Raw genomic sequence first — 60,948 nt, 5'->3', positions numbered from 1 at the left:
GTTGCCGTGCAGGTAGATGTGTGAAGCGTGTGAAGTCCAAGCAGCAAGATGGACGCGAGGATGTAACTAATTCCACCATTCATTCCTCGCCGGACAACCGACGCTTTGAACTCAGCGCTCACGAGCGGCCACAACGCCGGGAGCTTTTGAAGATCTCGACAAAGACTACAAAGAGTTCAGCTAAGTCAAATGATTCAGCAAAGCTGAAATTTGGTCTGTTAAATATTAGATCGCTTGCTCCAAAAGCTTTACTTGTTGATAACATTATTCGTGATTATAAACTTAACTGTATGGGTCTTTGTGAAACGTGGTTACGCCCGGATGAGCACTTAGCGCTAAATTATGCCTCTCCCCCAGACTACGAGAGTAGTCATATAGCACGCACACTGAAAAGGGGTGGTGGTGTTGCGCTAATCTCTGAAAAATCGCTCAAATTTAATACACGTACCTCTAATAATTACAAAACGTTTGAGGCTCTTGTGATGCGGTCCCCTCAATTGTCAATTGATGTAATAACTATCTATCGTGCACCTGGGCCATACACAACTTTCTTAGACGAATTTGCTGAACTTTTGTCTGAACTAGTAACCTATGCAGACAAAATTATAATTATGGGAGACTTTAACATTCATATGAACTCCCCACACAGTTCACTTACTATTGCGTTTAGTTCTCTAATCGATGCATTTGGTTTTACTCAACTGGTTGACTTGCCAACCCATAAAAATGGGAACACGCTAGACTTGATTCTGACTCGAGGAGTTTTAACCTCAAACATTATGGTGCTACCGTGTACTACTGTTATCTCTGATCATTATTTAGTGACATTTGAGGTGCTAACTAAATGTAGAGTTAATAAAGCTGAGGGATCTAGCGGACGCAATATAAGCACTGGCACAGTTTCTGAGCTCTTTGAACTCCTTCCTGGAGCAGTTGCGTCCTTTCCTAAATACAATGGCTCGATTGACTCACTCATGAATGAGTTCAATACCACCCTGACTAGTGTGCTGGATTCAATAGCGCCCATAAAACTAAAATCACGTCCTAAAAGACGCACACCTTGGTTTACTGATGAAACTAGAACCCTTAAAAAAGAATGCAGGAAATGGGAGAGAAAATGGCGCGCTACCAAGCTTGAGGTTTTCCATCAAACCTGGTGTGACAGCTTGTTAAAGTATAAAGCGGCCCTTGCCTCTGCAAAATCGGCCTACCTTTCGAAGGTGATTGCGTCTCAAAAGAACAACCCCAAAGCCCTTTTTGACACTGTAGCATCGCTTACAAGGCAACAGCCTATCGCAGACAGTTCGACACACTCTGCTCAGGACTTAATGGTCTTCTTCACTAAGAAGATTCAATGCATACAGGAAGAAATTGCAAAAGATATTGTTAGTACCACACGTATTAAAGGACTGAAATTTACAGATGCACGACAGGGTGGCTGCCCTGGGAAAATGGCCGGTTTTAGTGAACTGTCACTTGATGATCTCAAACAAGTGGTGAATGCGGCCAAACCGACAACTTGCCAGTTCGACCCGCTCCCAGGTTCACTTATTAAAAGTCTTTTTAGCGTCCTTGGGCCTTCAGTTCTAAATATTATAAATACATCACTCTCCTCAGGTGTAGTTCCAGCAGCTTTTAAGTCCGCCGTCATTAAACCCACACTGAAACGACCCAACCTTGATCCAGAAATATTAAGTAATTACAGACCTGTGTCAAACATACCTTTCCTCTCTAAAGTACTCGAAAGAGTAGTGGCACAGCAGCTGAATGCTTTCATATCGGAGAATAACCTTTTTGAATCCATGCAATCAGGATTCAGGGCTAACCACTCTACTGAGACAGCTCTGATCAAGGTAACAAATGATCTCCTAATGTCAATGGATTCTGGCGCTTCATCACTTTTGCTGCTGCTGGATCTTAGTGCTGCTTTTGACACAGTGCGCCACAATATCCTACTAGAACGGTTGGAAAAATGGATTGGTCTCTCAGGAGCTGTCCTCTCGTGGTTCAAATCCTACCTCTCAGATAGGACACACTGTGTTAAATATGGTGAAACGACATCTGAGCCCTTTAATGTTACCTGCGGTGTTCCGCAGGGTTCAGTGCTCGGCCCCCTACTTTTCAACATTTACATGCTTCCGTTAGGTGATATTATTCGCAAGTACAATATCAGCTTCCATTGCTATGCAGACGACACTCAACTATATCTTCCGTTGGAGGAATCTTCCACACTAAACTGTGGAAATTTGGAGGCCTGTCTCACTGAGATAAAAGAGTGGATGTCACTCAACTTCTTTCGTCTTAACTCTGAAAAGACTGAAATGTTAGTCATTGGTCCTTCTAAATGCCGGGACTTATTCTCAAAAACTGCTGTGAACATTGACAAATGTCACATCACACAGAGTGACTCAGTTAAAAATTTAGGTGTCATATTTGACCCTGATCTATCCTTTGAGATGCATGTAAAGCAAATTACTAGAACTGCCTTCTTCCATCTTCGCAACATTGCTAAAATCCGTTCAATACTGTCTCAGTCTGATGCGGAAACAATAATTCATGCATTTGTTACCTCCCGTCTCGATTACTGCAATGCACTACTCTCCGGTCTCCCGAAGTCCAGAATCAAGTCTCTTCAGCTAGTACAAAATGCCGCAGCGAGGCTCTTAACCAGGACAAAAAAGTACGATCACATAACACCGATTTTGGCTAACCTGCATTGGCTCCCAGTTAGCCAAAGATGTGACTTCAAAGTTCTCTTAGTATTGTACAAAATCATACATGGACTTGCTCCCTCTTATCTTTCAGATCTGATCTGCCACTATGTCCCGGGCCGAAGCCTACGATCTGAGAGTGCTGGTCTTCTGATGATCCCGAGAGCAAAGAAGTCTTCTGCTGGTTCGAGAGCGTTCTCCATCCGGGCACCGGTGCTGTGGAATGCTCTTCCCCCTGAGATTCGATCTGCAACCTCAGTGGAAATGTTTAAATCTAAACTTAAAACTCACTTCTACTCCATTGCATACGAATAACCTACTCCTCTTGTCGGTTGAAAATAGTTTGTGTAATATAGTGTAACAATCTGTGAAGCCCTTTGAGACTCTTCGTGATTTAGGGCTATACAAATAAAAATGACTTGACTTGACTTGACTTGACTTGTTTAGTCCGTATATTTAAGACGGCTTTATCCTGAAATTTAAGCTATCTTTGTTGGAAATTTAAGTTTTATCCCTAAAGTCAAACTAGCCTTGGCTTGAAAGTTAAACTAGTTTGTGCTGAATTTTAAGATAGTTTTGTCTCGAAAGTTTGCCTGTAACCTTAAAGTTAAACTATTTTAGTCCTGAAATTTGAGCTACTTTAGTCCTGAAATTTTAACTACAAGTAGTTTAAGTCCTGAAATTTGAGCTACTTTAGTCCTGAAATTTTAACTAGTTTTAGTCCTGAAATCTGAGCTACTTTAGTCCTGACATTCCAACTAGTTTTGTTCAAAAGTTAAACTACCTTAATCCTGAGATTTAAGATAACTTTTCCCTAAAAGTCAAGCTAGATTTGTTCTTAAACTTGAGACTATTTCGTTTAGCGATTTTGGTCTCAAAAGTTAAGCGAGCTTTGACAGGTACGACAGCTTTTTCCCTGTATTTGTGCTAGCTTCGTCCCAAAAGTTAAGCTTGCCTTTACCTGAAAGTAAAGTGAATTTTGTTTTGGGAAAATTAAGCCAGCCTGAAGTTAAGGTAGCCTTGTTTCAAAAGTTAAGCACAATTTGTTCCAAGGGTTAAGCTAGTTTTGCCCCAAAGTTAAGCTAAAATTGTTTTCATCTTGCAAAATGTGAATATTTTATTTTCTAAGGTATTATATCACTATTTTGAATTATTTTTCCAAGTCTGGAGAATTTTTTTGGACTGATGCAACTGCAAACTTTTTTCATCCCACTCGTCTTTTTCTCCATATCGCCGGGAGACATTTTGGCTGCTGCCAAAAATCTTTTCAGCCTTTCACTTTTGTTGTTTATCAAAGTTTGGAGTATTCTATGTCACAACTTTCTGGCTGTGTTGCGTTTGAGGTGGCTTAGAAACGTATTACTAGGGAATTTTATCTCACAAATAATAATTTCATTCAATTCCAAATGACTGTGGTATTTTTATTGTAATTTGTGTTGCTTCATAAAACGACTCGGAATGAAATTAATTTTCTGAACTGTATTTTATTTTCTGCAGCTGATTTGCATAATTGCAAGCATCGTTCCTTATAATTCAATTAATTGCAAAGATGATTTTATAATGCGCTCCGAATATGAGGCTGAATCTCGGCAATAAGCTTATTTCCAACACTCCGCTAAAATAAAGGGCAGACATGACCAATCGATCCTAAGGACGGAGCATTAAAAGGATGTTCCTTAAAACGACATTCTATTAAGATTTCTTTTTTTTTTTTTAACTATGAAAGGTGTGGTCTTATACTAAATTTAAAGGTAATAAAGAACTAAATTGAGCTCAGGAGGCAGGGCTAAAGGACAGACATGATCAATCGATCCAAAGGATGTTCCTCAAAATAACATTCTATAAAGATTTTATTGTCTTATTTAATATGAAAAGTGCGATTTTACACATTCAATTTAAAAATAATTAAATAACAGTGATTATAGCTATTGTCTGGGTTGAGCAAAGGAGGCGGGGCAAAGAATAGGCATGACCAATCGATCCTAAGGATAGAGTAATCAAATAGAGTTGCTTAAAACAACATTACATAAAGATTATTTCACTATGAAAAGTGTGTTCTTGTATTAAAAGTAATAATGAAAAGCATGTACTGTGAAATACTGGGGAAGAGAATGATACCTTTCCTCCCAAGGCAATGTTCCAGCCTGACAATAACCCCAAATACATCTCTAAGATAACCGAGGGTTTCCTAAGGGAAAAGAGAATGGACTGGCCAAGCATGTCTCCAGTTCTAAATCCAATAGAACATCTTTGGGCATCCTCAAAAGGAAGGTGGAGAAGCACAAGATCTCGATTATCATGGAGGAGTGGAAAAGCATTCCAGTGGCAATTTGTGAGGCTCTGGTGAAATCCACGGCTAGGAGAATTAAAGTGGTTCTTCAAAATAATGGTGGCCAAATAAAATATTGAACTTCAGGAACTTTTACTTAAGGGTGTACTCACTCTTGTTACCGGGGTTTTAGCTACTAATAGCTCTATTTTGAGTTTGTTTGAGGGGGAAAAATGTACCCGTATATAAACTTTACACAGACTACATTTTAAAACAAAAACAAAACAACAACTGTCAAGGTTGACCAACGGAGGCGGGTCTAAAAGACAGACATGACTTATCAATCTTAAAAATTGGGCACTAAAAATAGTTTCTTGTTATTTTATTTTCGAAAGTATGATGTTTTTGAATCAAAAAAAGGCATTAATATTTTTATATATGTGCAAACATAAAAGTGTTTTTTTTTAATGTTTTTCTATTTATGTATTCATTTTTATTCAAGCTTGGCAATAAAGACGCCACCAGCGCATCAAGCAGCTGTGGCCCCTCATGGAAGGAAGTGTTTCTTTTCCGCAAATTTGTTTCCTCCACGCCCCCCCTCCCCCCTCCATGAATGGCGCCTTTCACGAAAGTAGCCCCCAGTCAGCGGGCGCTGCCACGCCATTTTGCCACACTGCTTGGCATACAGAAAAAAAAGCCACCTGCACACACTTGCCGCAAAACAGACGGGCATCTTCTGGTCCGCCTCATGCCCGCTGGGGGGCCTTTGCTAATAGGAGATGCTTTTAGTCGTCTTGTGCCTGGTGGAAATGGAGGGCCCAAAAAAATGACTTCACTTCCATTGAAAACAAGAGAAAAAAACTATAAAATATTATTCTAAATTTAAATGTTAATACATTTATATTGAAACAGCAATATCTCTAAATATATGTGAATACATTGAAAAAAGAATAAATTCGAATGAAAAACAGCAGTATGTTAATAAATCTAAATGTAAAAACTTGTAATATAAAAAGCAATAAATAAATGAATGCAAAGGAAATTAGACTTGAATGGAAATAAAAATAGAAAAAGATATATTGACACATGAATAAATAAGAATAAAAGCCGAAGTACATACATTTATCTGAAATAAATATGAATAAATTGGAATAGAAACAGAAATATGTGTAAATGAAATAATTAGGAATCAATGGAAATAAAAACAGCAGTATACAAATATATAGCAATACATTTACTTCAAATGAATTAGAAAAAAGAGAAATACATAAATATATCTAAATACATTGGAGTAAAAACATTTTATATATATATATATATATATATATATATATATATATATATAGTTAAATGTGAATACTTTGGAAAAACAGCAATATCTACTAATATTTTAAAAATAGTCAATTAAAATAAAAAACAGTAAAAAAATACATCTAAATGAAATTAAATTTATAATAATCTGAATACATTAAAATAAAAGCGGCAACATTTAAATATATATAAAATAAATTAAATATGAATAGATTCAAATAAAAACTAATATACACCTATGTAAAATAAACTAAATATGAATACAGATGAAATTAGGAACACATATATTTAAATGAAATTAAACATGAATAAATTAAAGAAACAATATATAAATATATGAATATGATCTAAAATATGAATAAGCTGGAAAAAACAGCGACGTATACATATACTGTTATTAAATTAAATATAGAAAAATGGAATAAAAAAACAACCATGAATAAAGATATTTTAAAAGATGCATACAATACAAATATTTATTCAATAAAAGAAATACAAAATAAAATAAAATTAATTCATACATATATATGAAACAATTTAAAAAATAGATTTTTTTTTATTTTAAAAACCACATCAAATTATTCATTTTTCTTTTGTATTCTTTGTTTCCTGTTAAGTAATTGCTCGTTTTCCTTTTAAACCAATACAAAGCTCACCAAAAAATTGACAGACGCCATTTTTTCCCCATTTAAAACAGTTTAATATAGTATTTTCTTTTGTTTTACTTATCCCCATTCCAAATGATAATCGTTGACATCCTCTGTAACAGGGGTGCTCACACTTTTTCAGCATGCGAGCTACTTACAAATTGAGCAAGTCGAAATGATGTACCCACCACAAAACCTTGATGAACTCGATTAATTAAACTTAATAAATTTAAACAAACACTATGAGTTTAACTATCTAATGCAGGGGTGCTCAGACTTTTTCAGCATGCGAGCTACTTTCACAGTTTTGAAACGATCTAGCCATCACGAAAAATCCAAATAAATTAACAACAATATGTAGTATATTTACCAAATTTGAAGATCTCCAATTTGTCACTGCGCTGCATCAGGAACGTCAATGCCGATGCGTTCGATTGCTAGATGGCAGTGTGTCACACATAAAAAAATCGGTAGATGGCGCTAATGAGCACCCCTGCTCTAGAATTTAGTTTCATGACAATGTAACGAAGCAAAAAACGGAAAACACATTCCTCTCATCTGGCGGTGATTAGCTAAATGCTACGCTACTTAGCTTCATGTAGCTTGATGTATTTTTAGTCATACATGCAGTGTTAACAGATAATAAGTTCACCACGGTGTGTCTGTGATCACTCTTTAGGCTTGTTTCTCAGGAGCCATATGGTGGCTAATTAGTAGGAGATGCACGATAGTTATAGAATACATAATGGACAAATATGGTGTCACAGATAAAGAATAACACCCGATAATTACTCACTTTATGGCACGCCATTATATTCAATCCGCCGACACAATTTGATGGAATAATTTAAAGCATTTATGTTCCTCATGAGAATATATTTTGATTTTATTATACAAGCATTAGCAGAACTTGGTCGTGTCTCCTCTGGACTTCTCTGTAATGTTAGCGAGGCACGGAATAGCTTGGCCCTGTTAGAATGTATCTCAGAATTGATGTTCCTTTTTAGAACATATTTTGATTTTATGTAGATGTCGTAGCACAACTTGGTCGTGTCTCCTCCCTACCTCTTGGTAATGTGAGCAAGGCACCAGAAAGCTTCGCTCGTTAGAAAGATTCAAAGCATTTATGTTCCTCATTAGAATATAGATGGATTTTCTATACAACTAGTAGCAGAACTTAGCCGTGTCTCCTCTATACCTCGCTGTAATGTGAGCAAGGCACCAGAGAGCTTGGATTGTCAGAGAGTATCCAGTCAATTATGTTCCTCTTCAAAGCATTTCTTTACATGTAGTGGCACAACTTGGTCGTGTCTCCTCTATCTATTCGTAATGTGAGCGGGGCACTGGAGAGCTTCCCTTTTTGTAAAGATTCTAAGCATTTGTATTCCTCATTAAAAAATATATATATATATAATTTTCTACTTAGGTCGTGGCTTCTCTCTACCTGTTCCTAATGTTCATGAGGCACCAGAGAGGGTAACTTATTGCAGCACAACCAGAATTTACCTCAACAGCTCTGGAAGCCACGTCACATTTCATAGTATTCGCTAGCATATTATGATCATGTCAATCCTGAGTGAGAGAGTCAATTTGGTCTTGTCTCCTCTCTACCTCTTCCTAATGTGCACAAGGCACCTGAGAGTTCAGCCAAGATCAATCGCATGGCTCACGCTGTATACACAAACTGTATTGTACATATTTTCACGTTTTGTAAACCTTTAGCAAAGCATCGCTGCTTGTATAATGTTTAGAAGCGGCACATTCGTTTATCTCTACTTTTGATTTATCAAAGAGATTATTATAAATGTATTTGCACTTCACTGGCTAGCTAGCTAGCAAAATATGCCCAAGCAATATGTTGGAATCGCTTGTTGCAACATACTATCAAGACATGATGTGATATTATAAACATTTTCGGGATAATCTGGTGCTAATGATATTTTTGTTCGATCTGGTACCTTTCCCCAGAGGGCGCCAACTGGGTTTGAAACTGGGCACAAGTGGTTCCAATCACCACACACATTTCCCTAATTATCCTTACCCTTTATAATGACTGTTTGGACAGCACACGGGGTCTGGTCATTGTATTTGCACTGTCAGGCTTTCTTTTGTTTTTGTTTTGTTAGTCGTTTAGTGCCCATTTGTTTGTTTGTTACTTTGTTCCATGTATTTCGAATTCGGGTTTGGTCTTTGTTTCCGGTTCGTGTATTGACAGGTTTGATTTTGGTCTGGCCATGTTATTAGTTTTGTCACACCTTGTTTTTTTGTTACTTTGTTCCTGGTTTTGTTATTAGATACCATCCTTATTTTGAGCACCCCTTTCTCAGTTCCTGGTCTACCTTCACTTGTGTCCAACCACAAAAGAGTAACACTTTTTCGTAGTATTAATGTATCGATTGATTAAGTAAAGCTGTAGTCTCTCCATTACTTCCTTTTGGAGACTAGTTTACTCAAGATGTGTAAGTGATGAGTTTGTTTCTATTGGATGAGTGCAAAGGAAATTTCATGGGATTCTAGTTTCTTATTTGAATTCACTGTTGTTCGTTGTTATGACTATTGCATCATTGTCGCTATCGGTCAATCATGTTTCTGTTCTTTGATTCCCACACCCTTTAGGGATCATCTGTTTTTTGTTACCTTAAAGATAAAATAAAACGAGGGGGCTTAGAGGGAGGGCTTTGGAAAGGGATGGAATTTTATTTTCTGAGGACCCTTTTCCCTGTCCTCCCTGCAAGTTCAAAAAGCATGGATGTCCTCGCTCCTTATTTCGAGTGTCTACTCAAGTTTAAACTTAATATTAAGGTTATTGTAATTGTAAATGAAAATTAAGAAATCTAAACAGTCGTATTAATCTTAATCTGACATTCAATTGGCGGCATCGGTCTCCATAAACGGGATTTTATCGGCAAAACAGTTATCGTGCATCCCCTACTAATTACCATGGAAGCGTGGGAGTTTTGTGCTATGTCGCTAACATCAATCCAGCTTCCAGGTGAAGACGATGCATGCTCGAGAGAAACAAAGATGCATGCGTGCACAAAATAGGCAGAGGCGGTTCCGTAGAATAGTCCAAGCGCTAAAAACACAAAAAAAGCATGCTTTTGCGTTCACCTGGTCATCTCCATGGTGTCCTTTGTCAGGTACACAATCCAGTAGACCAGGTTAAAAGCGCCAAAAGAAAGCGGGAAAAGAATGCGAGAGTATTTGTCGATGATGCTGGTGCCGGTCAGGACGTTATTGGCCGGCATGGCCGACCCCTGCTGCAGAAAAGCCTGAGCGCTAACGGGCGGGTTGGGGAAGGTCTTGGCCGGACGCTCGAAAATCGGCGCCGAGTTGATCCGCTTCTTCAGCACGTTGCTTGCGTCGGCCTAGGAGAGAAAATTGAGACCATTAGAACTTTATTCAGGGCTCGTACGGGTGCTTGAAATCCTTGAAAAGGCTTCAATCCAGTCAGAATTGGTTTATTAATCATACTCTATATTCTTTACTGCTGATTGTTATTTTATTATAGTGTTTCTTTTTGTTGCACTTCAAGTGTAGAATAAATCTGTTGCTGGTGAGGTACAATTACTACTAAAAGGTTCTACGACACAGTTTAAGTGAAAGGGTCTTCTGTTAGACCATGACCGAGCTCTGTTTGGACCAATTATATCAGTTGGACAACTCAAATAAACAGGATGCCAAAACATTCCCATGATTGCCTGGCTAGTTCACAAACAAATTCGCTGTTTACAATTTGCAAATCACTTAAGTCAGGGGTCTCAAAGTCAAATGGACAGAGGGCCAAATGAAAATGGAATGCTCTTCTTTCTAAAATTCGATCTGCAACCTTAGTGGAAGAGTTTAAATCTAGGCTTAAACACACTTAGATTCAATAGCTTATGACTGATGTTGACCTCAGGAATTTGTAAACCAGACATTCTTTTACTACCTACCTGTTCTGTGTATTGTCTGTAAACCCTGTCTGTTGATTAAGGGCTACACAAAAAAACATGACTTGACTTGAATTTTAATGTTGTTCTTAAAGTTTAAAAAGTGCTTGAATTTTGGGTGAAGTGCTTGTAAATGCTTGATATCGTTACAAAATTCATATTGCCAAAATGATGCAGACACTCCTCCCTGATGGCTTTCTTCGTCATTTAATTTCTTCTTCCCTCGTTTTAACGGCACAAGGCATTAGTTAGTATGGCATTGTCCTATGAGGCATCATCTCCTTATATGGGTTACACCCAAGAAAACAGGTGCGCACTACATCTCGACAGAGCACTATGGAAAGCGTATTAGTGTGAGGATTATGTATCCATTAATGACATTATTATGGGCCATGCATAAAAATTAACGTGGCGTTGCCCAGTGGTACATTGTTATGGGAATAATGTCCTGCAACTGAAAATGAGAGGGTCAGTTTTACCCAACACCTTATGGGGAGACATTTATTTTAAAAATACATTTGCGATTCACTCAAGATTTAAAAATCATAAGTCATGATTAATGAACAGGCAAAATAGAAAATCGCTTATGGAAATCACATCTCTGCAAAATACACAATTAACACCAGATGTTTATTTTTATTCCTACTGGAGAAACTGCAAAATTGACTTCAAAAGCCCTTAAAAGTTCTTGAATTTGTCCATTAAAAAAGTGAACGGAACCTAGTTACTGACTGTCCCCTAAGGCAGTAGTTCTCAACTGGTCTGACTTGAGGACCCACAATGCCACCCTAACTACAAACTGCGACGCAAATCAAGAAAAATAAATCCACTTCTCCAATGGATTGATTGAAAGACAGTCTAAACATAGAGAGCATGGCATATGTTCATATTTTATTAAAAACAACAACCCAAAATGACCAGCAAAACCAAAACGACTTCAAGTAATAATACTCCCTCAATGCTCAATTACCTGCATTTATAATGACATCAAAAATACTTGAAATGGAATAAAAAAAAACTAATTTTGTCGGGCCTCATGGCTTTTTTTCTGTCCACTAAAAGTGATCTGCACTTGATCGGCCACAATCCATTATCTGCGATTGCATATTGCTGAGAGCCGAGTAAGAGAAAGCAAATTTATGTCAGGCGTTGGGAGTTTTTTTTTCCCGTTCTTTACGACTTAAATGAAAAGCGTCCATGTGGCCGCGATCCATTATCCCTGTTCGAATATTTCTCCACAAGGAGAGTGCTTGTTAAAATGGGGACGACAGAAGGGGGAGCTACTTGGTGGATTTTCAGATATTGCGGGGGTCTATCTGTCTCTTTGCTGTGTGAAATGACTTCTGTCAACTCCAATTTTCAGGGAACTATCGCCATCTAGTATCAATAAATTTGACCAACCCTCAGTTTTGTTTTATTTTCTTAGGCTTATTATAAATATGTAGGAGTATTTATCATAAATATATCTGTTTATAATTATAAACAGGTCCGCGACCCAATTTTGTGTCCCGACCCACCAGTTGAGAAACACTCCCCAGGTGGTAGTCTTTTACGTAGGGAATATTCCTAAAATGATTATTTCAACAAGCGAAGCCCTGAAATTATGGTGTGAACAAATGAGAATGCCATATATTGCTTTCTTTATGAGTATATATGGCTCAAAGACTAAATTGATAACTCAGTGATTATCCATAAATTGTTTCAAGCTCGGCCGTTTGTCATAAATGCATCAAAACATAACTGACAGTCCAATGTATATATAGGACACAATTTTAACTACAGTTTACAGTCAAGGTGTCACACCAACAGACCCCGTTTTGCCTGTAAATCGCTGTATAAGTCTTTAGATGGAAGCTCATTAAAAATCTATGTTCTTGAAACGCTTTATGATAAAAAGCCACACAACAAATCCTAATTACCCAGAAGCTCTAGAAAAGCCCTTAGAGCAATTTGATTGGGGGAGCTATAAGAATGCAATGAAGGTAAATATGTTGGTATCGCAGTTTTCTGTATTTTGTGACATTTTTACAAAAGAACTTTGCTCGCAGCTTGTTTTGAAACCATTATTTAGGAGAATAATGGCAGTCAAAATGACCCACAACACTCTTAAGTAACTGAAGGAGGGAGAAACATTTTAAGTGGTATATTTATATTGATATGAGACACAGGCTCTGGCATTGTTATCATTTCATAGATGTTATCGAATCATCGAACATCACACAGTCTAATAAAATGTGTTGTTATATTAGCTTTTGTCTGAAGAGCGGGTTTGGCTGTTTTGCTATGTTTTGTCTTAAAAAAATATAGTGTGGCTCTTTCAAAAAAAATCTAAATATTTTTGCTCTGGGTCAGAAAGGTTCCAAACTCTTGCTCTATGGCATTTCCCTTTTGGCAGGGTCATTGGCACACGAGAATAGAAAACACAAAGAGTAACACTGAGTTCAGATGGAGGCTAAGATCCTGAAATCTGGGTATAAACAGCCCAATTATTTAACTGTCTACATATGTGTTAACCGGAAAAGATTAACCTCAACATGCAAAGAATCCAAGGAGAAAACCAATGAAAGTGAGCAAAACCACAAGTGCTGAGTCAGATTGTTTTTTCACATCTGGGGTAACTTGCCCAACTGCCTTTGAATAATGATGGTCATTTCCAAACCCATTCATCCTTTTCTTGGATGGACAGACGCACAAACAGACAAACAAACAAACAAACAAACATACTGTATAAATATACAGTATACATCCATATCTAGATTTTTAACGGAAAAAAAATGCCACCCTTACTTTGCTCACAGGTTATGAATGCATTTTGTGAAGTTTCAGATGGATCGAACATGTTTAAGAGGTGCCCCAAGGCCTATTTGGCCCTATTAAATAAGCTATCTGATCTGTGCTTTTAAAAGAAGTTTAAAAAGACTCAGTTGGGTGTAAAACATCAGAAAAAAACCTATGTGTCACATTTGTGTGGTAAACTGTATTTTAGTATCAAATTGTATTAATCTCTAACTTTGTTCCAACTCAGTTTCAGATGTTATCTAGGCAAAGCTAAGATTTCAAGTGAAAAGTACGGCAAATGTGAAAACAACAGGGAACACGACAGAAGTCACGCTCATTGACTGACCAAACCCACAGCCAATGATGGGAAAGCAGCTGCCCTCTTTCAGGGAAGTGCTGAGTCGGTTCTTTCCCTTCAACAAGAAACAAAGAAAATAAGACATTAAAGTGATGAGCAGTGAGCTTAGGTGTTTTTGTTTTTGGAGAGAGCCAAGATCTCCACCGAAGCTTTTAAGCAATACCATGATTACTTCTGAAACTCTACAGTAGGTGTTTTATTAAGGTTTCACACCATATTCAGTCAAAATATTCATTTTTGATTTTTTTTTTCTATGTGAAAGAACCACCCTATCAAATGTCCTTGGAGCACCTTTTCACAGGAAGCGTTTTCTCATGGTTGCACACCATATTCAGGCATTCGCTGATGAAAAATAAACTTTAAAATAAGCACCGCCTGACTGTCCCCGATCGATACAATATTTATCGTTCCATCATTAGTGACATAGTGAATAAAATATTGGCAAAAGCAAAATTTAAAGTCAAAGACACCCTTAATGACGTTTTTTTCCCCCAGCAGATTTCAACTTGGCTTCAAATATTCATCAGCGGCGCAAAGAATTGCAACAAAGAGAATGAAAGATGTTTGTTTCTTTGGAAAGGACATTTTTTGGGGTGGGCTGAGGATAAAAATCCAAATGTACTTTTGGGGAATTGGGTCAGAAAACTCCGTGTCGGCAGCAGTTTGAGGCAGTGCGAGAGTTGGCACAAAAACTGCGCTGGTATCGTTAACTACGCTTGGTCGGAAAGAGAACGGATTTACTGATGCTGCAGTAGCCCCGTTGATTTGACACAGAATTACATTGGGAAACGAAAAATAAATCGTGATTTATTTTTTAAGTCTCAATCACACAAGGAGACAAAGACTGTCCCGTTTCTCCTCAGAATGTAGGGGAAGATAAATAAGACAAAGGTGAATGGAGAAGTGAAGGGATAGCTTTACCTGTGCTTGGTTGATAAGAGGACAAACATCCAGATGCACGATTATCCCAAAATAACATCAAAGAAAGGAAAAAAAACACGACTATTTTATGCCCACAACAAAACAAAGACTGTCCTGTTTCCCTGCAGAGTGTAGAGGAAGGGGAAAGAGTAAGAGACACAGGCTTCCTTTAGTGAAAATAGCTCATGAGTGTCCTCGTTTCTCCCTAAAATTGTGCATTGCAAGTGTGTCTAGAATTTGTATTTCTTGCACCCTACTGAAGAACTGGAAGAGGAAAGAGGAAGTTAAACAAGGGAAGGTTAGTAAGTGAAAGGGGAGGTAAAAGGATATCAACCTACATTTAGTCAAAAAGACAGCAAACATTCAGATACCAGATTATCCCCATCAACTTGACACAGGATAAGATTGAATAAGGAAAAAAAAGAATATATTTACGCTCAATCTCACAATGAGATAGAATGTCCCATTTCTCTGCAGAATATAGGGGAAGAGAGAAGTGTAAGGGACAAAAGTTCCTTTTAAGAAGATAGCTCACGAGTGTTCAAGCTTCTTTCTAAAATCGTGCACAGCAAAGACATTTCCATTTGCTAATTCCTTTCCCTCTCTAAAGAAGTGGAATTTGGAGGACTAAGATAAACAAGACAAAATAGATAGGTAAAGGGGGAAGTAATGGCATATCTTTACATATACTTGATGAGTGATAACATTGAAAAAGGAGAAGAAAAATATGTTTAGTTTCAATCTCACAATGAGACAGACTGTCCCGTTTATCTGCAAAATGTAGGGGAAGGTGGAAGAGTAAGGGACACAAGCTTCCTTTTATGAATTTATCTCACAAGTGTCCCATCTTCTTCTTTGAATTGTGCGAGGCAAATGTATTTCTAATAGTCTTAGATTCTTCCTATTTATTCCCGGCCAGCATTCCCATCCACCTAGGAGCAATTGTGGGAGGGAACACAGAAAGTACGTTCCTAATCCATTGTTCCTTGTCCTCACTAAAAAAAGTGAAAGAGGAGAATAAAATAAAAAAGGCAAAGTGAAAGGGGAAGTAATGGGACAGGGGACTAAATCTTATTTCAAACATCATACTTCCTTATACACAATTTCATTTATGAAATAAGGGCTTGGTTAATTTTTATATTTTTAAAAGATAAATTGAGTCATTTAAATCTCAAAGAAAATGCAAACAGCCTAGTAGATTTAGAGACTTGAGATAAATCCAGTATTTCATGGGCTGTTTAAATTAAGATACTGCTGATGTACAGTGTGCAGAATTCCATACAAACAGAACAAAAATGTGGTTTATAATTTTAACCAAGACCAGCCCTATGGAGAAAGGAATGACAATACATAAAGTGTGAAAAGAGTAGTTAGCAGAACTTGTGAGATTTTGAAAAGCGTCAGGTCACAGGAAGTCCATGTTGGGTCACAGCCCAGGATTTCGCCACGTCTCGGTCAAAGTCAGACGGGTCTGTGAAGTGACGCTTGGCCAAAATTGTATGAAAAAGGGATTCAAAACCTAAATATATTCCTTCTGAATATTATACAAGTGCTCCGATAGTGAATGTCACAAATGCCTAGGCTAAATCAAAAAAATAGACCACTCATTATTAAGTGGCATTTTCTTATATCATATTCTAATGAGGAACATAAATGCTTCGAATTGTTCTAAAAAGCCAAGCTCTCCAGTGCCTCACTCACATTACAAAGAAGTGGAGAGAAGGCATGACCAATTTGTGTCACTACTAATTCTGTAGAAAATCAAATATACATGCGAATGAGGAACATAAAATGCTTAAAATATTTCTAACAAGACAAGCTCTAAGGTGCCTTTCTCACGTTTCGAAGAGGTAGAGAGAAGACAAGACCAAGATGTGCTAGTATTTCTATAGAAAATAAAAATATATCCCAATGAGGAACATAAATGCTTACACTTTTTATAACAATCCAAGTTATCCAGTGCCTTGCTCACATTTTAAAGAGGCAGAGAGGAGACAAGACCAAGTTATGCTACTACTCTTATAGAAAAAATGTATATTGATGAGGAACACAAATGCTTGCAATCGTGCTAACAAGCCAAGCTGTCCAGTGCCTCGCTCTCATTACCAAGAAGTTGAGAGGAGACATGACCAAGTTGTGTCACTACTTCTTCTGTGGAAAGTTAAATATATATTCGAATGAGGAGCATAGAATGCTTGGAACTTTTCTTAGAAGACAAGCTCTCCGGTGCCTTTCTCAGCTTTAGAAGAGGTAGAGGGGAGACAAGGCATGTGCTAGTATTTGTAGGGAAAAACATTCTAATGAGGAACATAAAGGCTTACAATTTTTCTCACAATCCAAGTGATCCAGTGTCTCACTCACATTAAGAATAGTTTGAGAGAAGACACGACCAGGGTTTTTACTACTTACAATAAATATCTAAATACATTCTAATGAGGGACATAAAAGCTTAAATCATTTTAACAAACCAACCTCTCTGATGCCTCGCTCACAAAGAGGTAGAGAGGAGACACGTCCCAGTTCTGCTACTACTTTTGTAGAAAATATATGTATTTTGTAATGAGGAACATAAATGCTGTCAAACGTTCTAACAAGCCAAGCTCTCCAGTGATTCGCTCACAGTACAAAAAAAACGAGGAGACACAAGCAAGTTGTGCTACGACTAATATAAACTAAAATTATATCCTGATGTGGAACATAAATGTTAAGAACTTTTCTAACAAGCCAAGCTGTCCAAGTGCCTCGCTCACATTTTGAAAAGCTAGAGGGGGGACAAGACCAAGTTGTGCTACTATTTTTATAGAAAATAGAAATATACTCTAATGAGGAACTCAAATGCTTTCAATCTTTCTAACAAGCCGAGCTCTCCACTGCCTCGCTCAAGTGAGAAGCACTAGAGAAGACATGACCAGATTATGCTTCTACTTTCATTGAAAAATCTAAATATATTCTAATGCTTCGAAGCAAAGCTGTTCAATGCCTCGCTCACATTTCGAAAAGGTAGAGAGGAGCCAAGACCAAGTTGTGCTGAAACTTTTGTTAAAGATATAAATAAATACTATTTAGAAACGCAGCACGGCGGCGCAGTGGTTAGCACGTGTGCGGCACAGTTCTGAGGTCATGAGATCGAACCTCCATGTGTGGAGTTTGCATGTTCTCGCCGTGCTTGCATGGGTTTCCTCCGGGCACTACGGTTTCCTCCCACATTCCAAAAACATGCATGTCAGGTTAATTGGCCGGTCCAAATTGTCCCTAGGTGTGAATGAGGGAGTGAGTTGTCTGTCTCTGTGTGCCCTGAGACTGGCTGGCAACCAGTTCAGGGTGTCCCCTGCCCACTGCCCGAAGATAGCTGGGATGGGCTCTAGCACCCCCGCGACCCTACTGAGGATAAGCGGTGCAGATAATGGATGGATGGATGGACTATCGAGAAACATAAATAGTTCAAATCTTTCTAACAAGCCAAGCTCTCTGATGTCTCGCTCACATGACAAAGAGATAGAAGACAAGACCAAGTTGTGCTATTACTTATTCTATAGAAAATAGAAGTATATTCTCATGAAGAACATAGATGCTTATAATCTTTCTAACAAGCCAAGCTCTCCGGTGCCCCGCTTACATTACAAAGAGGTAAAGAAGAGAAATGACCAGACTACGGAACTACTTCTATCTAAAAATCTAACTATTTCTGATGGGGAACATATTGGGAATCTCTCTAGCAAGCCAGCAGCTCCGATACCTCACATGAAAAGGTAGAGAGGATACATGACCAAATGATGCTTCTATATTGTAGAAAAATAAATATACATTCTAATGAGGAACAGAAATGCTTACAATTTTTCTAACAAGCCAAGCTCTCCAGTGCCTCACTCAATCTACAAAGTGGTAAAGAGGAGAAACGACCAATTTTTCTTACTACTTCTATGGAAATGTAAAATATAATTTCAAGAGGAACCAAAATGTATAGATCTTTTTTTAAAAAGTAGTGTGGGTTAAGTGACTAATTACTGGGTCTTTTTTTGTCAATCAAACTAATAACGGCAACATCACATTTGACCATATTTGGTTCAATAGGTAATGAACCACTTATTATTGTTTTTACCTGTAAACTATGATATACTATTACTCTAAAATGGAGGATTGGAGGTTGTACTATACCTGGCATAAGATCCCTCAGAGAATCTTTTTTCTGATCATGACACACTAGCCGCTTGGCGCCTTGCTGGTCCAATCCCAGTGGGATGCTCTCCTCTTTATCCTCTGCTCTATTTTCTTTTTTTCTTTTTTTTACTTTTTCACACACTCAAGCGCAGCACAGATGGTTATTTCCCGTTGGATGGGAAAAAAATAATAATTTTCAACTGGAAATATGTACAGCACTGTATAATCGTGGGCGGTTGCATTCGATATGTAAATGTTTGGCCTGTGCGCGTGGGAGGACGTGTACGACTATAAAACGTGGTTAGCGTAGCCGCACATTAGCGATACGTGAGGTTGGGGTCCATGTGAGGTCGTCAGAGTGGGCGGTGAGCGTTGTGTATGTAAACGCTGGCTGTTAAAAATGTGAAAACTAGCACTGCTTTAATCACTTTCCCATCTTCTGTGAAATGAAAATCAGCAAATCTATCAATTGCTAGTTGCTAACTACAGACTAAAGACGTCAATTGTCTATTCAAGCTAGACAGCTAAAGATAAAAAAAGCTAAGCTGCCATATAAGGCTATAAACATATTAAATCAAGTCTAACTAGATGCTATGGACGTGAACGATCCGTTCTACCTAAGTTGCCATAGACAGCTTAAGATCCCAATGATCTATTGTACTTAGTCCGCTATAGACAGCTAAAGATGTCAATTATCAATTCGAGCTGGACTATTACTGAAGTCAAGGATCTGTTCTAGCTAGACAACTAAAGACAGCAAATATTCCTTCAGGTCAAGCTTCCGTATAAATATAAAGACATCAAGATCCATTGTAGCTAAGCTACCAAAGAAGGCAATAGCTGTCAAAGATCTATTCTAGCCAAGCTGCCATAGACTGCTAAACAAGTCACTGATCCATTGTAGCTAGAAAGCTACAGACATCAAATATTTACTCATGATGACAATATAAGTCAAAGATTCATTCTACCTAGGGTGCAATGGATGACTAAATACATTAAGAATAAATTCTAGCTAGGCTGCCATAGAAGGCAAAGATCAAGTGTAGCTAGGCTGCCATAGAAAGCTAAATAAGTCCCACATCCGTTTTAGCTAGACGGCTATCGACGTCAAAAGTCCATTCTCACTAGGCTGCCATAGACGGCGGAAGACATCAAAGATATATTAGAGCTAGTCTGCTCTGTACATCAGAGATCTATTCTACCCAGATGGCTATAAACGTCAAATTGACGTTCTAGCTAGGCTGCCATAGATGGCTATAGAGGTCAAAGATCCATTCTAGCTAGATGACTATAATAATAATAATAATAATAATAATTTCCTTGTATTGTCATTCTGTGTAACAATGTACACAGAACGAAATGTCGATTGCACCTGACCCGTTGTAGCGAGCCGATGCAGCCGCAGCCAACAGAGGGCGCCGCCGACCACTTTTTAAGTCTTAGGAATGACTCGGCCGGGGCGCGAACCACCGACTTCCCAGTCTCAAAGCGGGCGCCTTACCATCTAGGCTACTGAGCTGGTATAAATGACAAAGATTAATTCTAGATAGTTGACTATAAAAGCAGAGGATCCATTCTACATAGGCTGCCATAAACTGCCATAGAATTCAAAGATCCATTCTAGCTACAGAACTCAAAGATCAATTCTTGCTAAACTGCCATAGAAAACTAGCTATGTCAAAGATTAATTGTGGCTAAACTACCGCTAATGGCTAAAGACATCAAAGATAATGCCAATGATGGATTCAGATGTCAGTCCTCCATTTTCCATTTAGAATTTGGATTTTCTGTGACAGTAATTTTGCTTTATCAATGCCAAAGACTACTATAGACATCAAAGAGCCATTGGAAATACAAATGCCAATGGTTGCTTCAGACAGCAATCCTCCATCTCTGTCTATGTAACCGGCATTGAATGTGTTAATTGTCCACGGTTGGTTTATAAAGCTCGGATTTTGCCTGTGGATTTATTCTTGCAACGAAAAAAAACAGAATCGTCTCACACATTCCTACTTCGCTCATAAGAAATTCATGACAACTTTGCTGCCCGAGCAACTGACAGTCAACTTTTCTTGACTTTTTTTTTCTCTCTCTCTTCTCAGAGTTCCCCTTCTCTACCGACCACGATGTTTGTATTCAATTCCTACTCGGCACATGCACTCTCCATCCAATTCCATTCAGCAGCGAGCATCCCCCGTCTAATCTGCCGCACACCATCAAACGAATAAACAGGCCGGCCGGCAGGCGCATATAGAAGCCGGCCCTTAATCTGGAGTATTATGCATCTCGCGTCTATACAACGCGCTCACCCATTTGGAAAGTGACTTATCTATTCATCTAGCCCGAGTATCCTTTCGAGCCGTGATGGCCGCAGAGAGTGACACGAGGAGACAGCTAGTAGTTGCCCCTGCGGATTACGTAAGCGCCATAGATTAAGGGAATATCCGAAGGGAGGCCTGGCCTGGGTGGAGATGCACGGATGGGCATGCAGGACAACTACAAAACCCCTCCCTGGATATCACTGTCACCGACGGGTTGTTTTTGTAAGTGTTCCTGGAACGCCATTACTCCTTTTCGGTAACGAAAACTGGAAACAATGAACATTTGTGACTCAAACGTCGTATTGCCCCCCCCACCCAAGAAACTTCAGTCATTTTGCCCCAATTCAGGCTTCAAATTTAAAGCTAAAAGACGGATTGAGAAAATTGAGAATCGATATGTGAGAGTGAAACAAATTACCGTATTTTCCACACTATAAGGCGCACCTAAAAGTCTTAATTTTTTTCAAAAGCTGACCATGCGCCTTATAATACAGTGCGCCTTATATATGGCTCAATATTAAATTGCAAGGTCTCCCAACTTACGCAACAGCCACCGACTCGAATTTCCCCCGAACGTGGAGTAGTCCGCGGTGTATGCTGGGATTTATAAACCGGCGTTTCATTGGCTAACCAATGTGTCAATCATCATTTGAATCGATCGCTATTGGCTAAAGTTATTCAGAGCCTCGGATAGGCTAGAGGGCCAAAACAAACCCTGCAATTGGCCGAAAAAGATGTGTCAATCATCCGTTAAATCGATCGCTATCGGCTGAAGTTATTCTGAGCCTCGGAATGGCTAGAGGGCCAAAACAAACCCTGCAATTGGCCGAAAAAGATGTGTCAATCATCAGTTAAATCGATCGCTATTGGCTGAAGTTATTCGGAGCCTCGGATAGGCTAGAGGGCTGAAACAAACCCTGCAATTGGCCGAAAAAGATGTGTCAGTCATCCGTTAAATCGATCGCTATTGGCTGAAGTTATTCTGAGCCTCGGAATGGCTAGAGGGCCAAAACAAACCCTGCAATTGGCCGAAAAAGATGTGTCAATCATCAGTTAAATCGATCGCTATTGGCTGAAGTTATTCGGAGCCTCGGATAGGCTAGAGGGCTGAAACAAACCCTGCAATTGGCCGAAAAAGATGACTGAATAGCAAGCTTGCTAAACTACGCCATAAAAAAACATGTTTCATTAGTCTGTATTTGTAAACATTTTACTCTCCTGGATTTACTACACTCACGGTTGTAAGAAGACCATGATTGCGTATCATTATTGAACGTGAGAACTTAGGTGAGCTATGCGGCTTTATATTTTCCCGGTATCTTGTTTTAGAACGATCTTGATGTTGCTGTGATGAGATGAATGAATTAAACTCAATTCCAAGTGTTTATTGTCATATGCACAGTAAAGTTGCGAGCGAAAAAGAAAATAGAAACTAAGGAATGGTTGGCATTTCTTGAATCCCAAGACTTTAACCTTCCGAATGATATTTGAAATGATGCATTTGAGTGACATTGTACGGACACCAGATCCGCAAGTGTCTACGACACTTATTTGCTTCTTTGCAAGCTTTGGGAATGTTAAGGGGGTAATCAGTTTGACTGAATCATCTGACTATTTTGTCGACGTTCCCATTGTAGCGCCTTATAATCCGGTGCGCCTTATCTTTGGAAGATACAGGACCAAAAACTATTTTTTGGGGGTGCGCCCTATAACCCGGTGCGCCCTATAGTGCGGAAAATACGGTATTATATATTTACAATGAAAACAAACTGAAATCAAAGCGTTGAAAAATATTGGCCCCCTGTTCTCTCAGCTCAGCCAACTGACTCCAGAAGTTTCCTGATGACTTCTGAATGGTCCAACGTTGACCAACAATAACAGAGAGCATTAAGTCTCACTTTAAATGCACCTGTTCTGTGATGGGTGCAGAGGTCTGTGAAAGCAAACACTGGAGAACAGACAGCATTGTGAAGACCAAAGATCATACCAGGCAGGTCCGGGATTAAACTATAGAAAAGTTCTAAGCAGGTAGGGGGTACAAGAAGATTTAAATATCTCCTAGAGTGCTGTGCAAGCAATAATATAAAAAATAAGGAGATCATAAAACCACTGCAAACCTACCAAGACCTGGCCATCTTTCTAAACTTTCACCCCAAACCAGGAGAAACCTATTCAGGGAAGCAACCAAGAGCACCACGATCACATTGGATGACCTGCAGACGTACACAGCTGATGTGGGACAATCTTTGCATAAGACAACTAATAGCTATACACTGCAAACATCGGCCCTTTATGGAAGAGTGGCAAGAAAAAGGCACTTACTAAAATAATACAATAAAAAGGCCTGTTTTGCGTTTGTCAGAGGCTACACGGGAGACACAAAAAAGGTCTCTGAGGTGCTCTGGTCAGATGAGACTTGAATTTAAATGTTTGGGTTGAAAATAAAGTGTTACGTTTAGCCTTAAGGTAACACTGCACCTGTCCCTGAAAACACTGTCAAACATGGTGGTGGCAACATCATGATCTTGGGTTGCTGGGAAGAATGTTCAAGTTGATGGAAGGAAGTATGGAGCCGAATACAGGGTGATTCTGGTAGAAATATTTTGGAGTATGCAAGAGAACTGAGAATTGGGCGCATGTTCACCTTCTAACAACCCTAAACATTTAGCAAAATCTAAAATGGAATCCTAACATTATAAAGGTGTTAGATTGGCCAAACCAAAGTCCAGACCTCAATCCTATAGAGCATTCTTTGAAAGATCTGAAAATGCTGTGCACAAATGATCATCATTAAACCATGAGGAAGGTTTTTTAAGGAAGAGTGGGCAAATATTTTTGTTTTTATATGTGCAAAACGTAGAGACATACCTAAAAAGACTGATGTTCTACAGATTCTGAACTCAAAGGGGGCCAATATTTTTGCAGCTTAGACTTTTCAAGTTTTTGATTTGTTGGCACTGTATAAAATATTGGAAACATTTGGTTTACTTTCACAATTGTGTCTCACTTTTTGTTGATTCTTGGAAAAGAGTTTGATATTTTTAGGTCTAAGTTTGAAGCCTGAAATATGGAACTATGAGAAAAAGTACTGGGGGGGCGATACTTTTGCAAGGCACTGTAGTTATTTAAAACCGAATACGATTTTCAACATCCTCTAAATGGTACTTGTTCTGCCATCACCATACCACTAGACATGAGTTGTTTATTTGGCCGTACAATGTACAACCCTTTTGTCTCTTATTACTTTATTTCTCTCACTCTTTCTTTCTTTCTTTCCCTTTTGTTTTTCTTTCTCCCTTTCTTTCTCTTTCTGTTTCTACCTCTGTGTCTCTTTCCCTCTTATCTCTTTTTCTTGCTTTCTTGTTTTCTTGTTTTCTTGCTTTCTTTTTCTCATTGTTTGTCTCATTCTTTCTCTATTTCTTTCTCTCTTTCTTTCACTCTTTATTTCTCTCTTTCTTGCTTTCTTTTTTGCTTTTTGCTTTCTTGCTTGCTTTCTTTCTTGCTTTCTTTCTTTCTTTGTTGATTTTTTTCACTCTTTTTTTGTTCTTGCATGCTTCTTTTCTTTGTTGCTTCCTTTCTTTCTTTCTTTATTGCTTTCTTTCTTCCTTTGTTTCTTTTCTTTTTTGCTTTGTTTCTTCATCTCTTCCTTTCTTTTGTTCTTTCTGTCTTTCTTTCTTTCTCTCTCTTGGTCCCTGTTTTTGTCTCGCTTTATCTCTCTTATCTCTTGCTCTTTCTTGCTCTCTTTCTTCCTTTTCTATCTTTCTTTCATTCTTTCTTTCTTTCTTTCTTTCTTTCTTTTTCTCATTGTTTCTCATTGCTGGTCTCCTTCTTTCTGTATTTCCTTCTCTCTTTCTTTCACTCTTTATTTCTCTCTTTCTTGCTTTCTTTTTTGCTTTTTTCTTTCTTCCTTGCTTTCTTTCTCTCTTGATTTTTTGCTTTCCTTTTTTCTTTTTTCTCGCATGCTTCCTTTCTTTATTGATTTCGTTCTTTCTTTCTTTCTTGCTTCCTTTCTTCATTTTTTCTCTCTTTCTTTCTTTTTTGCTTTGTTTCTACATTTCTTCCTTTCTTTTTTCTTGGTTCATCTCTTCCTTCCTTTCGTTCTTTCTGTCTTTCTTTCTCTCTCTTGGTCCCTGTTTTTGTCTCGCTTTATCTCTCTTATCTCTTGCTCTTTCTTGCTCTCTTCCTTTTCTATCTTTCTTTCATTCTTTCTTTCTTTCTTTCTTTCTTTCTTTTTCTCATTGTTTCTCATTGCTGGTCTCCTTCTTTCTGTATTTCCTTCTCTCTTTCTTTCACTCTTTATTTCTCTCTTTCTTGCTTTCTTTTTTGCTTTTTTCTTTCTTCCTTGCTTTCTTTCTCTCTTGATTTTTTGCTTTCCTTTTTTCTTTTTTCTCGCATGCTTCCTTTCTTTATTGATTTCGTTCTTTCTTTCTTTCTTGCTTCCTTTCTTCATTTTTTTCTCTCTTTCTTTCTTTTTTGCTTTGTTTCTACATTTCTTCCTTTCTTTTTTCTTGCTTCATCTCTTCCTTCCTTTCGTTCTTTCCGTCTTTCTTTCTCTCTCTTGGTCCCTGTTTTTCTCTCGCTTTATCACTCTTATCTCTTGTTCTTTCTTGCTCTCTTTCTTTCTTTTCTATCTGTCTTTCTTTCTTTCTTTCTTTCTTACTTTCTTGACCTTTAACCTTGGGTGGACTGTGCAGCCAGAGTAACGGAATTACTTTTTATATGGAATAAGTAGTAGTAACGGTAGTAACGGTCATTAAAGTAACAAAAATATCTAGTAACGGTAACTACTGACTTTTTTTTCCCTGTAACGCGTCATCACCGCACTCCCCGTTTGTTTTCGTAAGAGAGCCGAGCTGAAAAGAGCCGAGTGGGTGGGAGGCTTCGTGGAAAATGACTGCTTTCACCAAAATATGTAGGAGTGCGAGCAAAAGAAAGGCGGAAAAATAGCACGGGAATAACCCGCATCCAGTCACGATGTGTTTTTTTTTTAAACGACGACCCGTCATGGCTCCATAGTGATTCTTTTTTCTTACAGGTAATGACGCTGAATTAAAGGGGAAACGTTTGAAAAGTTTTGTGGACAGAAAAACTCATGTCACAATTGAGATTCTCGCGTTTCTGCCAATCTTATATCAATTAGTAATCCTTGTCAGTCTGGCCAAACGCGACCGTCGATATTTAACATATGTCCTGTTGCTAGGCAACCGGAGAAAGAAGCATCGGAAGCCTTGCTGGAAGTTAGTAAAAATAAATGATATCCTATAAATTAATCCTACAATTGTTTTTTTAAGACAGAGCAGAAAATCGAAGCAATAAATTGTGGAAAAAAAAAAAAAACTAAAAATGAGCCTCCAAATTGGAGCATCCTTTTTATTCCTCGGTGGATTCAAAGCACCGCAATGGCAAAGAACAGTAATTGGGACACTGCTGGAAAAAAAACTGTTTTTGAGGAATAAAACACAAGGGCATCCTGATTTATTGTCAGCATCTAAGGAAAAAAATGAGAGTAAAAACACTCCTTATTAACTCCTTCACTGCCAGAGTTGCTAAAATAGAATGACATCGTTATTGGTCTATGGCAGCCTACTGGATGTCTATAGTAGTCGCTGGCAGCCTAGCTGGAATGGATCTTCGACACTATGAGCTGTCTATTGCAGTTTAGCGAGAATGGATCTCTGATTTCTCTAGCCGGGTGTCTAGAATTATTCTTAGACCGTATATGGCAGCCTTGCTATAATAGATCTTTGACGTCAATGGCCTTCTGGCTACAATGTATCTTTAGCCATCTATGGCAGCCTAGCCACAAATAAACCTTGGTATCTTTTGCAGTCTAGCTAGAATGGATCTTTGGCATATTTACTATAGTATGGAAGCTTTGCTAGAAAGGATCTTTGAGATGTATAGCAATCTGGCTAAAATGACATTGCTAGCTGCCTCTCACAGCTTAGATAAAATAGATATTTGGGTTTTTTAACCATCTAAGGCAGCTTAGCTAGAATGTATCTCTGACGTCTTTGACCGTTTGTTGCAGCCTAGCTATAATGGATCGATAGCCGTTTGGCGCAGATGGATCTTTAACATCTTTAGCCATTTATGGCAGCTTAGCTAGAACACTAGCTAGCTACTATGCTGGATCGTTGACATCTTTAGCCCTCTATGGCAGCTTAGTTGGAATGGTTACTGGACATATTTAGCTGACTATGGCAGCATAGCTAAGATGGATCTCTGATGTCTGTGTTCATCTATGATGGCCTAGCTAGAACAGATCTTTCACATCTATAACCGTCTAGCTAGAATGGATCTTTCTAAAGTGATCTATGGCAGCCTACCTACAATGGATCACAGTCGTCTAAATTTTAGCTAGGCTAAAATTTTAGCTTTAGCCTAGCTAAAATTATTTGACATCCATCCACATCTAAGACAACCTAGGTAAAGTGGACCTTTGACATATTTAGCTGTCAATGGCAGCCTAACTTGAACAGATCTCTAAAGTATTTAGCACTCAACTGCAACCTAGCTTGAACAGCTCTTTGACGTCAATAGCCATCCAGCTAAAATAAATCTGTGACGTCTGTAGCCTTTAATAGCAGCCTAGCTACAATGGATCCCTGACATCTTTAGTCATCTAGGGCAGTTTAGCTACAATGGATCTTTAGCTTTATATGGTAGCTTAGCTTAAATTGATATTTTATGTCTATAGATGTCCCTGGCAGCATAGCAACAATGGATCTTTAGCCCTCTAAGGCAGCCTATCTGGAATGGATATTTGACATATTTAGCTGACTATGGCAGCTTAACTGGAATGGATCTTTGGTGTCTTTATTTATCCATGACGGCTTAGCTATAACAGATCTTTCACATCTATAACAGTCTAGATAGAATGAATCTTTCATGTCTATTGTGATCTATGGCAGCCTACCTACAATGGATCACAGCAGCCCAGCTAAAACTAACTATTTGACATCCATTCACATCTAAGACAGCCTAGCTAAAGTGGATCTCTGCCGTATTTAGCTGTCAATGGCAGCCTATCTTGAACAGATCTCTGACGTATTTAACTGTCCACGGCAGGCTAGCTTGAAGAGATCTTTGACGCATTGAGCTGTCAACTGGAACCTAGCTAGCACAGATCTCTGACATCTGTAACTGTATATAGCAGCCAAATCCAACCGTACATGTGCAAATTACAAATTATCACACGGGTTTTTTCGACACTTACCGACGAGACCTCGTTATCGTTCCCCACGCCGGCAGCCGGAGTAGCTGCCGCCGCCGCCTCTTGGGCCGCGGCCTTCAGGGCTGCCGCCTTGCGTAGCTCTCGGTTCGCCTGCAGCGTGGAGAAGTAGTTGACGGCTGCAAACTCGATGAGGGCGGAAAAGACGAAGGCGAAGCAGACGGCGATGAACCAGTCCATGGCTGTGGCGTAGGAGACTTTGGGGAGGGAGTGGCGGGCGCTGATGCTAAGCGTGGTCATGGTCAGCACCGTGGTTATACCTGCGGAGAGAGGTCAGCATTCAGGGTGATCTGGGGCTGACGTGTACGTTTCCATACAGGTAATAGTTAGAAACTGGAAACTGAATACAGTGGTACCGCTACATACGAGCTCAATTTGTTCCAGGATCTTGCAAAATTTCCCCATATATGATCATTAAAAACTAAGGCGCACAACTTTTGATGATACATAAGTACTTGAAATTAAAATAAATTTACATAAGCTTTAAAAGAACGTGAAAGCATAATTATTTTACAAATCGCGATTATTATTTTTTTGCCTGTTAGTTTTCATTCATCACTTGCCTTTTCCACAGGTCTTACAAAAAACAAACTTACTCAAGGGGAATTGTCTTTGCCTCTCTTTCAAAATATTAGAGAAATGCTAAGGTATGTGTCGCACAACTGGTTGCCACTTCTTTGGGCTGCTACTCCCACTTAACCAGCACCTTTCTAATCTCTCTGTTTCATCCTCCTCTTGGCTGTTTTTACCGCAACCAGAATATAACCCCCCAAATAGATTGTTGCAGCAAAGCGCCTCGAAAATCATTTTGCGGCTTTGTGATCGGCACTCGCTGCTTCCCGAAAGTGTCATGATGACTGATTAATTTTATCTGTGCCCGCTCCTTTGGCGCCAGCTACTGCTGGCCACCTGATTGGTTCCCCGTCCTACTTAAGCTCAGTCCTTTCACTCGCCTGTTGTCAGTCCGTCAGCGAACCTCTGTTTTCACAAGGCAAGCATTTTTGACTATGACTCCCGTCAGTCCGATTTTTTCACCCATTTTCCACCCACCCGTTCCTGATTTCTCCGTTTGTCTCCAGCTACGACCCGTTTTTTGACCCCGACCATGTTCTCCTCTCCCGTCCCGGCTAACGACCTGTTTTTCCGTCTACTACACTATGATCTACCGCTCCGGAAGATCCACTTCCGCATTCGGAACACGTTCTGAATATGTGAGCGGTTTGCTTCCTGCGTCCAGAGAGCACCGGATTGCGGGCGCTGCCTTTCCTCTATATCTCCATAAACTTGTGATTAACGTTGCGCATCTGGGTCCTACTTCCGTTCTGGGCGTGACAGTAAGTACTCCGAGGCTTGGTCACTCACGCCGCGCTCATGTTTTTCTATTATTTCTTGCCATAATGCTCCATTTTTTTCTGACAGTCCCTTCTCAAGGTTTCTTCATTTTCCTCATGTTGAGGTTTTTGAGTTTTTCCTCGCCCTCATGTTGGTTCCAGATCAGGGGATGGTGTAATAATAGTCTGAAAAATAGTCTTTGTAATAAGCTGTGCAGCCCTTTAAGACTCTATATACTATACAAATAAAAATGACTTGACTTGACTTGACTATGCCACAGTTCATATTTTGCTTTATTTTCTAATTGGATAATTAATAAAACATAGATTAATTTATCTGTAAATCTGACTGTGCCTCACCAGAACCTCACTGTTAATACCTGAAATCAAACAATGAGGCTTTAACGATTAAGTCTCATGTAGCATTCATCTCGGTACTACAAGTACCACAATGCTTTGTGGCATAAAAATATCCCTCATGAGAGAAACTGCACATCAGAATTACGCAGATGCATTTTCATTCACGGGTAATCGGAAAACGGAACGACTAACCTCGCGGTCGGACTAATACGTCAATCACATTATTGTGGACTGTTTCCACTCTCATTATCTTCTGCATATAAACGTAAGCAGCGAGAGTACTTTGTTAAACTCAGTTCTCGGAGCAGGTGGTTTTTTAGGGTCAATGGAGGGTGAGCTAATCTGTCAGTAGTGCTAGGATATTCCGCTAACGTTCGAAAACAAGGAGACAGTCGCTGACAGTGATGTCCAGATTGCGTGGAAATCCGATTGGACGGGGACGGCGCGGTTGTTTTGCGGTTAGCACGCCTGTCTCTCAAACTGTGAACCCAAAAAGTTGGATAAACATTTTGAAAACTGTGAAAGACAAATTGTGTGTTGAGCTCTGTTAACTCCTCTTATAATTTAACTGAATCGGATAAAATATTTTTATTTGATTGAGTGAATTCCTGAACATTGTAAGTATTAGATGCAACAGGACAGGAAAGCTTTAAAGTTTTAAATCCCAGTAAACGACGAGAAAAGACATGGCTAGCTGGATACACCAGGAGCGACTGAAAAGAGCCAATAGCTGGAGTTGTTAGAAGTGGCTAACTTTAGTGGCTAACAAGAGAAGCTACTAAACAGAGAGTGACATGGAAGGAAAAAGCCATATTTATTTACATAGAGCATCTAACAATACCAATAGTAACTAGTGGTGAGACAAAGCTTGCTAACAAGATTAGCTAGAGAAGGAAACAGTGGACAATATGAATAATGCCTAAATAACGGGTCTCTGCGAAGTTTGCTTGCATGACCAGTTGCGGAATGCAAGTAAGTCTGAAGGACGAAGCAGGAGCAGCTAACAAAAGTAGCTAGCAGCAATCCAAAAGTGGCTAAAATGAATGTTTAGTAAATGAAACATTGGAAAAAAGTCAATGATGCCTGAAACACAGGAAACTGTGACGATCATGTGCAGGATCCAGCTGTCGAAAGGGAGTGACACTGAATGATAAAACTTTATTAACAATAACAATAGCCGCTAGCGGGCGAGCCCTAGTCTGCTGCCAAGTGGCTAACACGAGTGGCTAGAGAGGGAAATTGTAGGAAAAATGTTAAACATGCCTGAATGATGAAACTCTGTGACGTTCTAAAGGATGAAGCAAACTTTATCTACAGGTGGCATTAACAATAACAATAGTCGCTGGTGGCAAGCCCTAACCTGCAACCAATTAGCTAGTATGAGTGGCTTGAGAAGAAAACAGTGAAAAAGTCAAAGATGCCAAAATCACGGGACTCTGCTATTTCATGTTGTGGAATATCATTGCAAATTGATACCCATAATTGAGAAATTTGCGTTTTTCCGTACAGATTTTCCTGTACGTCGTACACCTCTTAAAATGCATAATAAACGTACTTTGTACGGCAAAAATGTAGAGGTTGACAAGTATGTGGCTAGAGAAGAAAACAGTGAAAAAGTCAAAGATGCCGAAACCACGGGACTCTGCTTATTCATGTTGTGGAATATCATTGCAAATTGGTAAACCGAAAGTCATGTTTATGGGATAGAACAGACCGTGTACAACGTGCACCCAAAATATTTGATGACAAATCAGTGGGAAACTTAATTTTCCTACATTCTAACTTTGAGGTTGGATGCAATGGGAATCAAACCCTGGTTGCAGCGTTGAGAACGTCGAAACATAACCACTGGGCCACAGCCATTAAATTTTATCTCATTCCAATTCACTGTACCAGAGACAAATGTTAACTTTTTTGTGCATTACACATGTTGCAATGGCAATCAAAGTTATTCTATCCTTCTCTTCTAAAACTAATAAAGTAAGTTTCATTCCTTTGCGGCCATGGTTAAATCATTTATTGGCAAGGTCAAACCACTAAGGTTGTAGGGCCACCATTTCCTCTGGTGTCTTGGGCAAATACAGTCTGGGTGCTCCCATTCCCTTGTCGTGCAATGTTGCTTTATTTAAATATTTCAGGACGTGTTTCTGTTTTCTCCATTCTTTGCCATCCATCTCTGGTACAGTGAATAAAAATAGTGTGATGATGAAGATCTAATGCCTTTTCATATGTCATCTATATCACTGGCAGTCTAGTGGTTATGTTGTGGCGCTCTCAATCACCATGGTTTGATTCCTATTTTATCCAATAGTTTGTGATTGTGATGAGTGATATTTTTCCATTAAACATCCATCCATCCATCCATTATCTTCACCGCTTATCCTCAGTAGGGTCGAGGGGGTGCTGGAGCCCATCCCAGCTATCTTCGGCAGTGGGCAGGGGACACCCTCAACCGGTCGCAGGGCACACAGGGACAGACAAGCTCACTCATTCACACCTAGGGGCAATTTGGACCGGCCAATTAACCTGAAACGCATGTTTTTGGAATGTGGGAGGAAACCGGAGTGCCCGGAGGAAACCCACGCAAGCACGGGGAGAACATACAAACTCCACACAGGAGGTTCGATCTTATGACCTCAGAACTGCGCTGCACACGCGCTGACCACTGCGCCGCTGTGCTGCCCCGTTAAATAATTCATCGGCAAGGTAAAACCACTAAGATTGTAGGGGCACCATTTCCTCTGGTGTCTTGGGCAAATACAGTCTGGGTGCTCCCATTCCCTTGTTGTGCAATGTGTTTATTTAAATATTTCAGGACAACTTTCTGTTTTCTCCATTCTTTAAAATCCGTCTCTGGTACAGTGAATACGATTTAATGCCTTTTCATATGTCATCTATATCACTGGCAGTGGTTATGTTTTGGCACTCTCAATTGCTGTTGTTTGATTCCTATTGTATCCAATAGTTTGTGTTTGTGATGAGTGATATTTTTCAATCATTGCAGAAATACAGTAATATATTACCGTAAAACCTTGTGTACAATGTGCACCCAAACTTTGAGTTATTTTTTTTATTCAAAACAAGACAATATATTTTCATTCAAACAAATGAAGTATTTTTTTTTTGTTACCACTATTGTATAGATTTACTATTTTTAGAAGAGAAGGATAGAATAACATTGATTGCCATTAAAACATGTGTAATGCACAAAAAAGTTAACATTTGTCTCTGGTACAGTGAATTGGAATGAGGCTTCCAATATCGTGAAGGGAATTGAAAATATAAAGCTGCCGGGCTTAAGTGAAAAGAAGTAGAAGAAAGGCTGTTGAGAGAAAAGATAGGACAGAAATGAAATGCTGGCGGCGTTTATGGGCTTTTGTGGGAGGGGGCGGTGCGTTCGGAGGGGGTCGGAGAAAGCAAGCTACAAATTAGAATACACTCAATTAGGTGGAGGAGACTGGCGCTCAAGGGATTTTAAGCTTTTAGAGCGGATGTTGACGACGCATTCCACAATGTACTGTAGCCTTAATGTACCGCGCGTGCTTTCCAGCTAGCCATTAAACGCTCCTTCCGTAACCATTGAAACGATCAGGAACTCTGGAAGGTTTTTCCCGCAAAAACTTGAGGGACCTTCCCGAGACCAAAACCGGACGGTTAATAAACTTAACTGTTTCTTTTTTCCTTGAAACTAAGAAAATGGAAACAATGAAAGACAGTCCGTTGTAGAAACCTCCAATGGTATGAATTATTAAAGAAGAGATCTTAATGTGAAAAGTCTTCTCATCAGTCGAATGCATTGTGAAGAGCAGGACTGAACAAAGTCCTGAGCTAAGCATTTAATAGAAGAGAAGAGAAGAGAAGAGAAGAGAAGAGAAGAGAAGAGAAGAGAAGAGAAGAGAAGAGAAGAGAAGAGAAGAGAAGAGAAGAGAAGAGAAGAGAAGAGAAGAGAAGAGAAGAGAAGAGAAGAGAAGAGAAGAGAATATGCTTTTATTGTCATTGTTACAACATGCGATATATTGTGACAACAAAATTGGACGCAGCACTCCAGGTCCACATTTTACAGTGAGGATAAGGAAAACAAAGAGATAAAGGAACAAAGAAGATGTTTTAACTGTCTTTGTTGTATAGGCTTTGTTTTCCTCCGGAGGGGGGGGTGTGTATGAGGGGGTGAGGGACAGACAGAGATGGACGGATCCAACTAGTTGTTTGACTTACTGAACACACACAGTCCAGTGGTTTTTCCCTAATTGCTCAGTCCACGTGTTGAATGGATTCGGGAAGTACAGTCCTTAAACATGCCCAATTAAAGTCGCCAGCGACGATAAAAGATCCGTCGGGGTGTGCAAGCTGCTTTTTATTGATAGCAGCGGGCAGGAGATTTAGCGCTATGCTAACGTTAGCATCCGGTAGAATGTTAGCATCCGGTGGAATGTTAGCATCCGGTGGAACGTAAACAGCAAGCACAATGACCACAGTTAGCTCTCTCGGTAGATAGAAGGGTCCGGCATTGGTTTATTTCTTTAGGTAAGGTCCACATTCTTCAAAGATGTGTTTGTTGTTTAAATTTGAGAAAGTCCTAGACATTTTTAGAATAGAATAGAGTATACCTTTATTGTCATTGTTACAAAATGGGTTGAACATATTGTGACAACGAAATTGGACGTGGCACTCCAGTTTCACATTTAACAGTGAGGATAAAAGAAAACAAAGAAGATAAAGGAGCAAAGAAGATAAAGGTTATAATTGTCGCAATATTTACACATATTTTAGTAAAGTGTTCAGCGTTTTTAAGGGTCGAAAAGCAGTAGTCTAATGCGTAAAGTGTATGGTATGCAAAAGTTGTGCTATTTAAATCTATATACAATGCCACTTGAGACGTGTTTTGGAAATAAATTCTGGTGCTTTGGTACAAAAACTGTAGTTTATTACTTTTCTCTTTAAATGAAAGAATTGCTTTGGTACCAAAAAACTATGGAGTATCATAAGTAACAAAAAAACACAATTATAGTATTTACTTTAATTTATAGATATATAGATAGGGAGAGAAAATAGTGTAAAGAGACATATAGAGAGAGATAGATGGAGATAAATAGGGAAGCAGAAAGAGTGTAAAGAGAAAGAAACAGAGAGAGAAAGGGATGGATTAGGAAAGAGATCAACACAAAGAGGAAAACAAAAAGAGAGAGAAAGAGAGAAATAAAAAAGAAACATAAAGAGAGATAAAGAGGGATGAGAGAGAAAGAAAGAGAAGGAGAAAGAAAAGAGAGACGGAGATAAAATGATAGGGATATAAAGGGAGAGAAAGATTGAGTGAGTGCAAGAAAGAGAGATTCAGACAAAAGAGAGTGAGACACAGTGGAAAAGGAGAAATTCATAAAAGGAGTGAGAAAGAAAGGGAGGAAAAGAAAGAAAAAATATACAAAGAAAGACAAAGAAAAGAAGAGTGAAGAGAGAAAGAGAAAAAAAGAGAAAATGAAAGAAAGAAAGCAATAAGAGAGAAGAAAGAGACAGTAAGTGGGGAAAAAACTAAAGAGAGAGAGAGAGTAAGATATAAAAGGTCAGAGTAAGAGGGATAGAGATAAGAGAAAGAAAGAAAGAAAGAAAAAAGAAAGAGAAAGAAAACAGTTGTCTAGCTCATTTTTTGTCAGGCCTTTCTCAGCATTGTCTCCGGGGCCACGTCAAATGATGTGGGGGACCATGACTTTTGAGTTTAAGGTGTCGAAAAATCCCATATGATGGAAACTGCAGATAATGAGCTCCACTATCCCAAATTCTTCAAAGTTTAATATTTCGTTTTTACATCTAAATCCTTCCCAGTTCTATAATCTACTCCCTCCATCTTCTTTTGGATTCAAGGCGACGCTACCGGGATTAGAAACACGAACCCATTCCAACCCCTTTTTTTTTCTTTCTCTTTTTCTTCCTGCTTTCATGTTCTTTGCTTTTCTTGATTGGGCTTTGGCGTCCCTAGCTAGCTCCAGAGGCTTGGGCTCGTGCAGGATTAGAAACGCAAACCCATTCCAACCCTTTTTTTTTCGTTCTCTTTTTTTTCTTTCTTTCATGTTCTTTGCTTTTCTTAATTGGGCTTTGGCGTCCCTGGCTAACTCCAAAGGCTTGGGCTCGTGCGGGATTAGAAACGCAAACCCATTCCAACCCTTTTTTTTCTTTCTCTTTTTTTCTTTCTTTCATGTTCTTTGCTTTCCTTGATTGGGCTTTCGCGTCCCTAGCTAGCTCCAGAGGCTTGGGCTCGTGCGGGATTAGAAACGCAAACCCATTCCAACCCTTTTTTTTCTTTCTCTTTTTTTCTTTCTTTCATGTTCTTTGCTTTTCTTGATTGGGCTTTGGCGTCCCTAGCTAGCTCCAGAGGCTTGGGCTCGTGCAGGATTAGAAACGCAAACCCATTCCAACCCTTTTTTTTTTCTTTCTTTCATGTTCTTTTCTTTTCTTGATTGGGCTTTGGCGTCCCTAGCTAGCTCCAGAGGCTTGGGCTCGTGCGGGATTAGAAACGCGAACCCATTCCAACCCTTTTTTTTCCTTTCTCTTTTTTTTCTTTCTTTCATGTTCTTTGCTTTTCTTGATTGGGCTTTCGCGTCCCTGGCTAGCTCCAGAGGCTTGGGCTCGTGCGTGGCCAAGTGTAGCGTAATATAATGCGAGGGAGCGGAACCTGCGAGCGCATCCAAGCGGGCCAAGTGTAAACATCCTCCCCCTCGCCAGCATAAAAAAAGGACGTTTATTCCCAATTAATTCAGCTTTGGAGTAGGAGGGAAATAATGAGGAAAGGTTAAGAACAAATACAGATATACTGTCGCTATATTTATCTCATCTCGAGTATGTTCGAAGTTTAGGAGACCAGATTAAAGGCCCGGTGTGTATGATATAGCAACCCCCTAGTGGTCAAAAAAAAACCTTCATTTATATGGTTCAGGGGTGGGCAAACTATTGCCCACGAGCTTCATGCAGCCAAACAAAATTGTATTTTGTGTCATGGTTGCCATGGTGCCCAATTGGCCCCGCGCGTGTGGTGCCAGCTGCAGCTCGTTCACAGGGTTGGGTAGGGTTGCTTTAACTGGATTACTTTCAATTACTTTTGGATTACTCCAATACCAAATATGCTAATAAAAGACAAAATAAACTAAATATGAATAAAATGACTAAATTGTGTGCCGGCTTGGGGAGTAACAGAATACACGGAACGGCAAAAATGATGTTGGCAAGCTGTTTGGATTTATTTTCATTTTGTTTCTGTCGCATTTTATGTTAGTTTTGCCGGAGATTAAAGAGATCAAAGCCAGGAGAGAAAGCTTACCAAGTGTTGTGAGTCATCATTTTATTCAAATTTAGTTTCTTTTGTCTTTTATTAGCATATTTGGTATTGGAGTAATCCAAAGGTAATTGAAAGTAATCAGGTTAAAGTAACCCTACCCAACCCTACTCGTTAAAATATTGGCTTTCTTTCTATATTAAGCATAGCGCCCTCTTTTTTTTGTCAGCCCGTCAAACGAACTTCCGCCCCACAAGACGTGGGTTCTGACTCGGTCCTGTTTTCCTGTTGATATCTTCGGTTTTTGGTCTATTTTGGTCCTGTATTATTTTCTCCAGTTTACATTCCTGTCTAGTTTTTCCTGTTCGCTATCAATATCCTGATTTGTTGTCAATCCTGTCTGTCCCTTCCTGTCCGGTATTAACCCCATCTGTCCGATATCAACTCGGGCAATTGGAATCGGTCTTGTCGGTCTCTGGCTTCCTGTCCTTCGACGCCAGACCGGCTTCCTAATGTGCATGACTCCCCATTTCCCATAAAATAAAAGACTTGTGTGAGAACGTCAGGCGATGTTTCTGTTTCTGTTCTGTTTCTGACATTCCGGCCCACCGAACAAAAATGCTCAAAGTTTAATGACAATATATAATAGTAAGTCAAGTACTGTGTTTCCGTCGTGCAGTGGTCAGCACATTCCCGGGTTCGAGAGCAGGTGGAAACATATGTTGGCCTGGAGAGAAATGGGTGCCACCAGGCTGTAATTGCCCAAGATACACCATGCCCCTACGACCATAGTGGTTAAGGGATGCAACTTACCAAATGAGGTACTACTGATTAAAATAAGTTATTTTTGTGTTGCTAGTTTTGTCCCATTTAACCCTTTGTGTGTCTACTACAAAAATACAACTACATAAAGCTCACAAAAATGAAGTTGAAATTACTATAAAAACACAATATAAATACTCCAAATATTTTACTTCAAAAAGACTGTACGGAAACTACAAAAATACTACTAAGGCAATACTAAAAAACACTAATACAGAAATCTTACAGTATTACTACAAAATCACTACAAAACCAAATATCAAATTTAGAACCCTTAAAAACAAGGACGTAATATGTGATTGTGCTCTCATGCAATACATAAATACTAGTACTGTAATAATATAATACAGGAATAGTACTACTGATATACAACTACAGAAATACTAAAGGAATACTTTTACATAAGTACTATAAAAACATATTATGAATACTCCAAATATTTACTAAAACATACATCTACAGCAATACAATACAGACTCTACGAAAATACTACAGAAACATTCCTACAAAATTACTACAAAACCCAATATCATTTTTAGTCGTTTATCACAGGGACGTAATATTTGCCACGTGCTTTCATTCTGGAAATGAAACAGAAATACAACCTTAATAATACAAAAATACTACCACGGTAATACTATAATGCAGGAATACTACTACAGAAATACAACTACAGAAGTACTAAAGGAATAATACTACATATATACTATAAAAACACAATATAAACACTCCAAATATTTTACTTCAAAAATACATCTACAGCTATAAAATAGAGACTGTACGGAAATACTACAAAAATACTACTATGGAATCACTACAAAAACACTAATACAGAAATCTTACAGAATTACTATAAAATTACTACAAAACCAAATATCAAATTTAGAGCTTCAAAAAACAAGGACGTAATATGTGATTTTGCTCTCATACAATAAAAAAATACTGCTACTTTAGTAATACAATACAGGGATACTACTACAGACCACAACGATACTAAAGGAATACTTCTACAGAAGTACTATAAAAACATAATATAAATACTCCAAATATTTTACAAAAACATTTATCTACAGCAATACAATACAGACTCTACAAAAATACTACAAAACACTACTACATAAATCTAACAAAATTACTACAAAACCAAATACCAAATTTAGTGGGTTATTACAGGGACTGCACAAAGATGGCTGGGATGGGCTCCTGCACCCCCGCGACCCTACTGATGATAAGCGGTGCAGATAATGGATGGATGGATAATTATAATATACTGAGGAGATATTTAGAGAGATTTTAATGTAAAAACCATGTTTGCATGTAATAAAATTCGTGTATCACGTGAAAAAAAACACATTTTTATAGGAACTGCAAGTCTGAAAATCTTAAGAATCTTTAGATCCTACCGAAGACGGTCCGAGCCGGGACGGATTCCTTGTTGATCCAGAAGGAAACCTGAGCCAAGATGACGGTCATGATGCAGGGAATGTATGTCTGGATCAAGAAGAATCCCATTTTTCTTTGCAAGTGGAAGTGGACGGTCATGATGACGTATTCCCCTGGACAGATAACCAACGCCATTACTCGAGGAAAACTTCATAATAAAAGGGGCTCAATGTATTTAGCTGTTAGCGCTAAGTAGATATCATATGTTAGATGCAATACAACTCTTAAAAAGTAAAAATAAAAACTGATTTTACTTCATAATACACACCTAGTAGGGTTTTTAATTATTTTTTGCCTAAAAACCCAAAGTTTAGTCACTCGACGCTAGCTGCTAATGCTAGCAGTTAGTCTAACTGTAGCCATTAAGAGTGCGTACAATAAATTCACAGCAAGATTAAACAATAACAATTTTCTCTAAAACTTTATTTTACTTTCCCCCTACTTGGCTTAAAAAGTATAGGTTGTAGATCTAGTTTATAGTGTTTATAGTCTCTCAACGCTAGCTGCTAATGTTAGCAGTTAACAACTAGTTAAAATAAACCAACAATAACTGTCTGTAAAGCTTTATTTTTATTTCCCCGACTTGGCTTAAAGTTTCTAGACCTTCAACGCTAAGCTAATCGTCTCCCAAAGCTAGACGCTAATGCTAGCAGGCACTTTAGCTATTGCCAATAAGTGTGAGTTAAACAAGTTAACAACTAGTTGAGAATTATTGTCTCTGACGTTATATTTTTCTTTCCTCGGCTTAACGTTTATATACTTTAGACCTAAAGTTGATTGTCTCCAGATGCTAGTTTCTCATGCTAGCCTCCAGTCTAACATTAAGTGTGCGTACAATAAATGAATAGCTAGTTAAAAAATAACAATTAAGCCTTATTTCACTTTCCCCTATTCGGTTTAAAGTTCATAGGTCATAAATCTAAAGTGTACAGTCTCTTGATGCTAGCTGCCAATGCTAGCAGCCATTTGAGCTGTAGCCATTAAGAGTGAGTTAAAAAAGTTAACAACTAGTTCAAATAAACCATCAACATGGCTTGTAAAGCTTTACTTTACTCTCCCCGACTTCATAGACCTTAAAGGCAAAGCTTATAGTCGACCAAAGTCAGCAGCTAATGCTAGCAGACTTTAGCTGTTGCCAATAAGTATGAATTAAACAAGTTAACAACTAGCAAAGAATAAACATAATAGTCTACGATTTATATTTTGCTTTACCTGATTTGATTAAAAGTTTATAGACATTTGATGTGTAGCGTATTGTTTCCAGACGTTAGCTGCTAATGCTAGCAGCCACTCTAGTTGTAGCCAATAAGTGTGAGTTAAAGAGGTAACAACTAGATTTTTTTTTTAAATTGGTTATTATTTCTGATGATTTATTTTCATTTCCCCAACTTTGCTTAAAGTTATTATACTTTTGACCCAAAGTTGATGGAAATTGGGGGACATTTGTGAAGAGCATACACAGCTTCAGGTATGAGTGAAGGGCCCCAAATTACTTCAACATCTACCCCTGTGTGATCTGAGCAGTATGCTTGGACCCTTGGTTTCATTGTCATTATCCAAAAGTAAAACAAAGTTGGAGGGTTTTTATCCTTTCAGTGTAAGAAAGATATTTAGAGAGCAGCTGGCTAGCCGAGTGTCCTCAAATGGAGACAGATTTATGCAATGGTCAAAATAAAACTATGCCGAATGTAGTAGTGTCCCACGAGTTGTAGAAACAAGTCATCCATTCCATGGCTAATGGAGCTGGCGTTAGCAAGATACAGGGTCCGTAGCAGTAGCTGCAGAGAGTTATTAGCCTAGTTGTTAGCAAGAGGCTGGTGCAGCAGCACCACCGTTTTTGCCTTCTACCAGCTGGTGATAAGCATTTCTTTGCGTTCTTCTGACTTTCCTTTGAGTCCGATTTAATTGATGAGCTTCTTTTCCATATAACGAGCCGCTAAAAAGTAGCTGTGGCAGTAGCCTAGCGCGGAGTTTGTTGATTCGGAGACATAGACTGCGCATGCCCACCCCGGCTGTTTGACTGACGGCTTACACGAGCCTATCACGGTCGCGCATACAAACAGTCACACCCACCCAAAGCAGAGAGCCCTTAGATCGCTCCCTACAACGCACGATACAATGATATAAATGACTACAAAGACAAAATCAATTCCTTTAAAAATCCGCGAAGGAGTGAAACAGCAGTAACTGAAGCCCGAAGTAGCGTAGAATTTACAGTCTTTAAACATTAGCCGCTAATGCTAGCTGCCAATCCTGCTGTAGCCACTAAGAAAAGTAAACAAGGATACCAGGTAGTAGAAATATAAACGATAATTGTCTCAGATGCTTACAGTTTATGAACAATTCAATATCCAAAACATGAATGATTAATGATTTTAATCATTTCTTCATGAATTAAAAGTCATTGAATTAACTATAAAATATCCATACTGCGAAAATCAATTTAGAAAATAATGATAAACCAATGTTAATGCGACTTTAACGATTATACAGTTGCTCATGCAAATAATTGCTACTCATAGCTTGTGGTTAACTTGATTAAATGCTACAAATAACAATTACTCAAGTATCAACACCGGAATTATGAATCAATTTAAGGCTTCCTGACATTGATTTCATTCGTTAGAAAATGGTCGCTGCTCTTATATTGATATTTCTGTCAATTTGTATACTAAAGGAAAATGCTACTAATAGCTCGTGGCTAACATAGTTGATTTTACATTTACTGAATCATCGTCACCAGAATTCAAAATCAACAAACAGATTACTAGGATTAATTTCAGAAGAAGCAAAACCTTGCTGAGCTTCTAAACAGACCGATTTCCATCTTTTTTAAATGTTTAGTTTTTGGAATGCTAATTTGATAGACGTGGGATACTATGACAGATTCCGAAAGTCATGATATATTTTCACCCCTTGTATAATGTTAAGAAGTGTCGTTTGTCCACAAAAACTGTTTTTCGGGCATCCCTCTTGGCAAACTTTACAAACCGGACTCACCGGTGTTGGACTTGAGTCTCTCACTGGACACTCTCTGACCAATCAGGTCGTACTGCAAGAGACTGGACGACTCTTGGGGAACCTCCACGGAAGACAGGGGACCTTTTTTCCACGTGTACATGATCTCGCTGACGGGGTATGCGTCTGTGGGAGAAACGGCAACAGAAGGGAAAGAAAAGCTTACAGAGTCATCTAAACAGCCCAGAAAATCATGGGCTGCTTTCTACCCAGTTTTGAGGATTTTGCCGACAAATTATCAAGGACCCCTCTCACAGCTGCCCCATCTATTTGACCTGCTGCCCTCTGGCAGACGCTAAAAGAGCCTTACAGGGTGTCATCACCAAAGCCCAAAAAAGCATGGGCTGCACTCTGCCTAGTCTCAATTAAGTTGATGAAAACATTTTTAAAGACTCCTACCACCATGGCCCCCCACCTCTTTAACCTGTTACATCAAAAGAGCCTTACAGAGTGTCATTTCTATAGCCCATAAAATCATGAGTTGCTCTCTGCCCAGTCTGACAAGATTATATAGGACTTCTCTCACCCGGCCCCCACCCCTTTGACATGCTGCCCTCTGGCAGACGCTAAAAGAGCCTTACAGGGTGTCATCACCAAAGCTCAAAAAAGCATGGGCTGCACTCTGCCTCGTCTCAATTAAGTTGATGAAAACAGTTTTAAAGACTCCTACCACTATGGCCCCCCACCTCTTTGACCTGTTACATTAAAAGAGCCTTACAGACTGTCATTACTATAGCCCATAAAATCATGAGTTGGTCTCTGCCCAGTCTGACAAGATTATTTAGGACTCCTCTCACCTGCCCCCACCCCCTTTGACATGCTGGTAGACGATATATGAGCTCTACAAAGTTTTATCAACACAACCCAAAAGATCATGGGCTGCTCTTGTCTTAGTCTCAGAGCAATTATCAACAACAACAAGACAGCCTTTTTGACCTGCTGCCCTCTGGCAGATTCTTAAAGAACTTTACAAAGTGTCATTAACACAGCCCATAAAATCATGTGCTGCTCTCTGCCCAGTCTGGCAAGATTATTAAGCACTCTTTTTTTACCCGACCCCCTACTCAGTGTAATCAACAAAGTCCAATAAATCATGGACTGCTCTCTGCCCAGTCTTAAGGAAATTGTTGACAAGATTATTAAGGACTCCACTCATATTTGACCAGTTGCCCTCCGGCAGATGCTAAAATAGCCTTGCAGGGTCATCAACGCACCCCAGAAATTCACAGGCTGCTCTCTGCCAAATCATGAGGACATTATCGACAAGATTAGACAGGACTCCTCTCACCATAGCCACTACCTATTTGAACTAATGCCCTCTGGTTGCGCTAAAAGAGCCTTACAGCGTGTCATAACACAGCCCAGAAAATCATGGGCGGCTCTATACCAAGTCTGCAGGACATTGCCAGCTCTCGCTACCACAGCAGCGTTTCATATTGACATCTTGACAGCCCATCAATTAGTTAGCGACTCGATGAATATTTGTGGGTGGAGGCGGCTGTCAAAATACAAAATAACAACCAAAAGGGAAGACAAATAAAAAAACTTACAGCTGCCGAACTTGAGTGGGCACGCGTGTCCGTCCATCGGGAAATTCATCAGACGCATGGGGCACTCGGCGTTTATTGTTAATCTGTCAAAATACAGAATAGCTTAAGTTTTTGGATATTTAAAAATCGAATATAACTCATGGGTGGCTAGCAACCATGTCCACAAATTCTGCTATTAGAATAAGTAGTTAAAGTTAGTAAAAGTGGCATTAGATGCTAAATTATCTAGCTTTAACTGATATAGCAAAGTTAGCCACCAAAGGGATGTATTTGCTCATATGGGTAGCAGCTATAAAAACAAAATTGAACAGGCCCTAAAGTTGATCCAACAATCTTTTATTTTTTCCGGATCTTAATCTTGTTTAAGTGGTTTAATTACTGTAGGCATTGTGGGAGGTAGTTCAAACAATACCATGTAGGCCTTTTCTTGATGCTGTGATGCAAACCAATAGCAGACCGGCATCTTATATGACGTTGACCAATAGCAGACAGGTATATTAGAGACGTAACTCGATTTACTCGCAAACACAGCAAAGTTTGAATTTCATACATTTTTACTTCTCCATTTAGCATCACCGCAAGTCTCGAGACCCATAGCTTAACAAATCATAGTTTGTTACATAAGATTCTGAACTGAACAAAGAGAGAGAAAGGGATTGTGAGAGGTGGTTCGACCAATAGCATATCAGCATTTTTATGACGCAGTGACACAAACCAAAATGGGAGTTTAAGATTTATGACTTCTACCAATATCATACAGGCAAAGTTTGAATTGTTTTCAGTTTTACTTCTCCATTTAGCATCACCGCAAGTCTTGAGACTGAAGGATTGTATACATTTGACTATAAAGGATATTATATGATTGAATACAAGTTACATTTATTGAGTTTAATGCTATAGTTATTTACTGACTGTGCCTTTATTCAATGAGCAATGAAAGTTCCGGGCAGGCATAAGTGGTGGAAGATGTTGTTTACAGGAACGGGACGTACTGCTGATAAGATAATCAGCACACCCAGACGCTGTTGACGCAGAAAGGCCCGGTGTTGTTTTGAGGAAGCCAGACATCAAGACGCTCTTCTATGAGATTGTGAAGCCCAAGTTGGGCTTCCTTGGCACGCCCATGGGAGGAGCCGGCACACCATTATGCGGGAGAAAATGGCCAATAGGAGAAAGCTAAAGGACTTCAGAAAAAGGCTGCCCAGAGACTCCAACTTCGCTACTTCGGCCGTCTTCGATGGAGTACACTTACTTAAATTGTTAGGGAAAATAAATCTGCCCCCGTGTGAAAATGGCGGCTTTCCTTTTCATTTTTCCCTCAAGAAACAAGCGCATACATTGTTGGGTGAATGTAGTTTGTGTTTGGTTAATGGAGTCAGATAACTAATTCAAACAATTTGGTAAACGGTACATTTCGATGATTAAATTCCAACAAGACCCATAGCTTAACAAATCATAGTTTGTTAAGTTTGAATTTTTTACATTTTTGGGTTCGCAAAATAATTAGTTGTTGATATTGTATAGCGGGGGAAAATGCAGTGAAGAGAAGCAGAAAAACATCTTATCCCACACCATTGAGAGAAAATGTCCTATCCTGGGGCTCCACTGCACGCCTTCAGACGTTCTAATTATTTCGAGCAACCGGCGGTTACTTCGGAACATTTCTCATCTTTCTTCTTTCTTTTGAATCGACATCCAAAACGGTCAGATGGCCCGTATTTGATTTTGGGATGTTTTTTTTTTTTGCGGGGGGTTCTATTCCGGTCTTGGCACGGTTTACCTCATGGTGTAGAGGATGGTTCCATTCTGCATGATGCGGAACAGCTTGTTGGGGGTGGTCATGTTGTGTGAGATGGACCTCTTGCCGTTGCGGAAAAAAGTGTCGGGCGTCCAGATCTTGCTGACCATCAGATTGTTGAGACGAAGGATTTCGATCGGGCCTTCGAATTTCAGGCGCTCGTCGATCCACGTTTGCCGGAAAAATACGTCCATGGTGTATTCCTGAAGAGGGGGATTCACGGATTACTACAACATGGGCTAACTAGGGGTGGGCGATACTGGGATTTTTGGTGTCGACCACATCTAAGTAAATACAGGGTAGCATACCTGTCAACCTGTACGTTTTTGCCGTACAAAGTACGTTTATTATGCATTTTAAGACGTGTACGACATACAAGAAAATCTGTACGGAAAAACGCAATTTTTTTTTCAATTATCAGCCGTACAACAACTATCATGAAACGGCAAATCAATCAAGTCAAACGAGTTCGCCGAGGTAGCCTCTATCTCGGTATCGTTTTTTTTTCGTTGCAAACGAAGCGAGCGGTTTGATGCTACTGTGCGCATGCCTCCTCGGATTTCATTTAGTGAAAGGAAGTCCGTCTCTTTTCAGAGAACCGGCTTTTTGGCTCAACTCATTAAAGAGAGCCGACTCTCAAACGGCTCACTTGCTTTCATACATTATATTACGAATCATTATTGTTGTATAAAGAAGTTAAGAAAAAAGGGAAGTATGAAAGGAGAAAATGAAAAAAGACAGGTTTGTGGTTATCCCTTTAATCAGTATATTACCAACAATAATTTAATGCAGAAAATGAATTATTAATTTGAATAAGAAAATGTATTATTCTACTTAACTATATTTGCATGTATTTTTTCCTTTTACAGTGAACGTCCAAGCTACTTTATTTTTTAACTTTTTTCATAATAAACCTCATTCATGTGGAGCAACTCAGTACACCAAAATGTTAATTAACAATATATATGATATAAGGAAACATATGTAGAATATAACATGTTAAGCTACATAAATAAACACGTTTGAAAAAAAAATATGGTGTAAGATTATTTTGTATTTTGTAAGGGAAAATACAACATTTTGTAAGGGCATGGAGCCGTGGAGGTTGACAGGTATGGGGTAGGTAGGTAGGTACCGATACTTTTGCTTTCCCTTCTTGATTTACAGTCTTGCAAAAGTATTGGCCCTCCAACCACTTTTTGACATATTGCCATACATCAGGTTTCAAATTTTCTAAGAATCAACAACATGTAAGACACTATCGTAAAAAGAAACCAGATGTATTAGACATTGTATATTTTGCTTACAAATGAAAAAATATAAGTTGCAAAAAAAATTGGCACGCTTTGATTTAATACTTTGTACAGCCTTCTTTGAGTCACCCATAAGTCTTTTTGTTTATGTCATAAGTTTTGCACACCTTGAAACAGAAATATTTGCACATTCTAACTCACAAAACAGCTGATTTTCATTTAAGGTTTGATGGTGATGCTCTATACAATTGACATCTGGACTTTGGTATGGCCATGCTAACACCTTTATCTTTTTAGTTTTAAACCATTTCATTGTAGATGTTGTTCTATGATTAGGGTCATTTTCCTTTTGGGAGGTGAACCTACTCTCTATTTTCAGGCCTCTTGAAAACTCCAACATTGTCTAACTGAATCGCTCCTCTATTTGGCTCCATTTATCCATCTTTCCTGTACCTGCTGAAGAAAAGCAACCCCGGATCATGATGCTGCCACCACCATGTTCAACATTTGGGATGGTGTTTCCTGGGCCACGTGCAGTGTTACTCTTACGTTGCATTCAGCCCAAAAAGTTCTATTTTATTCTTATCTGACCAGAGCACCCTTGCTCCACATGTTATTTTTGTCTCCATTGTAGCGTCTTGTAAACGCCAAACGGGCATTTCAATGGTTATCTTTCAGAAAATGCTTACTTCTTTCCACTCTTCCATAAAGCGCAGGTTTATGCAGAGTTTGACTAATAGTTGTCTTCTCTGATTAGTTTTCTCCTTTTTTGGGCCAAAGACTTAGAGGGACTGCCAGGTCTTGGTAGGTTTGCAGTGGTTTTATGCTCTCTCTTTTTTATATTATTGCTTGCACAGTGCTTTGGGAGATGTGTAATATTTGTGAATATTTCTTGTATCCCATTCTTGCTTTCAACTTTTCCCTAACTTTATCCCGGACTTGTCAGATGTGTTGTTTGATTCCAATAATGCTCTCCGTTCTCCTGTATCTGCTTTCACAGACCTCTGAGCCCATTAGGTGCATTTAAACTGAGACTTAATGCACTCTGTCATTGTCATTTAGATCGACATTGGATCATGGAGAAGTTGTCAGGGAACTTCTGAAGTTAGTTGGCTGAGCTGAGAGAACAGGGGGGGGCAATATTTTTGCAACACCTACTTTTCAGTTTTTTTCGTTGTAAATATAATATAAAATGTTGCAATAATTTGGTTCCACTTTACAATTGATTCTTAAACAATATTTTCAGTTCACTTGCTTTAAGTTTCAAGCCTGAATTTGTGGCAATAGTATATAATTATGATAAAAACAGCCATAAAAATGTTTATTTTGTATTAAATAACTGCAATGCAAACTTGAACGGTATAAAGAATAAATACAAATAATATAGCACAACACTTTCAAAACTAATGTCAAAAGAGTCAAACCATAAAAAAGCAGCAACGTAACAAAAATTGTATAACTGAAATACCGTATTTTCTGGCCAACACCCGAAATTTAAAAAGCGCATTTTTAGAGCTGGAAATACGGTACATACACTCAGAAATGCATAATTGAAACAAAATGCTGCTACATACGGTTACCATTTATGAATTAATCAATTCAATTTAGTTGTGAAGCCAGATTACCTAAATATTATATTCTACGAAATACGTTTTTTATCTTGTTTTAATCTGATGTGACTTATAGTCAGATTTGCCTTATATATGAGAATCTTTCACAAGGGGGTGTTTTTGAAGGTGCATCTTCTAATCAGGTATTCCTTATTGTCTGCAAAATATAGTACCTTCAGTGCATAGAATTTTGAAAATAATATCAATAGTGCAAATAAAGCGTAACCACAATTGGATCGAATTAAAAAGTTTCAATATTTCTATAATCTTACAACTCACTAACAACATTTTTATAGTGGTAGTTAAAATGGGAAGACAACAGCGATCTTTAGACAAAAGTATCGATCCGATCCAAGTACTCTCTCAGTATCGATAATATCAGTATTTGGATCCATCCGCTAACCCTCAGCGCTAACTTCTAACCTTCCTAGACGAGCATATGGGGAGTGAGAACGGTGCTGGTAGTGTGTCGGATTCTCAAAACAGATTATTATCCCGGAGCCTGCATGTCAGCTGTCTCGAGACAATTATTTGACAGTAGTACTTTTGAAATAAATACTCTTTTTATTCCTTTTTTAACCAGCATAATAACTAGGTTTGCTTGGTAATTATCAAGACGATATTTGCCGAAGCGGCGACAGCCAAATATGAGGTCACGGTTATCAGCCTGATAGAAAAAAATAGCAGATGATTGCTCAGTTTTAGCCGGGCTAAAATATTCATTCAGTTGAAGAAAAATTTGAAGCATTTCTTTATGAGAATATATTTTGACTTTCTTTAAAAGTAAAATCACTACTTGGTCGTGTCCACACTGTACCTCTCTGTAATCTGAGCAAGGCACATAGGAGCTCGGCTTGTTGAATGGATTCCAAACATTTATTTTCTTCATCATAATACATTTGTATTTTCCGTACAAGTTTTAGCACGAATCATTTGTGTCTCCACTCTACCGCGTGGTAGTGTGAGCAAGGCACCAGAGAGATTGGCTTTTTAGATTTTAATCATATACGTTGCAAGGTAAAATATAATTTGATTACCTATAAAGCACAAGCCCAACTTGGTTGTGCCCCCTCTCTACCTCTCTGTAATGTGATCAAGGCACCGGAGAGCTTGGCTGTTTATAAGGATTCTAAGCATATATGTTGCTCGGTAGACTATAATTTGATTGCCTATAAAGCACAAGCCCAACTTGTTGGTGTCTCTTCTCTACCTCCCTGTAATGTGAGCGAGGCACCGGAGGGATTGGGTCGCTAGAAAGTAAGCATTTATGTTCCTGATGCTTGGTTGTGTCTCCGCTCTACCTCTTTATAATGTGTACCTCTTTATAATGTGAGCAAGGCACCGGAGAGATTGGCTTGTTAGAAAGATTTGAAGCACCCATGATCCTTATTAGAATATATTTTGAATATATTCAAAAGTAGTAGCACACCTTGGTCGCGTCTCCTCTCTATCTGTCTGTAATGTGAGCAAGGCACTAGAGAGTGTGGCTTTTTATAAGAATTTTAAGCATATATGTTGCTGGGTAGAATATAATTGGATTGCTTATAAAGCACCAGCCCAACTTGTTCGTGTCTCTTTTCTACCTCCCTGTAATGTGAGCGAGGCACCGGAGGGATTGGGTTGCTAGAAAGTAAGCATTTATGTTCCTGATCCTTGGTTGTGTCTCCGATCTACCTCTTTATAATTTGAGCAAGGCACCGGAGAGCTTGGCTTGTTAGAAAGATTTGAAGCATTCATGATCCTTATTACAATGTATTTTGAATGTATTCAAAAGTAGTAGCACAACTTGGTCGTTTCTCCTCTCTACCTGTCTGTAATGTGAGCAAGGCAATAGAGAGTGTGGCTTTTTATAAGAATTCTAAGCATATATGTTGATGCGTATAATATAATTTTATTGCCTATTAAGCACAAGCCCAACGTGGTCGTGTTTCTTCTCTACCTCGCTGTAATGTGAGCGAGGCACCGGAGGGATTGGGTTGCTAGAAAGCAAGCATTTATGTTCCTGATGCTTGGTTGTGTCTCCGCTCTACCTCTTTATAATGTGAGCAAGGCACCGGAGAGTTTGGCTTGTTAGAAAGATTTGAAGCATTCATGATCCTTATTTGAAAATATTTTTAATTTATTCAAAAGTAGTAGCACACCTTGGTCGTGTCTCCTCTCTGCCTTTCTGTAATGTGAGCAAGGCACCAGAGAGGTTGGCTTTTTAGAAGAATTCTAAGCATATATGATGATGGGTATAATGTAATTTGATTGTCTATAAAGCACAACCCCAACTTGTCCGTGTCTCTTCTCTACCTCCCTGGAATGTGAGCGAGGCATCGGAGGGATTGGGTTGCTAAAAAGTAAGCATTTATGTTCCTGATCCTTGGTTGTGTTCCCGCTTTACCTCTTTATAATATGAGCAAGGCACCGGAGAGCTTGGCTTGTTAGAAAGATTTGAAGCATTCTTAATCCTTATTAGAATATATTTTGAATGTATTCCAAAGTAGCAGCATTACTTGGTTGTGTCCCCTCTCTAACTCTATGTAAAGTCATGCAATGGAGAACTTTGCCACACTCAGTGTTATGTGTTTGTATGGGCTTCTGAACTTTCGAGTACATTGAGTGTTTGTTATTTTTTTCAGTTGCATATATTTCTGAGCCAAGGCATGTGTGACATGACACATTGAATTAAATAATATTTTATGAAAAATATTGTATGTTCTTTGGAGGACGAGCAGGGGGACACTTGGACAAGCTTACTACCAAGAGAACATTTTCTTGGATTAGCCTTTTTTTTAACTTTAAACATAGCCTATACTGTATTTGCATGTACACAATGAAAAATATAATTTCATGGAGGAAGGTACCACAAAGGGGACACCGGGGACAAGCGCAGACAGAAAACAACATTTATTTGATTCGTAGTATTTATCGAAAGATTTTGGTTCAGTGGGCCGTACTAAAAACCAGCTTATGGCCCATGCCAACACATTTCCCAGAAACAACCTAGCCCTTAACAGCTCCAGCAGTCACTTAACCATTCAAGGTCTACGGGAAATAATTCTCGCTAACATTAGCGTGAGCTTCGAGAGTCAATCCTGGTTGTTTTGAGGTCAAGAGGATGACCTCGCTGCCTTGGAGAGCTCTTTGTATTTATTTATTTTTTATATTCCAGTTTCTCTCTTAGTCGTCACGACTGCTGTGGTCCACCACTCTGCCTATCCTATGTCAAGAGTAGCCGCCAACATCAGTCCCATCTGGGGGGCGGGCACAGTAGGAGGGGAGGGGGGGATTGTCGGACAGATTAAAGTCCCACTAAGCTGTACTAATGACATCTGCCCAAATGCCGGAATAATGAATGCTAGGACTTGAGTTACCAGGACGAGTAAGAAAAAACACACACACATACATACAAATAGCACGACATTACTAGTCTTTCAATGGCTCGGTTGCATACCATTTCCACGTCCGAAACTGGTCCAAAACTGGTGACAAAGATGTCCGTTTTCACTTCGGTCACTGGTCCTAAAGCAGAAATGGACGAGGTTAGAGGATCATTACTATTTTGAGGAAATTAGCGCATAGAGTCCATTATATATTCATATTTTATTCATACAACCTTGGCAACTCTACAAGCACTACCTTGTGTTTTCATCTATTGCTGATTGATTGATTGATTCATTTTTCTATTCTTAATGTTTTTTTGGGGGGGGGGTTTCAGAGCTTATTTTGTGTAGAAACATTTTAAAAAGATTAGTTTGAGATTATTAAATTTAGTTTGTTAACATTACTTATAAAGCCTACTATTGTTGTATTTTATTTGTTTTGTAATAAGTATTTTATTACATGTTTATACTGGAGTGCAATGTCTAATCTCAATTTAAATAATGTGCGGTGATATCTCCGGTGTTCAATCAAATATTTTTAAATCATTTTTGCTATTAAAAATCGTAACTCAAACCCATCCGAACGAAAGCGATGCAGAGTGAGATGAGCGTCCATCTTGGTTACTCTTGCCCGGTCAACTAAAATAATCTGATGAGTATTGGTCAGGCCGACAAGACAAAATTATTGTGACATTTGGCCTTTTTTGCTGGTGATAAAACGTCCCAAGAAACAAAATGCTAGCTAGAACATTAAACAGTTTGAAAAGTAGCTACCCAGAAAGCTAAAAAGCCTCAATGTAGCAAAGAAGATACAAAGGTAGCTAGCTAGACAGGTACAAAGGTAGCTAGCCAGAGAGCTACAAACATAGCTAGATATAAATTTACACAGGTTGAAAGTGGCTTACTAAATCACTCGCGAGAAAGGTAAAACATGTCAAAGATAGCTAGCTAGAAATGTACAAAAGTAGCTAGATATAAATGTAAAAAAGTATAAAAGGAGCTAGCTAAATCGCGAGCTAGAAAGGTAAAAAGCTTCAAATGTAGCTAGCTAAAATGTTACAAAGGCAACTAGATAGAAAGGTACAAAGATAGCGAGCTAGAAAGGTACAAAGGAAGCTAGCTAAATCACAAGGAAGTTATAAAAAAAGGGAAGGAAAAGTGAGAAAACCCATCAAGTTGAAGAAGGAAATCAGACATACAGGAATGATTTACATGTTTCTGCCTTCAAACTGCTGCTAAAAAGTACGGTAATGCTTTAAATTTGTTTTTATATTTTTATCTTTACCGTGTTCAATTTTTATTCTGCAATTATCGTTGTCTGGGTACACATTGTATTTATGTTATGTATTATTGTGTTTATGGTTGTGTGTGCACACGTTTTATTCTTATGTTGGGTATTTCAGAGTGTGTAGGAACAAATACAACTAATTACCATTACTTCTTTTGGGAAAAAAAGGTTTCAGTACTTGAAAAATGTAGTGTTTTAACACCGATCCTGAACGGATTATGGGTGAGTCCTTAGGTATCACTGTATTGAAACATTGTAAACAACGGCAATAAAAACAAGTGTATTTCGTTGTATTTTATCATTTGTGTTTGCGGGAAAAACAAAGGTTATTTCAATTTGATGACATATTTTGACAAAACATACTTAATTTGACTTTAACGCACAAATCTTATCTATCTTTTTTTAAAGTCTTTTAGGTATTTTATTGCATGTAACTTTTGTAAAAAGTAAACATTATATGTCACAATAAATGACAATACTGACAATAATATGTATTTTTGTAGCTATAAATCTAATGGTGCATACTTCAATAAGATTAAATAACTATATAACATCAAGAATTTGATATATAAACTGGCTCGGGGCCAGTTTCTTCCCCAGGGGGATCAGCACCACACCAAACAAGTACACAAAAATGTGAAAAACAAATATATCTTGTCTCTATAGAAACTATATATATTCAGATTTTATTAATTTACTCCTATTTTGCTGCCAATGTTATTGTCTTTTTTCTCATTGCACTATTTTTGATGCACTCACAACTTATTTATATGTATATATTTTTTTGTCATGAAAGTATTTTCCTAAAGTGCCACGTCCAATCTCGAGCTAAACAACATGCACTACGTTGAAATCTATATAATAAAGAACGAAAATTCAAAATGTTGGGATTAAAGGACTATGTTTCATTTGATTATTTGAACTTAATGATCCATTTGGACACAACAAACTCGTCTTAACTTGTTTTCACACAAGTAAGCCCCCCAAAAAATAAAATAATATCAGTTTTTTGACGTTATTTTCTAAACAAACCTCCAAATCCAGGTCGCAGCCTGTTATCATATCCGTCCAGCAATCTATCCAAAATGCGCGTGATGTTATCCAAATAGATACTGCTCTCGGTGTGTTGCGTCCCCCAAACGCACCACACGCTGTAACTCAATAAAATCAAATAAAATACATTAAAATAGATCAAGAGTTTCGCAGTAAAGCTCGCACCGGCTGTGCGTAAAAGTCAAAGAGTTTTCGACTCACCAAGCCAGAAAGAAACCCGTCCAAATGAGAGCCATAGTTAGCAATCCAAGACCTGCAAATTCCCAAAAATCAGCTCCACCAAATCACGCGTGAAATCATCGCGCGTGGACGTCAGTTTTTTTCCTCTCAAACTCTCCCAAAAAAATGTGAGCGCGTCTTGTTGGGGAGTTGCGCGGATTTGGCGTCCTCGGTGCCACTTGTCTCGATTGAAATCGAGAGATAAATAAATATATATGAGGGATAATATAAAAAAGAAATACCCAAGAGTTGTTAAGAGTAGCGAGCGTGGACTGACACGCGGAAAGGATAGAAATATACGCGGGGGTTGGTGGAGTGGAGAGGGGGGCGGATTTGTGTAGAGTAGGAAAAAAAATGTTGCGATTGATTGAGATAAATAAACAAACCAGAAATGGGATTTCAAACAAGTCAACCAGCATAAATATTTAAAGTGAAACCATAATAAAATGAATAAACTGGAGATGAAATCTACTAAAAGTGACCACAATATAGAGCTCTTTCCACCCTAGTCATGACCGAATCGGCACAGGATGCGTGCGCATTGTTGACCCAAAATAGCGGGAGTAGGGAGTTTGAATAGAGTGAGGGAAGATGTATATGTTGAGTTGTGTTCTTAGAGTCGCACTTTAAAAAAAATAATGTGCCCAGCTGATGTGTGACCAAGTGCACAATTTGCTATTTTTAATGTGGGGTGTGTTGTTTGAGGTGTCCTTAAAAAAGTTAGATATTTTCTCTTTTAAGTATGTGTTGACAACGTCCAACTATGTTCAATGAGAACTTAAGCTTTATTTCCCACTGCACCTATCTGCTTGTATCATCCATCTATCTATCTACCTAGGTCATATCCCTCAAGAGAGGTGAGCGACAGCAAGACAAACTCGTATACAAAAACAAACACCAAACACCCAAACACGTTAAGCACCTCTGCCCCCAAGTTGGTCACGCTTTCGTCCCTCCAGAATAAACGGGACACAGAAAAGATTGTTGGATGTGCTTTTATATCACTTTTAGCAAAGCTGTTCAGGGCAGAACACATTAAGAAGAAGGAATGGAGATTGCGGGAGTGCTGGGGAGTGACTTCATGCTCGTCCCTGCGGATTTTTTTTTTGCTTTTAATTGTTTGTGTAGGCAGAAAATAGTGTAAGTCAGAAAAAGACTGCTTCAAGTAGAGTCCAGACACCAAACCAAAACCCATGAGAGGTGAAACAAAGAAGAGTCCATCCCAGCGCATCTAAGAAATGAACGTACTTGTACGTGCATCATGAATGAGCTGACCAAGGCTGCAATGATGGCATAAGCCAAGAGATGGTCGCAGAGAGTAAACAAGTTCCAAATTCCGTCAAGCTCCTTTAATGAACGCATTTTTTTGCATTTCCAATAGGAAACAGGCCTTTTCAAAAGCACAGTAGGAACCCATGGCTGCAAGCCATTAAAATGAATGACTGGACTGAGGACATCATTAAGGATGTCAGCGTTTGCATTACACACACTAGGGCACACAGTGTGGGATGGTTTATATCAAAGTGCAGGGTAGGGCTCGCCAGCTGGGGACCTGGTGAGCCTAGGAACCGGGTTACTTTTTGTCCACTAGGTATTGGCGTGACTACTGGGTCTCTCCTGTTCGGTCTTAGGGGTCGAGGGGTTGCAGTCTCGACAGTGTGTCCTTCTCCGCTCTGTCTCCTTGGGGGAGATGGGGCTTGAGATGGTGCCACGTCGCTGGGCTGGGGGTTACTGGTTGTCCTGGTGGCGTTGCTCCAGGGCCTCTGGCAGGTGCTGCGGCTTGGGGTGGGATTGGCTTGCCTGGGTGCTACGGTGGCCTCGGGGAGTCGGTTGGGTAGGGGGATGGGGGGGCCTCTTCCCTGTTGGGCCCTACACCATTTTTGATTATAATGTGTTTTTTTTGCATGTTCAGGTCTACCATGATCTACCATGTTTCAGGAGAATAATTCCCTTAAAGATTAGTAAATTGATACTGGTGTTTGTAGCTAACAAAAGACAGTCAACAAGAAATACGACCAAGTTTCCATATTACAGTGCTACATCCACTTTGAATTTAAATCATACTGGGAGTAGCTTTCTGACCTATACATTTTGTATGTAGAGACGCAATTTGAATGTAAATGCACTAGTCCGTTCCATTCCCCACAAAAGTAAAGTATGATTTTCTTTTAATAAATCATATAAGAGCAATAAAACATGAAACAAATGCATACCAAAATTAGATTACCGCACAATAAACCTAAAATGAGAGGCACATAATGTAAAAAAAATAAGAAGAAAGGAAATAATAAAAACATTAATTTACCTTTTTGCCTTGTGTTTCTTGAAAAACTGATCCAATGATGTCTGCTTTTGCCGGCTTTTGACTATCCATCTGAATTGCGCGAGGCAGATGTCATCATAATAAGCGATAACTCGACTTGTAAACACTTTTCCCGGGTGATTCCTTTCCTCAAATTCTGAAACTTTGTGGAATTTTGCTCAAATGTCTTACTTTGATTTGGCCTGCGCCCCCCTCCATTTTGCCGGAAGCCCTCTTCCTAATGGTCTCTGAACTCTGAACTGTGACGTGACACGAAGAGCATGTGCACTGGGTTTCCAGGCAGATTTGAAGCGATAGACAGTTTGTTTAAGTTCAGAAATCCTGGGAGCAATTAACAGCAGCTCTTTCTGTACTGTTTTTTTGACTTCGGATCCTGAAACGCCTTTGTAACTAGGGGCAATATTTTCCCATTCAGGGACTTCGTAATCTTGAACTTTCGTATGCAGAGACATTCGTATATAGGTACCACTGTATTCAATTACCTACCGTTCACGAAATATTTGAGAACAGACTCTCACATACAGTATGTCACAAAAGTGAGTACAACCCTCACATTTCTGAAGACATTTCATCCTAATATTTAATTGAACAACACTGAAGAAACAGTGCTTTGACGCAATGAAATCTAGTCTGTGTAAAGCATATATCAGTGAAATGTATTTTTCCTCTTAACTCAAAATATAGACATTAGTAGCTAAACTCCTGGTAACAAAAATGAGTACACCCTAAAGTAAAACTTCCTGGAGTTCAATATTTTGTGTGGCCACCATGATTTTGCAGAACCACTTTAATCCTCCCAGCCATAGATTTCACCAGAGCCTCACTGGAATGCTCTCCCACAGAGCTAGGTTGATAATGGAGATCTTGTACTTCACCACCTTTCACTTGAGCATGCACAAACGATGTTCTATTGGGTTTAGATCTGGAGACATGCTTGGGCAGTCCATTCCCTCTACCCCTAGCCCCTTTAGAAAAGCCTTTGTCATCTTAGAAGTGAATTTGGGGTCATTGTCAGGCTGGAACATTGCCTTGTGAACCAGTTTCTAGAGGGAGGGGGATAATTCTCTGCCCCAGTAGTCCACAGTTCATACTTGAGTTTGTGTTTCCCTTAATTAAACGCAACTCCCCAACTCCAGTTGCACTCATGCAGCCCCAAACCATGACATTCCCAACACCATGCTTGACTTTAGGCACGACACAAACATGTTTGTACATCTCACCTGGTTGCCCTCACACATGCTTCGCAACATCTGAGCCAAATAAATCATTCTTTGTCTCATCAGACCACAGGATATCTTTCCAGTAAACCATTACCGTTGTTTACATACTTCTTTTTATTATTTCTTCAGTGTTTTTCTATTAAATATTATAATGAAATCCCTGTAGAAACGTGAGAAGTGCACTCACTTTTGGGACATACTGTATGGATACGATTCGGGTGTCTTGTAGCTCTAGTAAGCCTCGATAACCATGTTCGTTGCCTTCTCATCGACAATTCCTTATTTCTCTCGCCCTGAGAGGTAACCATGGCAGGTAGACGAAAAAAAAAACACGCCTTATACCTTCCACATTCATTTGGACCATAACATAAAAGTGTAGAATAATAATAACATCAAACTGTGTCTGTTGGACCCATCCAATATGGCTGACTGTCTGCATACTGGTCCATGTGTTACAGCAAACAAATACTATCTATATGGACATAGGCTTTAGCTATACATAAGATTATGTGGCCTTTAAGGCAGTGGTTAGCAACCACCGGCACGCAGACTGGTAACGGGGCCGTGGGCCGTTTCGTGGTGGGCCGCACTGAAAGAAAAAAAACGTGATTTATTTTTTGTCTTATACCATATGCATTTGCGTATAACGTGTTTTCATGTGAACTAAAATGTCAAAATATGTGATTGTTTATTTTGGTTTTGTTTATATTATTTTTAAGTATTTGTTCTCCCCTTTATGTTTAAATTGTGATCGTGTAAAGTGGTGACGTCAGAAGGAGGAGAAAGGTTGTTATGGTAAGAAAGCGTTGTGTTTACTATTTTACCCACACAAAAAATAAAATAGAAATAATATGAAATTCAAATACATGTGTTTATATCGTGAGTAAGTTTATTCTCGTTTGGTTGGGACGCACCTGAGGCCCAAAGTGATGACGTCAGATGAGAGTTCGGGAAAAACTTGCGGGGACTAAAAAGCAGACTGCTCTGAATAATAATAACTAATTAAAAAAGGTTTTAATGCAATGTAGAATCTTAAACTTTACTTTTGTATTTTATTTTGTTTGTGTATATAAAGTTTCTTTTGTACCAATTTATTTTACGTTATGTTCGTCGAGGAGTGATGACGTAATATAATCGCCGAAAGCTGGGTAAGTGTAATATTAAACATTTTGAACATCCGAAAAGAGAAAATGGAAGCAATCATTGATCAAACGGTATTACTTTTTAATGATTGTTGCGATCTTTTATCATCATTTATTATCATTATCATTTTTTTATCACAAAAGAATGCGGAAGAGGGATAAATATAGGTTGACGCCGTCTGAACGTGCGGCACTTCATCAAATAATAAAATGTAACGAAGCAAGAAGTTTTGTATCTCAATGCATTCTTAATGTCTGTTTTCAAAGTTTGAATCGTCAAATCAAAGTGAGTCCATTTACATGGAAACACTTTACATTGGCGTCTAATACCACCTGAGTGGCTTTTAGGCTTTAAGTAGCGCGCGCGTTGTCAACTCGTGCGCGCGCACGCTCGTTCACGACTGCTTTTTAGGCATTTGCAGACATGACATGCACGTTCCCTTTTTAAAGAAGCTTCCTTAAACGGATTTATTTTCGCCTATGGCTGTTGGAACCAAAACGTTCCTTTGCAAACGTGCAATTCTTGACGCTTGCATTCTTTGAAGAGGCAATGTGTATTATTTGACCTCTAGATTTCGCTGTATTACTTTCAGCTAAAAGCTCAAGGAGGAATACAAATTACAGACCAAAACATACCATTTTTCTTCAGATTTTATCCCCCCAGCCTTTTGCAATGTTCTGCTACCCGTTGCAATACAATGGTCGACAATTAAGTCTGTTTGGGCTCATTTCATGTCACCTTTGAATGTCAAGAAAAAAAGAAAGAAGAACATTTTAAAAAGACAGGAAAAAGAAAGAAGAAAATGGACAAATAATTTTATAAAAAAAAAAACAGAAAAAAGAGAAAAAAGTAAAGGGAATAAAGAAAACAAAGGGTATTTAGGGAAAATCGCACAGTACAAAGAAAGAAGAAAAAAGGTAAGCATAAGGAAAGACAGAAAGAAAAAGAAAAAGCGTAAATAAATACATGAAGGCAGATTTGTTTAGTTTCTTTTTTGTTGAGGAAAAAAAGGGAAAACCAGTTTAAACAAAGAAAAAAAGGAGACAATAAAAAAAGCAAACAACTAAAAAAGAAAAAAGAGGAATAAATAATTAAATAAAAGTAAATACAAATTAAACTGGGTTATTTGGGAAAAAAAAACATGTAATAGTTTGTTTTCTTTCTTGTTAATTCATCAAAACAATATTGATTTAAATATTTGTCACAATAGAACAAAGTTTAAATAAAAACCGAATTCAATTAAATACA

The 60,948-nt window shown here is 38.8% G+C and overlaps 1 protein-coding gene across 1 annotated transcript; it reads right to left on the bottom strand.

The window, feature by feature from the left end:
* Positions 1-6,896: 6,896 nt before the first annotated feature.
* Positions 6,897-55,512, bottom strand: gabra6b (gamma-aminobutyric acid type A receptor subunit alpha6b). Its single transcript, XM_088320899.1, has 9 exons — positions 54,997-55,512; positions 54,775-54,893; positions 52,526-52,593; positions 46,206-46,426; positions 44,426-44,508; positions 42,858-43,001; positions 39,818-39,970; positions 28,626-28,900; positions 6,897-10,306 (listed from the first exon to the last, which is right to left on the bottom strand). Exons 1-9 carry the CDS (start codon positions 55,029-55,031, stop codon positions 10,046-10,048), a joined length of 1,359 nt encoding a protein of 452 aa, XP_088177025.1. The 5' UTR covers positions 55,032-55,512; the 3' UTR covers positions 6,897-10,045.
* Between the last annotated feature and the right edge of the window lie 5,436 nt (positions 55,513-60,948).

Source organism: Urocampus carinirostris, chromosome 17, assembly GCF_059441175.1.
Source record: "Urocampus carinirostris isolate Australia breed hairy pipefish chromosome 17, RoL_Ucar_1.0, whole genome shotgun sequence".
Lineage (NCBI taxonomy): Eukaryota > Metazoa > Chordata > Actinopteri > Syngnathiformes > Syngnathidae > Urocampus > Urocampus carinirostris.
This window is presented reverse-complemented; position numbering and strand designations above follow the sequence as displayed.

What these genes read in the sequence shown, in the direction of transcription:
- gabra6b (XM_088320899.1), bottom strand. Translation starts at nt 55,031, where the DNA reads ATGGCTCTCATTTGGACGGGTTTCTTTCTGGCTTG. An exon ending in GCTGCGACCTGGATTTGGAG is followed by an intron (nt 52,594 to 54,774) that starts GTTTGTTTAGAA and finishes TTTCTGCTTTAG; the next exon opens with GACCAGTGACCGAAGTGAAA. An exon ending in CAGTTTCGGACGTGGAAATG is followed by an intron (nt 46,427 to 52,525) that starts GTATGCAACCGA and finishes CCCCCTCTTCAG; the next exon opens with GAATACACCATGGACGTATT.